The sequence below is a fragment of the Haliotis asinina genome, chromosome 5 (genome assembly GCF_037392515.1).
Source record: "Haliotis asinina isolate JCU_RB_2024 chromosome 5, JCU_Hal_asi_v2, whole genome shotgun sequence".
NCBI lineage: Eukaryota > Metazoa > Mollusca > Gastropoda > Lepetellida > Haliotidae > Haliotis > Haliotis asinina.
The window spans coordinates 50075114-50147202 of NC_090284.1; the positions used below are offsets into that span (position 1 = coordinate 50075114).

General features: G+C 39.6%; 1 protein-coding gene across 1 annotated transcript; it reads right to left on the reverse strand.

Moving 5' to 3' along the window:
• Positions 1 to 5073: 5073 nt before the first annotated feature.
• LOC137284710 (glutamyl aminopeptidase-like) lies at positions 5074 to 40601 on the reverse strand. The gene is made up of 19 exons (XM_067816626.1): positions 39774 to 40601; positions 27142 to 27292; positions 25767 to 25901; positions 25134 to 25254; positions 23042 to 23196; positions 20462 to 20575; positions 19808 to 19942; positions 18286 to 18351; positions 17849 to 17914; positions 16530 to 16708; positions 14894 to 14970; positions 14121 to 14266; positions 13083 to 13292; positions 12400 to 12473; positions 11627 to 11731; positions 11108 to 11278; positions 10691 to 10831; positions 9813 to 9894; positions 5074 to 6459 (listed from the first exon to the last, which is right to left on the reverse strand). Exons 1-19 carry the CDS (start codon positions 40373 to 40375, stop codon positions 6316 to 6318), a joined length of 2874 nt encoding a protein of 957 aa, XP_067672727.1. The 5' UTR covers positions 40376 to 40601; the 3' UTR covers positions 5074 to 6315.
• Between the last annotated feature and the right edge of the window lie 31488 nt (positions 40602 to 72089).

The window sequence follows — 72089 nt, forward strand, 5'->3', positions numbered from 1 at the left end:
ATCCCATTCAGCGACCTTAGATTGTTTTCAGAAAGTTAATGTCATGCACATAAAATGGATGGATGGGCGTAACAGTACACGCCGATCAAGATATGACGGTCGTGGTGATCTCACCTATTTTACGAAATGCATTAACTCCTTACGGATGCATGTTCAGCGATATTTTTTACTAAATGTCTTAATGTAGATTTCGTTTGAATATAAGCCCAATATGGAACAACCACACCTCAACAAGAAACAAGGTCTGAGAATATTACAAATGAATTTGGCATTGATGGCAGCCAAGATCCAGGGTTCCATTTCAACTTTCGTTTAGATTATGTCAGTTGTTTCAGCCAAAGCCATCACCCGCGTCACGAATAATATATTTCACTAGGAAACTAAATACATGTCCAATACATTACGCTTAAAAAAACACGTTTACAACGAGACGACGGATGTTACGAACTGTTTGCTTGGTCAGTGACACTGTTTAGTAGAAACAACGGCTTTAATGAACTGAACTCATGAGTAGTTTACTGTAAATAGTTTACGCATTCTAATCTTGAAAATCAAAGCCTGATTAAAATTACTTCTTGCTCATCGAAACTCGTAAACATATGCAACAAAACAAACTGCTGTAATTTCAAGTATTTCCAGTTGTTGTTGTTGCTGTTGGCTGTTCAACACCGGACTCGTGAATACTCCATCTATATGGAGGTATTTTCTGCTAGGTGATATTCTCTGCTAGCTGAGTCTAACATTAAAACCACGCCGGTACATCCCCTGCGTTCGGCATCGCACGAAATTAGACTTAAATGAAGCTTATGAAAGAAATACAGTATTGGAGACCTATACTTTTATGAGAATAACCCACTTCCTGAAATACATGCTACAAAATCTCCCAAAAGTGATTTCTATGCAGACAAAAGATATACCTCAGTACATTCAGCCTCATACAAAATCGTTTTAGTCATAGCAGACACACATGTCTATTTACTTCGTACTTCAGTCAGCACAGTATGAGGAAACAATCTTTGAATGAACCAGTCTGACAAAGTAAACCTGCAGTAACAAAGTTACCATCACCACAAAGTGAGCCCTTGGTGACCCGTGATGCCATTCCATGGTGACCCATGATGCCATTCCACACCCTGTGATAGTCGATTACATTTTGGGAGCCTCCCGAAGCGTCACCAAATGTTTTCGTTTTTCCAACTGATAGCTCTTTTTATCTGAGCTTTTATGTGAGGTGGAGAAGACCCTGGTGCTCTGTGTCCCTCTTTTAACACTCAGCCTTAACAAACAACCGCGCGGCAGAAACTCAACGCTATCCTTTATGCGAGCAACAAAGTCCAGCACTGGATTAGGGACCTGATAAATGGCAAGCGACGGCAAATCGTGTTTAAAACTTATTCTCTGTGTTTTCATGTACGATGCGTACATGCCGTGCCGGGCGATATACTCAAACTTTTCAATGGCCAGTAAGTCTGTCCCCTAAACATATAAAGGCACCCGCAATGGGATCACTTCACATATACCAATGGAAGTCGGGCGTCTTATCGTTTGAAAAAGATTTCGGTTCTGTCCTTATTCTTCCTCGGCCTGTCATATTCGTGCGTCATGAATGCAAAAGCACCTAATTGGGGATGTAATTGAAATTTAAACCGCTCACTCCTCGAGATCTGTATGTATATCGATAAGAGAGTTGACCCTATAGTGTAGTGTTTCGGCACCGTGACATTGTTTGTTTCTCTGGGGCGGCATTGTCCCATCTTGACACTAGAATAGTGCAGTGGGGACCCTGCCAATAGGTTCAATCGGGTGCGTTGCGATACTGGGTGGGAACCACGGTGGGCCTTGAAAGCGATGCCACTTGTATGTATTCAGTGAGTCACAGTCCGGAATTGTATCCCGGATTAAATACTATTTGAATTTTCAATAGTCGTGGAAGAACCACTGTTTGTAATGGCTCCCTTACAAACTTCAAACTCATTTCTGTACTTCGGTCATGATCGTAAGCATCATTATGAATTTAAAGCCGTTTAGTAAGATTTAGATTTCATTTAAGACACTCAAAGCCCTCCTTCACCAACAGGTAGACACCGTAAATAAATATAACGTTAAATTAAGATCTACTTATTAGACCTCTGATTTTTGGCATAATGAGATTCCCTGCATGTAGTAATTTCGTGGAATATAAATACAGTTGAAAGGTAATTTGATTAATGGGGTCGAAATTTAACCTATATACTTTTTCCGATCATGAAAGGTCCATAAATAGTTATGGGCGTAATATGGTATGCACATGGAATTTCCAAAAACAGTATAAATATAATGAAAACGTTTGTGAACGTCTATCTGAATTGTGAAGACGAAAACTGGTCACTTGAGAAATTTTACCTTTGTAACAAAATATTTATTACGGAATACCCCTGAAGATTCACTGTAATAATCAATGAAATAACACAGGCAACTACGGAATAGGCTCATGAGGTAACATTTCAATCAATACTTTGTTTGTTTGGTTTCTGTTTCTCGCAGTGCCTCCACAATCTTCGATGTTTCTTAAATAAAATGTGAACGGAATCCCAGTCATTTCAGCTCTGTTAAAACGTCGAGTGATCTGAATGGATACACATCAATATTTTAGCAGTTTTCATCCAGTGAGACACCCAGTGGAGTCTTACAGACATGTAGGACCCTACAGCGCAAACACTATACGTGAAAGTGCAATTTCACTTTGCAAGTGATGCAGGTTTGAGGGAACTTTTGACTTTTTACTCAGTCCTCAGATTTAATCACCAGGAAAATCCTGGACGATATGGCCCATGGATGTCATGGTTTTACATAGATTTCATCAACTATAGCATTTCGACAGCTGCATAGAAGGTCAAGAAACAAAGACAACTCCTGTTTGTACTAGCAATATGTTAGGTGAACAGTATGCATAGACCGAATGGGAACTTTGCCATAGAACGAAGGAACCTTTGATCAGACCAGAGAACGCTTTAAACACCTGTACATGTATAATACACCATATTCAAGAGATATGGACAATGAATGTAAGGAATGCAGATTTCCCGGCATGTGCGACTTGCCTGTATGTGTGGTAGTAGAAGCGGCTTACAACAAAGTTAACTTTTTTCGCCTTTTCAAAGTTTGTTTTACGTATCATCGTCTTCCTCTATCTTCTAGTTATAGAAAGACAGTTCGGCACTACCAAACGAGGTACTAATCACAGTGCCTGCGAGATCGCACAGCTTAGGTACTATTTAGGCTACCGCAATGTCTAAACTATTTCCTTCGATAAGATGGAACTGATTGAGAAAATGGGCGAGTACCAGAACGTTTGGTGGAGGGGTGTACAATAAACAGACGTCCAAAATACAAATCCACTACACCCAAAAACTTCATCTTCTGTAACGACAACGTTTCTCAAGTCATCATCAAAAGTCACCAGGTGAGATTTGATCGGAAGATTGTGATAAGATCTCAGACTGTGTATAGGCCCGCATTTCATCTGCCTCGAGTACCTTCTCAACTTACTGTTAGCTAGCAAAGTGGAGAACGTCTCTCCAAGACGTATTGAACCCTGGCTCTCTCCGAGTAGTGGGGTGAGCTAGAGCCGACGCCAAGATTGATAAGGCGCCGGGCATAAAGCTTGTTTAGGTGCAATTGGCTATAGGTTACACCTCTTAGTGTGTGGTCTCGCGGCTCACACACGATGAGCAATTACAATTTTTTTTAAATTCAAATTTTCGATTGAAGAAGTACCAGTTGCAATATCTCATTGTCCCAAGTTCGGAACGAGTTATCGGTCTTTGATTTCGAGTGGACTTCAATTCAGGATTGAATAACACATCACTCTGAAGTGGAAGAAGGTATTGTTAACACAGTAACAGCGTTGAAACATTCAAGATAAACCTTAAAGAGTTAATTCATTCTGAGTTGATGTATACGTTCTGTATGATGAAGTTACATCGTTTCTGGAAGATCATTTTGAGTGTATCTAACAAAGTTTTCCCCAGAAACACCATCATGTCCCCTCACTTTATAAAAAGACTGGAGGCATGGAAGGAGAATAAATGAGCTTGTGTTGATTACTTATTATGGTTACAATAACGTGTTTTGCATATTCACGCTTACAGTTGTTCCGGTATCAGCTTGGTATTTCATCCGTTATCAAACAGACACACCATGATCTACCTGAAATACTGAGCACACCAACGTAAAACATACGTCACCGATTCACTGGATAGCTTACAGTATATTGTGGAACAGACAGTAATAAAGCTGGTAAAACTGTACTGAGTAACTCGGCAATGCTATTCTTCACACGAAGGTGTTCTAAACGGTAACTCTAAGGACTACTAACTGAGAGATGTGGGTGCCAGGCTAGATGAAGTCCAAATCATTATATTGTATGTAGCAAGAGGCAACTTAATTGTGATCAAGATTGTTGAATCGGTGGATTATCGCTTCAGCGACGTCTCGTGATCCTCGTAGTATGAGCCACAAGTTTGCCTCTCCCCGAATGGATTCTTACAGTTAGAATTTCCATACCCCTCCTGGTGTGCTGTTCAGTCTTGATATTTCCAAATACATGGAAGTTAACCCATTTGAACAGTTGGGAAGAAGGCAGTTTTATCATTCAAACCTGTGTTATCGCTTGTGTGAGATCAGACGATATCTCTTAGGAGATACCGTTTGGATAGTAAATTTGGCACAATGCCCTGACAAAGTTATATGACGTCATTAACTTGATGACGTCAAAATGCTATGACATCGCAGAAATGCAAATCTAATGGCAGTGCTGTGTTCAGAGATGTACATTTTTCACTGAAAACCAATGAAGAATTATTTTGGATGATAAATAGAATCTCTCCCGCATGTCTACTGATATCAAATACATATACACTCACTGATAAAGGCAGCACTCACTGATAAACGTAAATATCATCGACAACCCTCGGATATTTGTTACTTTATCAACTAGTGTTGATATACGTGATATCAGCAGACACTTGGGTGAGATTCTCTATGTATTCAAGTATGCAGTATATACTGTAATAAAAAGTCACACACACCACAGTTTTTTATGCCATTTATTCGTATTCTGTTACTGAAGTATATAAAATGATATACTTCCAAAAACACTTCAATCTGAATATATACAATGCAATGAAGAATGATGATGCACAATATATAACAACACTGAATATTTACGTGCAATATTCCTAGAATATGCAGAGGTATCTGGTATAACAGCACATTTACCTTTTTGCATGAAGACACTGGGCTTGAAAATCAGCTTAAGTGATAATAAATTCCACAAAGGTTTCTCTACGTATGCAGCTGACTACAGCATGAACTGACCTAGACTCCACAATCAGGGCTCGATACAACATGCAAAGAATGACGTATTTTACAGTGCAAAGTACAGTTTAAGATGTGCATATGTAATTAGACTGATTGACAAATATATATTTTAGTAGAGGTACATCAAAATATATTTAATTTGATTTATCATGGCATGGCTAAATTGCTATGATACGTATAGGAACTTCTGTAACAAACATACTGTGGACAGTGCTCCACAACTTTACAATAATGATAACTGAATGTTTGTCAATGGCAAAACTGGAATTGTTTTAATTATAAAGCATATTTATAATTTCTAATGTCTACATCGTACAAAAACTCAAACCAAAACACACTTTGTGACATACAAAAACTCAAACCAAAACACACTTTGTGACATGCAAAACTCAACAACGACGTTCCAGTATTAGTTCTGACAAGCTAAAAAATATCAAACACAGAAACCGTTCTCAGGCATTGAAAAGTAAATACACAGCTCTGTAGAGAACCGATCGTTCAAAGCCATGATGTATCTATGGTAGTTCCTGATAAAACCACCAAGATCCCAGACATTACGACTTGCCTGTTACACTATAGGAATGATCTTTCTCATTTTTCATTGAGCTTTCTAATCATTATTTTTTTGTTCTTTCTCTCAACTTCTTATAACTTGCAAATCCATTTGTGTGGCAGAAAGTATATATACAAATGACAAGCTACATTAAGAGATTACAGACTATCATATCAACATAATTGTCTTATGCATATCGTTTCTGCATCTCTCATGAAGATATGCGAGGAGCGGTAATGTATGTTTTTATTTTCAATTTCAAAAAAGCAAATATGTTTAATCAATCTTCCTTATATAAATCTTCAATATACTGGTTGACAAGTTTAGAGAACCTTCCTAATGCATGACGAATAATTTCAGACAAGTCAATACTCGAAACCCTAGTTAAAAGTAAAACATTTTTACATTTTGTTTTGTAACCAACTGATGATGGTGTCTTCATATGTCTTCATCCAGTAGATATTGCTCTTGATGGTTTCCAGAGCCTGTTTGCGGGGTCTGTCGCCGGCACCAGCTTCAGGGTACTGCTTGAAAAACGCCTCAACCTGCAAAGTAAGTGTGTTGATGACCATCCGATTCATGTCCATTTCACAATTCATAGTAAACTATGTCGGTTTGATACCTCGACTTCAAACGACAGCTGTTTTCTTGCTTTAGGTTAGACCAACTTGGAGTACTAACTGTAGAAAGCAAGGTTGTAAATGGGCATAATGTTTTATTGTGTGGTGGGGTTCCATTAAGAAAGTTTTATTTTGCCCCGATCAAACACAATCACGGGCGTGGCTATCGGGATCAAAGCTCAATGGATGTTCCGGGATAAATATGGGTAGTAGTTTGATGGTAGACCTAGCAGGGACTGGTTTTAGTAAATTGCGTGAACTATGTGAGACATGTTGGAAGAAACTTAAATGGTTTCACATATATACATGTCAGAAGATGGTCGGAATGAATATTAACGTTTTAGATATATTCTTTATTTGTTTTGTTTCGATCAAACGTTGGATAGTCTCGGCAAATTGTGCCAGGAAGGTATAATACCGTAATACCCAAGCACAAAATGACATTTGCGACAAAGAAAACTACATATTTATAAGTTCATTTTAGATCTGGCACATTTTTTATAAAATGGGAGGGGGAGGGGGGGATGCTTGGCGGTGTTGATCTGCCTTGTGCTCGAGCTATACAAATAAAATCCAATATGTGAGCAAGGTAAGTAGACACCTGTATTTTCTGGTTGTATAAATTGTGGGCTAAGCATCTCCGATTACAAATATATTATGTACTTCACCTGCATGACATATACATACGATATTAATATTAATAAATGATACCCTACATAACTATCTTGTCTGCACACACTACTACTGTTTTTCAAAACAAAATGGTGTTGGCGTATAAAATGAGATGTCTCTATGTGTCCAAAATATAAACCTCAGACTGGCACTAGGGGAATTTTCCAGTAGTTATATCGATGAAAAAAACCCCTGCCACCTAAATAAAATTGAAGAGCGGACAAATTCAGCAGTATTAGTTCTCTTATATTCCGGCACCTCTTTATAACAAGGGATTGGTCTGGTTGTATACAAAGAGACTTAAGCGATTTGATACTTGATATATATTTGATTTGATATATTTGATTATATAAATGACTAATGCACAGATAATTTACAATCAATCAATCATTCAATTGCAATCAATCAGTCAATACACTAAAGAGACACTGGACTATTACATTTAAATTGAATTCATTTAATATATATCATGTCACAGACTTGATATTTTCGGAGGACATTATTACAGTAAACTTAACAAAGATTGGTCGCTTGTACATCAATGTTCACTTCGCATGTATATTTTACACATCTTTAAATTCCTGTTTATACTATTTATATATTTAATATACTAAGCTCTCTTCATATTTGTGTCTACCTTGTTAAGTGTTAAGGGTATACGATGAACATTTTTTTATACAAAACTTACATTTCAAAATTTCAAAAAATACTATTCATTCAGTTTTAAACATTTTATATAATGCTTGCATTCGGTGAATTTTACATTGAGTTTTAAACATTTTAGATAATGCTTGCATTCGGTGAATGTTACATTGAGGCTTTAAACATGTTATATAATGCTTGCATTCGGTGAATTTTACATTGAGGTTTTAAACATGTTATATAATGCTTGCATTCGGTGAATTTTACATTGAGATTTTAAACATGTTATATAATGCTTGCATTCGGTGAATTTTACATTGAGGTTTTAAACATGTTATATAATGCTTGCATTCGGTGAAATGAGTGCCGTGTACCAAGTCAGTATGTACAAATCCTTTGGTTGTCGGGTGGATATTGTTAATCTAATGTTCAGGTTGTTGCTCTTTTTTTTCTTTGACAAACGCAAGCAAAACAAGTTTATCAAAAGCTTTTGAAAAACACAAGAACTTGTCTACGCTTTCAAAAAACGAAGTACAGTAGCATCATAACGATATTATCAGCAAACAGCAAAGAAATTTGGGTGTAATTGCATACTTCCTCGCCATTCATTTTCCATTTCTATGGCTAATTTATCAATGAAGAAATACAAGGATAATGGTTTTAGCTTTTCATTTTATTGTTTTAAACTAAAGAAGGTGATAGATAAAATAAAATACTCCTCAGAACTAATTCGGTATGCTTGTACAAAATCAAATCAGAACATTATCATAGCAGTTGTGATATGAAAACAAATTGAAATGTAAACTGTGGGGTAAATAACACGCAAAATGAATTATTCTGGCGGTTCCCATTGTCCCAAAATATATTTCACTGAAAACTTTGAAACAAATGACTGTGTGATGCTGATAGGTATGTTTGACGTTTTATCTTGGAAACTCCACAAATATGCTTTGTCACAAATTTACTCCATTTCAACTTGTGGTTGCAAATTTGTTTCATACCTCAATATTAAAAAAAAACAAAACAAAAAAAAAAACCACCAAAAATGTAGGAACTACGTTTGGTTAAATTTAACATCAATAAAATTTGACAAGAGAAATAATTTTCAGCTGCATAAAAATAGGCATATTTTCCTTTTTCGTTCATTTTATAGTTCTATATTTTTCACCGTAAGATAGAGAATTGAGTACAAGTGGATACATTTAAAGCAAACCCTGAGTAGATCCGAGAGAAAATATTGCACTGACAATGTATTTTCAATGACAATTTGCAATATTCTAATTAAAAATAATGTTGAATGTAATTGATAATCTAATAGTGCATGGATACCGTATTGAGTTTTGAAGAGATTGACATTAAAATTAACGACTCGTAAATTGCGTGGATTTTATGAGTGCTTCAACAGGTCAGTGACAATTTCAACAATGCCACAATGAGCGCCTGATTGAAAAGCATGACGTCGTATTTTGCAATGGCCGTCGGATGGCAGTCAGTTAAAAGCAGTTCCTCAGTTGTAGCCTCGAATGGAATAGACACTAGACATTTCTTCTTTTTACTGGTCACGAGCGGGACATGTGACCAGTGAACAACGTACTTATCTCATCGAAGACTTCAATGTTAAATTTGAACTGTTTGAATCAAGGGTAGGGGATCGTGGAAATTAGTACCGGAGTTAGGTAACTAGCCCATACCGACAACGACAGAAGAGTTATCTCCCTTCAGCCGATTTGCATTTGGAAAACATCGATAATTTCCGTACATCTAACGTGATTTATACGAGATAAGGAATTATAAACACGAAGTACTAAATAAATTACCACATTTCGGCATACGGGTAACATGGAAAAAGTTACCCACTTGTAAGCGTGAAACATTGCAAATAACAGAGCGTTCAGACAATCGGAAAACGACATATGTGTGAGGTAACGTCTAACGGGATCCCCTAGGAATATCGGTTCACGTACTTCTGTCAGCTTAAACTCAGTGTTAAAGTTTTTGATGATGTTTGGGACCATCCTGCCAAAGGACCGGGAATACAGGGTGAATCTGAAAAAAAGAAGAAAAACGATGCTCACTATGAAACTTATCATTTTTTGCATGTTTGCAGCCCGGTTTCTCATTTTACATTTTGACACCTAGACACATTATAACTGTTATAGAACTGTCCACCCCAGACAGTCCAGCGAGCGATCTGGCGCACAGGGATCAACGCCATGTGCTAGGAAATACCGTCGTACTAAATATGAAATTTAACTGCAGACCCACTTCTACCAGCATAGGTTTCTGGGGACTAGTTCTAACCCTAAATCCGATTCAGGATACCGGTTGCTTAACAATCAACCAATTTATGTGAGTGAATGTGATTTTACGCCGCTTTTAGTAATATTCAAGTTATATATATCACTCTGTGGGAAACCAGAAGCGGGCTTCACACTGTGCACCCATGTGCTTAATAGAACCTTGGTCTTCGGCGCCTCTAGCGAACGCTGTAACAGCTGTGTTACCCTGCCGCCCCTAAATCAATTTAAGAAGTATGTACTGGCACTGAGGAATGGCGTCAGAATAAACACCACCAATGTAATACCGCCGAGGGAATGTAAACATGTAGCCTCCTATTTCAGAAAATAACACTGTAATAATGCAAATCGTTCCCCTGATCCAGCGTATCCACTGTAATGGAATAGTAGTTGTCTTACAGTAGCGGCCACCTTGGATTACATGATTCTCAAGGAGCTGAGGATACATTTGAGGACAGGGGAAACAAAGATGCCACACACTGTTACTGTTTGTTATTTAACAAAAATGATGATGATGATGATGATGATGGTGTTGTTGTTGTTACCTGCCAATCAGCTCATCGTAGTTTTCTCTGGCCCAGTTCCATATGATGTTGTTACCGACAGGGTTGAGGTTGACGTAGCTCATGACGGAGAAGAAATCCTGCTGGCGGATAATACTTTCGTTCTTCGCATAGTCCAGATACCTGAGGTCAACAACGTCCTCAACAGATCACAATGGACAATAATGGAAAATCAGCGTGAAATTCCACATTGACCGATACAGGCGTACAGAAGATACAAAGAGTACCAACGAGTCAATAAATACGTCAATACATGACTTTATTCATTTAAAATTGGCGTGAAAACTTGACGAGGCAGTTAGACAGGGAAATTTTAGGTCGAATATTCGAGTCGGGCGTTAATGGGAAACACGAGTATGTTTATTTGTGGCCCAACACTATCAGCTTGTCATGTCCTACCTATGGAGAAGCCATACTGTTCGAGTCTGAGCCAAAGCATACAAAAAGTTGACTCGCTCCTGGGGTACTGTCTCCGTCTGGTACTTCTGCCACATTTTGTCCCAATCCTCGACGCTTCCGGAGCTACGCATTCCGTATTTGTACACACGTGCACGAAGGTTGGGTGATATCCTATATGGGAAAATATGAACAGGTGCGAGTCTGGCTATTTCCAGTCTATGAGGTTTTTGATACAAACAATAATGTTGTAACGTGCGTCGTTTCTTGCAACATATTTGTGAAACACGTGTCCACTTATATTTTGGAGTAGATAGTGACAAGATTAAGAGGTAAAACATATTTAATGCGCATATCCCATATCAATTACTTTTGAGCAAAATTATTTCGACAAACTTTCCTTTTCGATAATATCGTTGAACTCAGTTGTGAACCGTACACAAAATTGTCCCCATACTCACATAGTAATACCACTGCACATACCTTCTTGCAATATATATACTTTATATCCTTTATACTTACTCCACGCCATTATCTAGCCAGTTCCTGAACTTTGCGGTGGCATTACCAAGACATTCTACATCGCCGTGTCCGCATGCAAGCTCAATAAGGTTCCTCCTCATTAACCTGTGAAAACGAACACGATGATACAAAACTGTATTAATTTTCCAAAAGACTACAATTAACATAATGAGTGTTTGGCAAGTTAAACCTGGCTAGTTGGGGTTTGTTTGTTGATTTAGCAAACATTCACCAATGATACATACTTCTGTATGATTATGATCTGTATATGCTCGAGTCTGAACAAGACAATCCAGTGACCTCTGCAAATGAGATACAATGACTTATGCTAACCAAGTTGAAATTCTGAGCCTGAGTTATTGAGGATCAGTTCCAACATGGGACTTCATGATTCTTGTACCATTGGTACTAGTTACATCAAGGAAGTATAGAAAAGACAGGTCACAATCGGTACCGGCATATCGCTTAAGATTACAGCAACCTTAAAACAGATCATTTTGCCTTTGACACAGTAGCATATACGTAAGCGTGAGAATGAATATTGTTTGATGCTGCAGCTGAGGCTCGTTCGAAGAATAATTGATCACGTCATAACTGATCACGATGCCGACACACCCTGGACACACTGAAGTCTTCAGTTTCATGGTAGATGGAGGTAGGGAACAGAGAACAGTTGTGACTCAAGCGGGAACGACAGCCTTCGTAACAAGTAAGACATTTATTCTCATTTCTCAAACAGTATTTGTACAAGGGCTGAACATCACGTGTCTTACTTATCGAGATGGCTGCCGGTATCTTCCCATCCTAGTCGGTCAAGAGCTGGTTTCACTTTGGCCAACACGTATTGCTGTCGGGAAAATAAGCATTCTATGTTGATGTACGTGGACTATGTAAAATGTTAAAATTGCAAAGCAGCTAAAAAGAAGCAGTAAAGAATCGAATACTTGGCAAATCGAGCACGATATGTTTGTGCTATGGTATTTGTTTCAAAGGCTATCCCATCCGAAGACAATCACTCATGGTCCGTGAACGTTCATTTGAAATAAGAAATAGAGGAAAATAAAACGATACAGTTTAAGGGATTGCGAGGTACATCTTCACTGCAAGACACGTGCAATCCTCTCTCTCCATGTGACCGATTATAATAAAGACGATGCAGAATCACTTAATTATTTACAAGTCCTTGACATTAGGCAGACCTTTGGAGCAAATTAGTGACAGATTTCAATGTTGCATTGAGCAGTATTCCACCTACATCGCAGGAGCCTGTAATTAATTGAGTCTAAACCAGACAAGCCAGTGATTACTTCTGTAACAAGAGTTGCCATCACAGCGTTTTGACACGCAACAGTCCCATTTACAAAAGACAACTAATTAACCCATCTCTTTTTCTCTTTTCTCTGACCAAAAGCATGATGTACATGGAGCCATTGACCACTTGCAGTAGGTCACGTACCCTCCACAAGCCAAAGCTACCTCCGCTTCTGAACATCTTTGTGATGTATGCCATTCCGGTGTAGGCGCTCTCCCAAGGGATGTGATTGGTTTCCTTGTCGAGGTATGACGTCATCTCTAGAGCTACACCGTAGTTTAGGAGGCCTGCACGTGCAAGATTCAGCACGTCGTTAATAAAGGCAGATCTGTCGGCCACGGAGATTGGGAAGTTCTGGAGGAAGCAGAGATAGTATAAATAATATAAATATAATGGCATTGGCGATGGAAGCCTTTCAAGATTCTTTCGTCATTATCACTTTTCAACAATATGTGGGAAAACTGACGAGCTCGAAATCCTCACCACATATATTAATGTACTTTCATATTTGAGCAAAACATTAAAAGTTGTTCACTAGTCACGAGGGGATCATGGGTTGAGGTAGCCTTGATATTTATGTTCCCTCGCCCTAATTTTGAACTGTTTGAAGCATGGGTATCGGATTGTGCACCTCGGCCAACCTGTGTGCGAATCAAACAATTCGAATCTTGCATCTTGCTGTTTCTAGACTTAGTAAAGTCGCCGCGATGTAATTCCCATTCTTAATATTGAAAGGGAATGCATTTGACACAAGAAAAACAGATTTACAGGAAATCCTTATCATCGATTTCCATTCGCACAACAACGGTAATGTCCGTGCATCTGGCGTTATTTAATGTTACTCGAAATGAAAAAGTAACTTCTGTGACGTACCGAATGCCTTGCTATTGGCAGCGAGGTGTATAGCAATGCACCTCGCGTGTACACGGGGTACACTGAAAATAACTGAAGAGCGCTCAGCCAATCAGTTAGCGACATGTACGTGTTGGGTAAGATAAATTTGTGGTCCCAAATTTATTTGTGTTCGTTGCGTGAACGCCATAGCTTCATGGTGGCTGCTGTCAAAGTCAATTCGGACACAGGTTGTCTAAGTAGCCTATGGGCCGTAATGCGCAGTCAGCAAAACAATGTCTTGGCTGTCACAGAATTGTCGTTTTGTGAATTGAAAACAAAGAGTCTTACAGACGGGTCGCTTCTATCCAGGACGGTGGCAAACCTTCTCCAAATGTCATCAGGGTAGGTTACTCTGTAGTATCCAGTCTGGTTGACGTTGAATTTGATCCATTGAGAAGCATCTGTCATATCCACGTTAACATCCACAGTTTCAACTGCAATGACAGTACGTGAGCAATACAGTCGTAGTTGATCGTCTAGCTATGCACGTGTCTTCAACTATATTCATGATCGTAGATTTTGGAAACCAAAGGACCGAATTCATCCAAAATCCTTACGTCCTCAGATTTCTGAATTCACTAAGGCTAAGTTGGAATCCGTGAATAATTCCGTTTGTGACCTATGATTGGTCCACACCCAAGCTGATCTAAGTTGTTTCAACTTACGACCACCCCCTATTTAGGGGTTCCTTATACATTCTATCGAAAAGAATTGAGTTCAAAAGGACACACGATTCTTTCGTATTTCTGCACGCAAAATGTCTGTCATGGTAGATTAGCTACAGTAATAAGAGAGAATCTAACGTTATTTAACCTTATTTGAGTGGTATATTTTGTGCCAGTCCTTAACGCTAGTCCAAACCCAAATTCTCTTATCTTATCCTCTGGCAATAACAGCCGGGTGCTTTTATGGAAAGAAAATAAGGAAGCGGTAGTTACTGCCAAACTTAGAGTTAATTTGTCATGAAACGTGCGCCAGTGGGTTTACAATAAAACTTACATCATCCACAAAATTACATCTCCATGTAGTTAATGACACAACACTTGAAAGTAGTATCCTACCTTCTGTCATATCCATGATCTTGGTCCCTGTTGATCCATTTGATGTGATGTAACTCAGCGAGATGTACCATTTATACCTGAAGAGCCATTACTAACTGCATTATTTACTTTTTTCAAATGACATTTTCTGAAACAAATCTGTTTTTCATAAAACTGCAGAGAACTGTTTTTCATAAAACTGCAGAGAACTGTTTTTCATAAAACTGCAGAGAACTGTTTTTCATAAAACTGCACATCCAGACATTACTCCATGTATATGGAAGCAAAGGGTATGCATTCCATCCTGCGTTACAAAGAAAATCACAACATCTGATTAGTTAGGCGAAAATGAAATGAAAGTGAAATGCTACTCGGTCATAGGCACGTTACTTTTATTTGTGCGTGTAACAATTTTTTACCATTCCAAAAAATATTTTTTGTCTTGGCAGCGTCCCGATCATCCATTTGTCCACTATCAGAATGAGTGTCTGTAACAACGACTGTGATTGAATCTACAACTCATTAACACGTGCTAAAATTCCCAAGGTGCATTTCTGAAAAAAATCTGTTTCTCCTGCGTCCCTATTTTTTCTATCAAAAATTAAAAAAGACCTCCTACCGCCCTCGTAGCTTTTGAAATATATGTGCCCGAGAAACATTTAATTTCTATTATGCAGCCTTATTATGTTCAGTAATGGTCATTTAAAAGATAAGCATGTTAATAGAAATGGAATATGCTAATGGAAACCACACTGACAAACCTTACACAGGCGAGTGATCATTACTCTCGGTTGACATATACCTTGACCATCGTTCTATGCAAATGAAATAGGATGACATGTGTACCTAGTCAGCGATCCTGTCCGCCCCATCCCGCTAGTCGCCTCGTAATACACACATGGATTACTGAAGACCAATTGTAACCCTGGCCGTGTACAAAAGAGCAAAACAATGAGAAAATAGCTTTAACAATAACATAATTTGGAATGGCCATATCACTGTTCTCCTACATTTCAGACCTGTAATTATAAATGTACCTAGTTGCACAAGGTACAGGCAGTGCAGTGTGACATTCATCACTGCTGACAGACTCACAGCAAACAGTAACAGAGACATAACCGGTCGCAATTAATGACTCAGGATCGGCTCTTTTAGCAATATTCAAGCAATGTCAAGACGGGACATCTGAAATGGGCTTTTGTACCCATGTGGGGAATCGAATCCGGGTCTTCTGTGTGAAAAGCCAACGCTTAACCACATTACTCAGCTACCCTACCGCCCCGCAATTTATCAGCTGTTGTGGAATTTATAACCTACAAAACAGTCTTCCTTTGCGATATCGTCTTGGAAAAAAGATGCTGATTATGTATTAAGTGATAAATTACTGGCATCTGATTTCCAAGGAATACATATTTCTGCTGAGACCACGCTCAATAAAAGACTATTTCCTGATTGACTGATAACGGAATGGGCGGGGCTTGTGTTGCTTTGGTGCGCTGAAGGCTGTCAATGATTTCGCCTTGATGCAACCAGTTCCTTGTATGATAAACAATCTTAATCAATCTTTGGTGTTATTACTGTTGGCGAGCTTATGTAGAAATTTCTGCGTGACTGTAATTACACTGAGTAACACTATGCCCATGTCTGCGATATTTACTTGAACTCCGACTCGTCCACATCATACACAGCTTTGGGATCAGACAGGTAACGTTTCTGCACGGCTGTCACAGTCGTGCCGCCGCTTGACGACGGATGGAACGTCACGTTGACGTATGGGAGTCCCATCTGACGTGTCCACGTATCCATAATGTGCTTGACATCCGGGGCCCCTGGAACCTAATACATTACAACCATTGTCAATTTTCTCTTTCAAGTTCATTTGTGTGTTGCTTAACGCGGCATTAAATTGTATTCCAGGTATATGGCTGATTTTGATACACAGTACTTTTCAGAATGTAGCCTACTAACTGTTATAAGACGGGACCCTCAACACAGATACAGTAACTGATCCGACGTCACCTCCGATTTAGCAATAATTGTTTACAAGGAAATTTCGTATTAACAATATTTGTATCCCTTAAGAGTAACTGCAACCAAATATTTCTATTTCGACTAATGATCATATCCCGGTTCGATTTGAACTAAGTAACCAATGTCTATGTCCCGATAAAACGTCTTCCTTATGATCATTGGTTTGTATCCCGTTTAGACCTGAAAACGTTGACCGAGCGATTTCCGCTCTCATACATTGCACCAAAATGTTTCACATCCTTAACAGACATGCGTGCCGTACTGTTCAAAGGGCATTATATCAAACCCGTTCCCCAGATGAGAGTAATACAGTTTGTTTCCTTTCTGGTGCCGCATATTAAGCACTATTTATGTTTTCAACCAAAGTATATTTTCACTGCAATAGACAGAAAGTTTCTCATAATAAAATATCTCTGTGTGCCTCATTTCTCTCATAGACCAGTTTGCTGGCACTGGGCCATCACGTACAGAGACAAAAAAAATGATGAAACAAATTCATGCCATTTTTTGACACTTCAGTGTGCATATTTAGAGAGATATCAGTATTCTGATAGTAAAGTGATCTTTGACCGGAATCAGTAATCAATGCTCCTCTTTCAGTGCCTTATTTCAGCACAGATTAAGAGATTGCATCTATTTTCGGACATATAGAATGAATAATTTGTTTCAATAGAACGCGTGTTATGGTATTCAAACAATTCACTGTATCACCAGTTGTCTCCCTTCTTCGACACAGCGGTTGAAGCGAAGTAAAATATGGGAGACAGGGTCATACAAGAACATATCACGCATAAAAGGTCAAACGAACAGTTTCCTCGTGTTTTTAAAATCGTTTAGGCCGTTGATTAAGTGTTTGATGATACTGAAAATGCTGATAACACTACACAACCCTGACAGATACTTGTGACGAGCGGGCGGGAATGTATACAGTATGTCATCAGTTACCTCCCCTAGTGCTTGCCATAAATCGTCAGTCTTGGCGTTGCCCCACTCATATTCCTTCAGATAATTCTGAAACGAAAGAAAAAATACTCAACATAGTAATCTCTATCATGAAAGTTTGCACATGCACCATTCAAAACATATCGGTTACCCTGTTTTTCAGTTCTAGTGGGTTTTATTTCTCAATGTACGACCCACGACAAGTGCAGTCACGTCAATTCCAAGCCAAGACATGTGGCAACTTTGTTATTTCTGGCCTGATGGAATGAGGAAGATAATGTTAATAAAAGATGCATTGATAGCAGGTACCACATGTGATGTTCATTTTGCGTGGGCAGTGATCGTTGCGTGTAATTATAGGTAATAGTAATTATGCAGTTTTTCATATTGGAGTGGTGCCAAATCCATGATCTGTCAGTGCCCCCGTTGCCAGTACTTACTGCGATTCCTTCAAAGAATTTGTCCTTTCCCATAATAGACTGCAGCATCGCTATAACGGCAGCCCCCTGTGAAGATTGCAGAAAGAAGAATATATCTTTCAAATTTTGATAGGGATAACACGATGTTCAGTGGCATTGAAATGTTCTATTGTCCACTGGCCCTTCGTGTGAGTTTTGTGAATTTGCATTTGCTAATTTTCAGAAAATCTTAGACATCAGTTTTAAAGCATGTGTACATATATAATTTGAATTTCATCCCAATTCGAAATGAAGAATAAGTTCAGTGACAATATGTAAGTCTATCCTATGTTTTATTATAATTTGAAGGAAACATGCAACTTAGCTTTGTCATAGATTGATTTCACAGTTACAACCCAATCCATTCAGTAATACAATACACAAACGATTGACGCACGAAGCGTATCGACAAATCCACAAAGGACAAAAGTCACTTTAACACTGCAGACAACTTGGGAAGGCCCGCAATGCACATTTGTGATGAAAGCATTTTTGTCATAACGTAAAATACTAATTAGATCTGATCTCTCTGTAATGCATCAGATTCCTTGCAATCAGTTATATTGCTGTGATAACACAGTGCCCAGCTGCAGCCAAGATGTTCTTTGATAAAAAGCAAAGAAACAATAATTAGTTTTATCGATTGCGACATTAATTAACCCCACAAGCGAGCATTATTATAGTTACTTCCGAAACAGCTGAAGAAGTAATTTGGTTACGGATAACATAAGAAGTATGTCGGCAGACTTTTCTGTAAATGAAATGTCTCGCTAACAAGCGGTCGAGGGCACAGACGAGTTGTGTCCCTTAGGTAATTTTGTATGTATTTGTAGACTGAACGGTTTCTAACCTACTCCGTTAGCTGCTGCCATACTCCAGCCCTCACCTTGCTGTGCAAGATGCTGCCATGCTTGAGCAATATTACTCCTGTCCCTCACCTTGCTGAGTGAGATACTCTCATACTTCAGCAATATAGCTCCTATCCCTCACCTTGCTGAGTGAGATACTGTCATACTTTAGCAATATAGCTCCTATCCCTCACCTTGCTGAGTGAGATACTCTCATACTTCAGCAATATTACTACAGCCCCTCAACTTGCTGAGTGAGATACTGTCATACTTCAGCAATATAGCTCCTATCCCTCACCTTGCTGAGTGAGATACTCTCATACTTCAGCAATATTACTACAGCCCCTCAACTTGCTGAGTGAGATACTGTCATACTTTAGCAATATAGCTCCTATCCCTCACCTTGCTGAGTGAGATACTCTCATACTTCAGCAATATTACTACAGCCCCTCAACTTGCCGAGTGAGATACTGTCACGCTTCAGCAATATAAATCCCGTTTTGCTCTAGAAGATGCTGGTCATACCTCAGCAAAATAGCTCCCGACCCTCACCTTGCAGTATGAACTGCTGTCATACTTCAGCAATAACATTCCCGTTTCTCGCCTTAATGTATGAGTTGCTGTCATACTTTAGCAATATGTCTCACGTCCCTTACCTTGCTGTATGAGATGCTGTCAAATACGGCGTTGATTTCGGTTGGCTTATACACGGGGACGACAATCGGATGCGACTCCACTCCTGCATCCGTCACCATCACAGGCTGTAGATCCTCAGTGCCGAACTGGGCCATCTGGAGGGAAGGACATGATGTAATTTGCAGTGCATGCTGACCGTGCATTACTCAGTATCTGATATTGGTACCTAGCCACAATATAGACCCAAAGTCATCAATGGCGTTGCATCACATTCTGCGTGTACGAGTTACATAGATTTAATTTGAAAATGCAATCTGATGCTAGCATTCAGGTTGACACTAGAATGTAAGGAGTTACAAATGTATTGCATGACACTTTGTGTATTACCTTTATCTGAATCTATTTCGTTGAGAAAGTGACCGGTTATGTTTCAGCACTGACGCTGTACATTTAAGATCTCCAGTGGACTAAAGCTCTGCACCAAGCTTAATTGATGGGATGGATTAGCCGATTACACATAAAGTCCTTTGTTTGTCAACTCTCGGGTTCACCAAACAGGCAAACGTCCATGACCAGCATTATGTTATCATTCCACTAAACCTTAGACGCCGATCTCCTTAAATACCTTTACAAGATACGTTAATCTCTCATCCGACAGATGCTCGCATACTGACCATATCCCAGTCCCGTTCGTACGTGTCCACTCCCAGGTACTCCATAAAGCTCGCGAAGCCCTCATTTAGCCAGAGGTCATCCCACCAGTCCATTGTGACGATGTTCCCGAACCACTGAATGGAAAGAACGTCACATACGGTACGTCACGTACAATTGGCCTCGCAGTACTAGTGGTGCAGATAAGAGTGAAAATGGCAGGCTAGCATCGTTGCAGTTAATCATCCTTTTAAAGATACATCGCTATTTCAATATTTCAAACAGTGAGTGCCGTTGAAGAATGGTTTCCGGTTAAACATCAAAACATCTCTTTGAATGTATGCAAACAAAATTCCAACAGTAAATACCGGGAAAAGGGGAATCCAAATTGACAACGTGGTCTAATTATAATCTCTTTAAATGCTCGTGAGCATTGTAACAGTAAAGGCCCAGAATTATGATTTTCAGGACTATTTCCTTGGTAAAGACTAACGGGACTTGACTGTGTGGAGGACGTGAACGACATGTTTGTTAATTGTGTCAGAGTCCGGATCTACCTTCTTGTCCGTTTGACTCAAACTCACTCCCTCTTAAAGCAGTGGGGAAGTGTATTGACTAGGTGTTCGCTCCTCACACCGCAGACCTGCATTCGAGTCCCTACATTGGTAGAATGTGTGATGCCCATTTCCCATGTCCCCATCATGACATGGCTTGAACAGTGCTATAAGCGGCACAAAACTAAACCTATTCACTCATTCAGGCACTCACTCATATTCTGTTTCATTTTTTTTCTAAAAATGTTCTTTCGTGATAATATGATATATTGACACTTTATATTGGCACTTTAAGGTTAAAGTCATAAATGTTTCACGAAAACGTTAAGCAAAAATTAATGCTTTCAACCAGCCCTGCTATTCTACACACGTACGTTATGATACCAATGCAAGCGGTAATTACTAGCAAAGTAAATTATCATCATTTGAAATATCGTTAAGTTCATGTGAATGTCATTTGTCCAGCAACTTGCTGCATTTGTGGTGGTACGCATGAAGTATAATTGGAACTGTTTTTCTCCTTTCAACGTATGGCGTTCAGCGACCTTGTAGTGTTCGAACGCATTTTGAAGGGGTTACTTACTCCAGGGAAATCAAAAAATAAAAGTGTTCTCGCATAGCGTTTTGTTTTCACAATTCTTGTGTTTCATGTCTAACATACAGAGGCATAATGCTACGGTGTGATGTTTTCGGTCAGAGAATCTGGGCTTAACTCAATGTTTTCCCTCAGGACAAGCAATTAGAGGATGTTTCAGAGCTACGACACTAAGCGTGAAATTAAGTTTGTTGAAATTGGATGCGTTGGGCCGATGAACATTACAGTAACTAATGTTTATTGCATTGTTACATGATGCTCAGTGGCAACTGATTGCGGTTTACTGTGGATTCGATTCGACTCTAAACCTTCAGCTTTTGAATTTTTCATTCCGTCAGAATTAAGAAAATCAATAAAATGTTTTACAACTATTACCACAAATATCTCGTTTATAATTAACATGGCACATGCTAGAATTAACACGGCACATTGATACGCGTATTTAAGTGAATGCAATGAAAACAAGAACTGTTAGGTATATGTTCACTGGTGAAGTTGACTTTTTGACAATAATGAAGACAGTGACCATTCTATTTGCATTTAGGATATCGCAAACGTACACTGATCATATTCATTTCCGGAAAGTACATGTTCATCAAGCGAGAATACCTTACAATCAGAGGTAAATGGAAAAATTTATTAACGAATGCCACAAGGAATGGAACCTTGTCCAACGACGCAATCAGGAATATTTCACCTGCGGCCTGATGGGACAGTGATCATCTGCTCTATACAACGATCTGCAAACCAAACATGAACCTACATTTTAGGTGGAATGAATATACAGTTTTTATGTGGGTAAAGGTGAGCATGGCAAAACGTTGGAAGATGTTTGGGTATCACATTGTCATTCAGGTGGATGAGGAGATGGATGAAGATCATGTTTGGGATGGAAGTTGCAGAGATACCAAGACCTGCAGTCATCATTGTCATGAGCATACGCACGCGCGAGCACGCCCACCCACCCACACCCCCACACCCACCCACACCCACACCCACACCCACACCCACACACCCACCCACCCACCCACCCCCCACCCACCCCCACACACACACCACCCATCCATCCACCGCCCACCCACCCCCCACCCACCCCCCACCCACCCCCCACCCACTGCAGACAATGCCGTGAAACTGTTCTATTTTGATAGGGGGCTAAACGTATCCAGCTTTTCGCCCATTTTTACAAGTAAAACACATTAATTCTAACCAGTTTACAATTAACCAATATCCTGTTTACTCAATCACAAGCACATATTAATGGTCTGTGTCTTACATAAACATTTCCAACAAATATGTCCTGATTGCAAAGTTTTCCGTCTCAAAGGATCAGAGCCATAGACATTTTACTCAGTCGTTTGTTCAGTTACATAATGAACATATTTTTCTCAAACCATCCATTTATTGGATTTTTCATTTGGTAGATGCTAACATTAAGCGTTTGTCTACGGTACCTGATGGGCAATTTCGTGGGCCACGACCACAGCAACTCTTTGTTTGTTGGCCGATGAGGCCTTGCTGGGGTCATACAGTAGGTTTGTCTCTCTGTACGTGATCAAGCCCCAGTGTTCCATTGCTCCAGACACAAAGTCAGGGATCGCTATCATGTCTGCAAGGGAATAACACAATGCACATTGGACATACGATAAACTGTAGCATATATTTAAGGGTTGTAACGTCTTTCTGTTATCGTCCAGATTAAACGGCCTTGGGGCGAGGAGTCCCGGCTGAAAAAGGAAAGACCGTTCTTGGTGTTTTGACTTTTGTGCCGATTATGAACACCCACTCCGTATTGCTTATACATTGCTCTTTGGTATCTACAAGGAAGGCGTGAAACTTTATGGATGATGACGTCTTTGTTATATTATGAGGCGAGATTTCAAAACAGATTCTTCAATCTATATCGGAATCTATATCTAAACCTCTCATTATAATATGATAAAGCCTCATACCTTTGTTATCGTAATTATTTCCTATTATTCATCAATCAAAATCCCACTCAGAGTATTTAAGATTTTTAAACATTTTTGGGAAGAATGGTAATCACCCATATTTGTAGAAATGACAACTGAATTAAACCTTCCCTTTGAGAAAAATATTCGATCATACCAGTATTCGAAGTCAAGAATTTCATTTGTATTCTCTGTTTTGTAAAATATAATAAAGGCTTCGTAAAGGAATTAGAACTTCAAAATTAACGTAATTATAAAATATAACACAAGTCACGCTATTAAATGATCAAGCTAAAATCAAATTATTTATAAATGTTCTGTGACTTATATACAGACCTTTGTTTGATGAATCGATTTTTCCAAAAGATAACCTCATATCAAGTGCCAGTCTAAAAGTTTTCAAACTTAACAGAACACGCCTAACCCACATCTATCATAAACGCGTTTGTTATAAAACACAGCTGAAATTGTTATTCGTTCATCTGGTTTAGAGTATAAAGCCTCGAACCGAGCGTACTCGATTGTACTCTTTATCTTCAAGAACGTCATTTGTCTTTCACGTTTCAAATCACTGCCATCGAAGAGGTCTATGCGGAAGTTCAGTTTTTCCAATTAAAGGGAGGCCGGACCTTGTTTTCGATACAACAAATGATTCACACACTGATTGGGTCCATTTACAGACTGGCCTTTACATCAACTAGCCACAAGCTCGATTCCGAATAGTGCTTCTAAAATTGTAACTGTGTTCCTTCCACACAAAAAGCCTGTTCTATAATAACCTTATAGCTGGCACTCATCTTCTAACGATGTCATTACTCGGACCAATCTGGAAGGCAACCATCTTCAAACGGACCTAATGAAACGTCAGGTAAAAGCTTTCTAAACCATAATCACTGTGACACGGGTTAACTATTTGTGAGTTTCTACATAGTTACCGTTTTCGTATATGAAGGTATGTAGAGCTGATGTATTTGATTTGTGTAATAAGGGCTCAGATTATCATCAAATGTGCATTGTTGACTAAAACAATATGGCCTATGGTTACAGCTTCAGTGAACGGTTAAAAGTTTGCCGAAGTGATTACGTTCCTTAGCACATAGACTTGTGTGAATGAAATTAAACATTGTCCTCCAAAACCTGCGCAGTTATGTCAATTCAAAACGACAGTACTGCAGATTACCGAAGTGTTTTAGAATGTTTATGGTAATGTTGTTACATTTCACATCATCACAATATACGTCGTAAATAGGCTTGCTGCTCCACGGGTGCACGTGTACAAAGAAACGAAAACCTCAAACTCAGTTTCCACTATTAAGTTGCAGCATCCGTTGTTCCACTTAGAAGAATTTAAAAAGCGACAAAAACATTCCATATTCATAATACGTCACTGCAAAATAGGAAACAAAACAATACATCATGTGATGTTGGAAAACAGCAAAGAAATAAATAAGATTTGATGTTTTAACGAAAGATAACAGTTTTATACCCAGAAATGTTCATGGAAGCAACATCCTGGGCGGACATCGTTTTGCATTTACTTTTTGTTTTTTTTCTTCAAAACTGTGTTTATGTGTGTGGTGGGTTGACGTCTTACCTTGCTTAGGCAAGGGGTACGGCAATCTAAATAGTCTCTCGTACTCCTCCATCGAATGTTTACCGATCTGCAGAGAGTAGCGAGTCTGGTTGATCTTGTCGGGGGTGGCGTATACACGAATCTGCAGGGAACACAAATATCCATCAGAAGAAATGCAAACTGCAAGTGTTGCACAATGGTAGAAAATCCAAATAAACTATTTGTGATTGCCAGGGTTGTGGGATTACTGCGGTTTTTGTTATAGGTTTCAGTTCAGGCAACAATACAGCTGTGCAAATGTACATAAAAATCAATGACATATGCACATAGAGTACTATGTGAAGTTCACTTCTTCAAGCCGACGGTATGTGTGTAAGTATGTGTGTATGTATGTGCGTATGTATGTGTGTGTGTAAGTGTGTGTGTAAGTGTGTGTGTACGTATGTGTATGTATGGTTGCGTGCGTATGTATGTATGTATGTATGTATGTATGTATGTATGTATGTATGTATGTATGTATGTATGTCCCAGAATGTATGCTTTTAAGTAAGTGTGTGTGTGTGTGTCTGTGTGTGCGAGCGTGTATGTATAAACCCGAACTGAACAAAGTTGTGATGCAAGCAAACAACTGAACCGTTCTTCATTTGATTTCACCTTAGTTCCTGTGGTTGTTGTATCTTCCACATAGTCAAAGTCACACACAATGAAACACACAAGATAGGTGCTCATCATAACGGATCTCTGGAATCGAGTTGATACGAGGGTGGGGGACCACGGCACCTTGGTCGGCTACAACGAAAACGAGCATTTGATGATCAGGTATCTGAAGAATAACGACCACACTGTCATTATGCCGTGTCCTGCTTCACGTTACCTTTGCATCTGTAATTACTGGTAAAACGACACGTGAACGTAGTTCTGGAGGTTATTGAGTTGAAACAATGAAGATACTTTATGAATCTTTGCTCACACGTTGACCAAAGTGTGTAGTGTTTTCTTTCAGAATTTACAAATATTTCCTTCCCATTTGAATGAGCTAAAGCGTGTCTGAATCTCTCAAGTAGTGAGTGAGTTAACATCTGTAGTCACATTGGCAATATTTCTGCCATATCCTGACTTGACAGAGATAAATTAATAATGGACACAATTTGAATGTAAAGCAAAAAGCAGTAAAAGAATCTCTGAAGTAAACGGGAAGAGTTCACAAAGTCTCCGACGTCTAGATCTTTCCAGTTGCTAGTTGTAGTCTCCATTCTCATGTCTCATCGATACCTATTGATCATTCTCAAGCATAAAGCGGCTATTATTTACACATGTGAACAGTGGTCAAAGACTTGTATAATGCACCACTCTTGTTCTGTCCCAGAGCATAGGTCACAGGGATCACTAGAACATTCAGCAGGTAATACTAGTACGTCGAACATACACTTGCATCGAATGCACCACAACGTGCGCCCTAGAAGGCTATTATGATGACAAGAACGTGCGTGACAGTAAGAAATATCAACCAATTAATACCTCTTGAGGAAACCTGACAGACGACCATGGTGATGCATGACTTGAACAAGATGTCATATGACACGTTATGGCGTTAGGAACAGTGGGGTAGCCTCTTGGTTAAAGCGTTCGCTCATTACGCCGATGACCCAGGTTCGATTCCCCACATGGGTACAATGTGTGAAGCCCATTTCCGGTGTCCCCCATCGTGATATTGCTGGAATAATGCTAAACCCGGCGTAAAAATCTCACTCACTCATCTATAGCTTTAATGTTCCTGAATGAGGCGTTCAACAACAAATAACAATGCCTTCATGCAACCTGATTATTTTACTTTCATTCACGGACTAAGGGATCTCTGTCAGAATATGACGGAGGAGAGAGGGATCTGTACATCCTAATCTAACTAGACAAATGCCGTTGATATTAATGTTGGTTGTGGCGTGACAGCGTTTTTGTTATTACTCGTTCTACACTGAATTAAAATATGGCGAGCAGATTGCGAGATGAAGTGGGCGAAATGTGAGGTTACCTGGGACTCCTGGGGTGGCATGTTGGACAAAGGCGTGTAGTCCGGCTCATGGATCAGGGTAATGGTATAGGCAGCCTTGATATTAGGTTCGTCAAAACACGGAAAGGCTCTCCTCGCATCGACGGGCTCAAACTTGGATGTTGCCAGATTTCTGGTAACAATTTTTAAAAAAATAATGCATCAAAACAAAACGGAACATTGTGAATACATCTAACATAGTGTAAAGTGAAGTTAGGACATCACATAACAATGAACATTACGTTACAAAATATGCCAGTATTAAAGTCAACTTTCCCTTGAAATGTTACGTGATGTGATAAGAACTGATGAACTCACTGAAGTACGAGTAAGTTTTTGAGGTTTTCTTTCACCTAATAAGGATGTTCCTGTGTTTTGTGCAGGTGAACAAGTGATTAACATTTTCACTCATCCCTACCAACTGGTGTCATCACTATTTATAGTGACTCGTGGTAATGGTAAGTTAATTTGGACATCAGAGGTTAGGCTACTACTTTTTGTTACTGGTTTTTCCTATGTGTGGATAGCACAGGATGTTGGAAATGAACAGTTTTCTATGTATATTTAAGCAACGCCTTGAAGATATTTATCTACAAGAATGGCTGATGTCAGCTAAGAGCCGAAATGTTTTAGAACATTACTCTTCCCATAAAACTCTGTTAGAGCCTGAATTTTATATCACGCATTTGGAAGATAAAGGTCTGTTGAGGGCCTTTTGTAAATTAAAAATAGGTTTCCATGATCTTAGAGTTAATCATGTACGTAAATCTAAAAGGGATTTCTCTGACCTGAGTGTATCCATCTGTAAAAATTGTAATTTAGGGAATATTGAAAATTAATTTCGTATAATGTTTGTGTGTACAATGAACTCCGATTTAAGAATTAAATATCTGCCATTTATCTCACTGCCTGTTACAGACAAACCTACATTGTCCAATTGTATCAATTCTAGAAGTATCGATGTCATTAAAGCAACCGCAAAGTATTTAAAACATGTTTTTAATGTAAGAAATGTAAACCATACCACGTGAGCATAAAATGCATCTGTATTTGTAGTGTAGGCCTCAAGACCCTAATTACTCAATAAACTGAATCTGAATCTGAATTTGAACTCTGAATCTGACTCGTGACGGTCCGAGGTAGAATAGGCATTCAGCTACGTTAACCCAAAATTGCCATCAAAAAACGACTATGCTTGTCGTAAGACGCGACTAACAGGATCGAGTGGTCAGGCTCTCTGACATGGTTGGCATAAGGCACTAGTTCCCAGTTGCGCAGATCGATGCTCATGCTGTTGATCACAGGATTCATTGGTCCAGACTCAGTTATTTACAGACCACTGCCATATAGATGGACTATTGCTGAGTGCGACGTAGAACAAAACTCACTCACTCACCAACTTGCTATTTATAGTGATTCATAAACACAGGATCATGATATGTTTGAAATTGTACACTAGCAGAGGTTCCATATGAATCTGTAGATGGGTCAGTGAGTATAGTTTACACCGCCTTTAGCAATACTCCAGCAATATCACGACGTGTGACACCGGAAATGGGCTTTACTCATGAGGGCAATCGAACCCGGCCCTTCGGTTTGATGAATGAACGTTTTAACCACTAGGCTAGCCAACCTTCCCTGGATAGGGTGTGGTCGCTATCATTAGAATTTATTCAAAGTGAGAGAACATGATTTGTTAACGATTCGGTTCTATCTCCTTAGGATTGACAGAGCTGGCGGAGTAACCGTGTGGTTAATGGGTTCGCTCCCCGGTTCGATTCTCCACCTTGGTGTAATGTGTAAAGACCATTTCTGTTGTCAAATACCAAGGTGTACCTGGAGCATTGCCAAAAGTGTGGTAAAACCACTCACTCACTTGAAACTAACACACTGTGCTATCATTGGAGTGATTTTCAAAATGGTGTGAAACCTACCCAGTCACACACCTGCGGTTAACGGTAGCGGTCGTCAAAACAGGTCTCGGTTCGAGTCTCAACAAGCGCACAAATCCTAGACCACATTAAGGACCTCTCGCTACTGAATCAGCAGTAATGTTACACAACAAAACACAAAGAAAAACGGACACACATTCGTATCTGTGGGTTCCCAACAAATACTGTATTTACACTCTGTGTGACACGTCTCGCGGCGTTTCCGGGCACACTGTTCTCATTTACATTACGTCACAATACATGGTAGTCCGAGCCTCACCTACTCTCCCATTCGTACCAAATACGTTCGCCATGCCATATAGGCCACACACAGGTTAAGTCCATATTTGATGGCGTGAGGGTTAATTGTGGACTTAACCATTGTAAACAAGCTGTTTCAACAGAAACTACCATTGCGCACCATTTTCACCCTGTTTCCAGCAGCTCTTATCTGTTCCCGCGCATATGTGATAAGATATAAGGTAACATTATATCGAGCTCAGATTTAATCCGCGGATCAAAATAATCACACGGCTTTCTCAAGCCTCGGGATTCTCAATGAAGAGATATGGAGTGTAGTGCCTGTTTGTCGAGAGGATTTTGTGAAATTAATGCCCAGCAAAGTAGTTCCATCGCGCTGTGACTAAACACAATTGTGTTGGTGTCTTTCCGAGTATTCTTGTGGTCTGTGTACCTTGGATAGGCGCTGACCTAATTGTTTTAAGTAAATGGCTGAAGGGTAAAACTGTGAAACGGACGATCTGGCTCACCTCATGGCTCATTAGTGCAAACAAGCCATGTTGGCTTGACCGATTATATTCGGAAGAGGGGATAGATGGTGCCTTTTTCTAATATAGATTTCTCCTGGTTGTAATGAACGTGGTGACGGATAATAATGTAAGGTTCATTGCCTAAATAGCCTTCGATGACTCCAGAGGCTAATGTTGCAATGGCGTGTTTTATGCCGTTAATCTCAGTGCGAAGTATGAAATTGGGTACTAACAAAATTACAGTACGTGCATGGGTTTGCTGAAGTAGCTTAAATGCACTTCGATACCATGTACAGTTGCAAAAACGCAAATGGTCTCTTTTGTAATTGAAAACATAACTGAATAGGTTACTTACCAACGTTTGGTAAAAGTCATCTAGGCATGCCATTTCTGTTTAAGTACATATACAATGTATGGAGCTATATGTGACATTCATTTTTTTTATATTTGATATTTTCTTGAACATGCTTCCGAGCAATGCCCTAAATTTTAATCCACCCCACGGACACAGTCTTCGTGTGAGTTGGTTAACGGGATGCCTGGTATTTTCGCTGACATGTAGCGTAGTGGTCAGCTATGTCACATACATCTGTGACCCAAAGGGGTTACATAATTATCATTCCCACTAACAATATCGCTGATTATTTGCGAATTATGAATTCGTATTATTTACTGACTCCTCTCGTCTTACACCCATACATTTGGCTTTGAATACTGACTCCGGTTTGTTCAAATATACTATAGTTGTAACAATATAGAGTTATTTATGATATAACTGTTGAGCAGAGGCATATGTTGTGCTCCCAGTCTTCAAAGTCTTGCCATAGGATTACACCTGTTGCACACGTTGTCTGAAGCGTAAGGTCACAATGTTGAGTCCTTACGAAGAGAGAAGTGACAGCTACATTCCCGCAACGCCTATTCAAACATGGCTATATACATATTCCTGACGTAGCTGGGTTGGCTATGTTTGTTTTTATAGAATATTCACATAACTCAACAAGTTATAGTCAGGACAAACAAACTCCACTATGCATATGACGTTCCTTCTTGACAGATGTCAACCCTCATTTTAACCTCTACACTTAAATACACTGGTATAAAGACATACTTGAGTATATACTTGAGATAATCAGGACATATTAAGGTTAGGTGGGGGTTATCATATATACGACCTCTCTGGACATGCTCAAATTTGAGAAACGTGAACGCCCTTAAGGACGAAATATCAGCTGCGTAGAAATATGACCTATTTTCTGAATACATTTCATCAAGGGTAGAACTATGTGGAGAGGAAACGTCAAGATGCAGTACTAGGTTCACATTACCTCCTCTTTACAAGTGACTCACATCCCTTAATCATTCATTTTCACATTCGTGATAACGAGGAAACATATAACCGTCATCTTCCCGTAAACACCTTCCGATAATCAGTGCTAATGTGTCGGCATTAAGCGAGGCTACCCAGTGCACACAACGTAACTTCATATTTGCAATACGCGACCTTCCAACGTTACCTACAAGGTGTTTTGAGCTGATGTTGATATCAGACAAAACGATGGCGGTCGTGTGTTTGGTGTGCATAGGTTAGATAGGTACACCATGCCTTTGCAAAACGCAATTAGTATCGCGTTACATAGAAACAGACACTTTACCAAAGACGAGCGCTGGTGCTGTGGGCGATATTGGAAAGTGTGGGGATCAAAGAAAACCTGAATTGTGAATGTTTAATATAAGAGCATCTGATAAAACCACAAGTAGATATGTTACTTGATATATCAGCATATTCCTTGATGTTATGCCCATGGCAAAATACATATGTCACAAAATGCTCAAAGAGGAACCGTATGACATTTCACATCCTCTTCAGACATGTTAACCGCATCATGCTGGACCATATCGACTTCGTGGAATACATGCACCGCGGATGCTCACAAACAATACCGGTTCAAACTACACTTGGCTAAATATAAGAAGTGAATTCTATAATTACAAACTTTTGTTCCTGGCTTTTGCGTTGGCGCATGGTTCTTTCGGTATTACAGGCACCAGATACACGTCTGAGGTACCATCTGTTGTAGAAAGAGAACCATGTGTTTCAGAAGGTTAAACCCCCAAACACCTTGAGGAACGCCCAGATCGCCGACACCTGGTTATGTGTCACGTCAAGTATTTTATGTGTGTAAAATATCCACATGTTGCTGTTTAAAAGAAATATTACAGCATTTTACTCAACACGACTAAGAGCGTGGGATTTGTTTTTGCCTAAAGGGTGGTATCTGACGGACATCGTTTCTTATGTTGCACTTACGTTCCAATCGTATCAAGACACGCGCATGTACGCGGGGACGCACACTCTCACTATTGTTGTAACAGCAATCGCTTTGTAAGATGCTGGACTATATGTCTACCGACTGACAATATACAAAAATGAAAGAAACTGTTTTCTGGAACTGTTAGCTACTGCGAAATGAGAACATGAAACCAGACACCGCAATCAAAGGTGGTTGCTATGAGACCTCTGACTGACCAATGTAAATCTATGTATTTCAACTGAACTTCATTTAAGATTTGTATTCAGAATCTTTTGCTTTTGTAGGGATATTAACGTAACGGTCCTTTTATCATTTACATTACATGTACAACCGTTCATTATGTTGACAAACAGAATCTGGATGTTAATCTGCTGATACTGACACTATATTATGTCATCAACAAGGTAAGTAACTCGGTTGACTTAAGAATACTAAAAGACCATAACTGTGACGACAGTGAATATTTTTACGACCCTTTCCGATTCTGTCAGTGTCTTGAATAAGACAGATGTAGTACTATAGACAAATGTGCCTTGTTTTACTGTGTGATCGTCAGTTATTACAATAATCCTGACTGGAATCATCATATCGCTGACTCGGTGAAGCTGTCAGAATGTATACGGAGAATTGTAATTAAACGTCCACACAATCTTGTGTTTGCTATTTGGTTTGCTTAATCTGTCATCTGAGTGATGTTTTTTTCGTATATTTAGGTTATAATTAAGTTCGCTTGTCGTGTTCCAGCTCATCGATCAGGACTCTAATGTTACATTCCGCACATGTACAAGTATAACAATAATGTGGATGCAATAGATCAGATGACTACAAAAGTAACACATATAGATGGTCCTTTTCATTCATATTTAAACTTAATATTACATCTGCCAGAAATGTTTCACGAAAGGTACCAAACGAATTGTCCAGTTATGAACGGTATAACTACACCGGGGAGATCCATTTCTAGATTAGATCTGGGCCCATTCATGGTGACCATGAAGTGACCATATTGGACCGTGGGGAAATAAAATAATCTTGTAGGAATGATGATAGCCAGTCTTTAATCTGAAAAGATGCTCCGTTGAAGCAGAGCGGTAGTTCCCTATCATTTCAAATTATCAACGTCTGCCCCTGAGGGTCTCTATGAACTGATAAGGGGGTCGAACGCTCTGGCGGGACAGGGGTGTAGGAAGTAGGAGGGAGGGGATGAGATGGGTCTGACAGATGCGACCACCCTCGTAGAATAAAGGATTCTGCCTTAAGGATCATGGCAAATAAAAGTGCATGTGTCCATATGTTGAAATGACGAACTGTTCACTTAATTATCTTGAAATTTAGTAAGCCGATATCCCTGTAGAATTCATAAATGTGTAACACACATTGCGGGTTGTTGGTACAGTCGGGTCGGAGACGTTATCAAATAACAACATTTACAGTCATGCATGAAAGGAATTCCCACTTTTGACATTGTTGAAATAACATTAATGGCGCGTACAACTGCGGAAGATTAAGCGAGCACTATATATGCTCTATCGTCTGGAGACCATTCCCATACTAATTCTAGGCATGGTCATTAATGCCATCTGTGTATCGGGCAGTGTGACTAGTAAAAATCCACTCGGGCCAGAAATTCTCCACAGTCGCTAGCCCGACTAGCAAGCGAACTCATTGGGTTCATTTTGTAAATACACCACTCTTTGTGACTTGTTAAGTTGTTATACAGTTTTAAAACATGCACGATTATTAATCGTTCATCATACATCAGCTTTGACTAACAGCTAGTCTCTGAAATGAACATTTTTTTACTGAAAAACGTCCATGGTGAAAAAACAATATAATGAAATGGATCCCTGAGATTTTCTTCATTTTCAGAAGCGATGGAAATCTAGACTTGCCACATTTTCTAGACTTGCGTGGGCTTTCTTGGATATATATACTTCGGGGTCTGTACGACAGACTAATAGCAGCTTAATGATGAAACCCGAGTAATGCCGACAGTACCTTATTGTCTTCCACTTTCATTATCCTTTTGTTTAGTTTCTGCTTTAAAAATGTCGGGCTAGTGAATTACTTTGGGGGCTAAGAACTTTCAGGAATTGTACCCTGACTGGATAGCAAAGGTTCTCATATTGGTATCGGGACCTTGTTTCTGAGGAACTCAAAGGATTATTAACCGCCACGTTATTTTATTAGCAAATGTGAAGCAGAAACGGAGTGATGCCCGTGAATCGAGGCTGCTTGTTTAACCAGTGCATGTTACCCATTTAGGAATTTTGCGCACAAAGTACAGTTTTCGTATACTGTTAGCACTCATTAGTTCGTATTGTCATCGACTCGTTGCAAACGATGATCATTGTGTGTTGTCGCCACCGTCAACACGTCGTAAATGGTTGCCATTGTTATCGACAACACACGACCAACTTCTGTACGGAAGGGACAATAGACCAAGCTTAGTGAGTGAGTGAGTTTAGTTTTACGCCGCACTCAGCAATATTCCAGCTATATGGTGGCGGTCCGTAAACAATCCAGTCTGGACCAGACAATCCAGTGACCAACAACATGAGCATCGATCTGCGCAATTGGGAACCGATGACATCTGTCAACCAAGTCAGCGAGTCTGACCACCCGATCCCGTTAGTCGCCTCCTACGACAAGCACAGTCACCTTTTATGGCAAGCATGGGTTGCTGAAGGCCTATTCTACCCCAGGACCTTCACGGGTCAGGCCAAGCTTAGAGTGTTTGTACACGCATCTCACAGTATTCATGATGGCACAGCACACAATGTTATATAGCTTTGGCAGGCAAAGATGATTACAGAAACAGAACTCCAGACTACTGTATATCCATACCGAAGCATTAGAGCTGTGGTCGTCACTGTGGCTTAGTCTTGTGGTCAAGGTCTTTGTGGACGTGATTCGTGGACCTCGTTAAACACTGATATGACGCTCATATTTGACAATAAACCACAGTTTGCACTAAAGCACTTCAAGAACAAGGAACAGAATAACCCATAGAAACGAATGAGAGAACACATAAAAGGACCACTGTCCCTTTATCTATTTCCAGACTTTCACTCACAGTGCAATACATACCTTGTAACGGAACACGGAAACGAATAAAGGAACACTTATAATTTCATGTGTTCCCTTATTAGCACCATTGTCTTGAGTACATCTAATTTCTTACTCTCCGGTTTTTGTATTGACAGATTTAAATGAATACGTCGATGCTTCTCCATGTATGATACATTAATCAATGTATAGCTAGGGGCCTTTCTTCTACAATATTTTGCCGAAGATATAAGACAACGGTTCATCTTGGTTCATTCAAATACACATATCACCTTTTCAAAGTGTTTTATCACCATGTAATGCAGATGTATCGAATGAACCCTCAACATTGAACATATCCCGTATTTTGTAGTAAATATGATATTTGATGACATTTATTTGCTGGCGAAGTAATATCTCCGAAAGGTATGTTTTCATAAACCATTGTTAGCTACTGTTTCCTGAATGCCTGATTGCAAAGTCGACGGGAATAGTAAAACATCATTGATTTCGTATTGTTGTTTACTGCTTTTGTGAATTTATCAACTTACGTGTATTTATTAATAATGACACATATATATATGACATTGCTTAGGAAGTTAGTACGCATTTTGTTCATTACTCCATACATGTGTCATGCAAAATCATGAAGTCAATGCTGATGCGTTTCATGTGAAACCCTACACAGAGATAAAGAATTCCGATTGTGCAGTTGTAGATACATGATACGAAATGATACATTTAAAAGAGTCCAACTCAAGTCTAGAATTATTTATCAAGTCAGTTTGAAATGTGGGATTTTGCAAATATCTGTTTGAATGAAATAACTGATTTGTCAGTCTACCACCTTCTTGACCTACTGAGGTATGCATAAGCTAAACCTGCATATCTCGAACAATCCAGTTCCTGAGATGCTGTGTTTACTTTGTTCGAAAGTCGGCATTTCAGAACTAACGCATGTGACAATTGCATGACAGTACTATAATACGCCCATATTTCTCCAATGTCCTGACATGTATGACAGGAACTTGGACACCTGTCGACAAGGAAACACTCACGATTCATTCCGGTTTTGTAAATCTACAAGGGATCTAAAGAGAATATTTCCCGCCTTGACAAAACAGCAAATGTATATATATAAGCCAAGTAATAGACAACGCTTGTTGTCACTGGAATAGCTTGTACAGCCAGTTTGTGGAAATAGATGCCGTAGGAATGTGCAGGAACGACTATCTGCTCTGGTTTTATGTTTGGCGTTTTTGGGTGGTAGTAAGGGTAAGTAGGTACATTTCAACAGTGAAAACCCGTCGGCCAAACTGATTCCGAGCCGACCAGTTGTTGTTTCACTCCCTTAAAAGCGACCGTTAAGCAGGAAATCAAAAAGTACCATCGTTTCATGATATGATATAATTGTCAATCAAACCAACGACCTTCAGCCTCTATGGTTAAAAACTCGACCGCGTGTGTCATTCTGCGTGATGACATTCTATACGTAGGTTTAGGTTTGAGATTCTGATTGTTTACCCGAAGGTTACGACGTGTATCCAAGCAACCATTCAAGATCAGCGAGGTGCCACGTGCAAAAACTGTTCGCTTCCGTCCCCTGGTGTTAACAATGAAGTTTGTTTCCACCAGATGGAGAACAAAGTTGCATAAGTTTGCGATGTTTGCCACTTCTAACGTGTCTGTCGCGATAATAACAACACTCCTCACAAGCTCCATTTTCGATAGCAGTCGAGGATCGTATTTGTTAAGCGCGGCCTTAATAAGTTGTACAAAGGTGTATATGACCGCGTTACTTTATCTGACCATGCTGACAGACGCTGAAGGTGTTTTGACTGGCTCCATTGTTAAGGGATGGTGTGTGAGGAAGATGACCCAGTGTTATTCAATCAGCCTACTAAATGACGTTGCCATCGGCGGGACAATATATGCGATCTTTTTGGAAACATCGAGCAAAGCTCCAGATAATTTTTCAAGCATTGGGTATTTACACTCATGCCTGTTTATGTATGAATAACTGTATGTTTTGAGGCATTTTGTGCACTCACATTAGTTTAAAGATTTTAGTTTTTTCACCCAGAGTTTCTTATCCTTATTGGGCAATTAACAACGATAAACAAAGTCATATAAATATGAATGGTTCTCAACAGACATGTTTTTAGTAATTCTTATATTGCCAAATAGTTGGCAGCCAACTATAAAGTCAACATAAAAGCCACGTGACTAATACAGTAAACTCGGACAGTGTCTAACGCAGTTGTAGAGTTCGGGTGCCACGACAAGTTATCGTTGGCAACCCAATTTAGTCAGCTGAGTAAAGTACGCAAGGTTTTCTAGACCTAATGGTCTCTAAGTGATTCTTGTGAGTTTTTTGTACTCCAAAATTTGTAACTGATTGATTAAATATCACTTTTATTGCGAAAAAATACGCAAGTACTGGAATTTTGACCAAATGATTTACCACATGCTTAGTACATGTAACATTCTGTAGTCTGGTTCGAAGTGTGGGCACCAGTAAGGTTTTCTTGGATTATGGAATGTCCTATATCACCCTTATTTACAAATATCCGATTTACTTCTGCTTGACAACCGTGATGCGACGTTTTTATGCTAACTCTTGCTTGAAAATGATATAAGTATTAATTCCGAAACATCGTCACAATAGATTCTTAACCGTTTTCAAACAATCTTGCTTGACAACGGTGTGCCGAAATGGCGCAATACAGATTCTTAACTGTTTTCAAGGACAAAGGTATACCGAAACGGTGCATCATAATACGAAAGACAAGCTGTCATCCATAGTGAGTGAGTGAGTTTAGTTTTACGTCGCACTTAGCAATATTCCAGCTATATGGCGACGGTCTGTAAATAATCGAGTCTGGACCAGACAATCCAGTGATCAACAACATGAGCATCGATCTGCGCAATGGGGAACCGATGACATGTGTCAACCAAGTTAGCTAGTCTGACCACCCGATCCCGTTAGTCGCCTCTTACGACAAGCATAGTCACCTTTCATGGCAAGCATGGGTTGCTGAAGGCCTATTCTACCCCGGGACCTTCACGGGTCTATTCTACCCCGGGTAGACCTTCACGGGTCTGTCATCCATAAAGTAAACTGCCTTTCACCTAAGTATCGTTTACAAACTCAACAAAAGCTTTACAGGTCACTCCAATTTTCAATATTTAAGAACTATGTGGATCAAAATATGAAATATTCAATACTTTGATATTGAAAATTGGGTGGTTGTTAACGTTTCTTGTTGAGTATATAGGAATTGAAACAATTAACACTACATGATACATTGTTCTTTTAAACGCGTGAATCAAATGAAAATTTTATAAATGGTTTAATCGAAATTAACGTAAAATCCGTCTGAGCATGATTTTCTCCTAACTGTTGAAAAAGTCAAGTTGAATTAATTTATACACGTGACGTGTGCTTGTTCTCTCTGCTGTCATGAGGTAATTACTAGACAAAGCAGAACGCGAACGTTGAAGTCAGTGGGGCATCTTTCATGTACCAACTGGCGATGCTCCCCAGGCACACTACACAGAGGCGGGAAAGACTTGTTATCCTTCCAGAGGGAATGAGATCGCAAATAGCAACAGAAGACCACTGTCTTTGAGACGTGATTGATAATTAAAAATACGCATGGTAAACTGTTTTGCCGTGTATCTATGACGTTAGGTCCGTAGACTGAGTTGGTAAGCTGGATGTGGTAGAAGAAACAATATGTGGCTGGTCTTTTGGGTACGGAGTGGAAGAGAGACAACAAGAGGGGGGCGGAGTGATACGGAAGACAGAAAGAGAGAGGGAATACACATGTGGACTGTTTCATCGTCTATATTAGAGAGAGAATGAGGTGGATGTGTTGTGACAATGGAACTTGAAAGAGAGGAATATATGGCTAGACATGGCTAGTTCCATCACAAAGAGGACTGGGAGAGCATGACAGTGTGTGTGTGTGTGCGTGCGTGTGTGTGTGTACACATGATTACACATGAGGCCGACATATGACGGCGAATACTATGAGAGTGGATAGAATGAATTGGACACTATAATGTATAACTGCAATGCACACGTATAGAGAGGAAGGGAAAGACAGAGTGTCAGTATAAGAGACATGGAGAGGGCAATACATATTATCTAGTTTAATTTTTAATGCTCAAAATACATTGGAGAGAGTATAAAGATGGAAGAGGAGAGGAATAAGAAGGAGCGCTTAAATAGTGCGCGCGCACGCACGCACGCACGCACGCACACACGCACACACGCACACACACACACACACACACACACACAGAGAGAGAGAGAGAGAGAGAGATATGGGACGATTAGTGTAGATGTATTTGACTTTGCCTCCCAGTCTTTCCCACCTTCGAACATCGCTTCGCGTCACACTGTACAGAACAACAACGTGTACATCGCTAACAAGAACCTGGTTAATGGGACATAACTATTCTGTACATGACTATTCTTCCACGTTAACATCACGTTACTATTCCTTTCACTTTCGCACGTTAACTTGAATACACACACGTACCTTTTCTGTCCAGTTGCAGAGTTGACATAACTGCTTTTGTAGAAGCCAACAATTGCTCTAGTGAGCGAGCCGTCAAACTGGAGGGAGAGTTTAACACTTGCACCTTCCCTTAATGTCACAGCTGTTTCAATGACCCAGAACTGGTTTTCTGCATACGCAAATGTCCTCTTAATGCCGATCTGGTTGCCTGTGCTATTTTCACGAAGCTCGGTTTTCGTGATGTTGAGGTAATTAAAATGAATCAGCACATAGTCCGTGTCTTTGTTGATCTTGATTTCTATTGTAACATTTCCATAAAACCACCCGTTATCCTCGTAGAAATCTGGGTAGAGAGTAAGATCGTAATGCAGAGGTACAATATATCGGGGTAGACGGAGATTCTTCCAAGGTTCCGTTTCCGAGAAACCAGGGGTGGTTGGGATAGATGACGTGGTGGAGCCATCCCCTGTAATCTTTTCCGATGAAGGATCACTTTGGTCACATTTCGGAATAAAATACCACACTAACACGCCCACTACAACTGGCAGAACAAGGAGGAGGAATATTAAAAAGTAAAGACATCGTCGGTTGACATTCACCTTGCTAGCGTCCCGGAAATCCATTACTGCAACAACGAGCAGAGCCCGTGTCCCAACAACTCCGCAAATTCACTCCAGGTCCTACGCCCTCCCTGAGGAGAATGAGTACAGCGGAGGTATTAGTGGTAGTTGACAAGTGTATTGGTCGCGTCTGGTGTGCGTTACCTGTGGCGAGAATGCCTGCACACGCAGTGAAAGCTGTGCGACTGCTTGTGGAGGGTGAACACGCGTAGTCCACGCTCGGGGTTCACATAATGAGAGAATCCTCGCTGCCAACAGGCGCGTATCTGGAATGCTGGCACCTATATTCGTCACACCACACTGATTATGTGAGATTGGTAATCAACATACAAATCCTCCAACATCGCTCTCACACCATTTAGTAGTTCACTAGCCTTTTATGTACTGGAGAATTAAACTAAGAAAACTAATATCTTTTACGGAATCCTAAATTAAGAATATTGTTAGCAAGAAATATGTATGTATGTAAGAGCAGAATTAATGGACAATGAACACAGATATCAGTAATATATCCTTCACACAACCTATTATGCTTTTCTTCACCGAGACTCGTCTGTTGCTTAGAATTTGTCGTATCTTGCCTAATTTGCTTTGCAAACCAAACATATAGAAACTCGGGCCCATGCAAACAATATCGGAGTGAAAATCGATCTCCTCTCCGCCGCAGCTTGGCAAAAGGGGATGACTCTAATAGATAATTGTGAGATTGCAGCCTTTCAGGAAGTATATATAATTCAAACAAATCTTCACCTCTCTACAGAAATGGATGCTTCTGTTCACAAATACACGGATTTCTTGTGTTCACAGAAGCCCCAAACACAAACTAATGCGGAATGACCATTTTACTAGGAGCTGGTCTAAATGTTTCCTTACCCCATGCGGAGAGGGGCGAGTGATCTAGTGCAATACGCGGACTTAGGCTCTTAACTACACCAGCATCCTGCAGTGAAATCACAGCTTGGGCCTAATTATTATCACCCATGTTGAGGTTAATGGGGAGTAATGTCGAGTTCAGGATTGTTGCAATGCTTGTGTTGTTTTCTTTATTTATTTAATCCATGTACTGAAACACAATATCGTTGTTTAGTCCTTTTCTTAGCCCCTTAATACCGGCGACATAGGATACAGTCTGAAGCCGACGTTAAACCCCAACTGATGATGATGAGTAATGCCAATCAGTGGTTACTATGAGATCACGTGCTATACTTTAACGTCTTTTTGGTTTGACTCTGCCGGGGACCGACGCTCCCACTTTGTTCTGTCCACTTCACCTCGGAGGAGGTATATCATCCTTGGGAACTTGGCACTATGACCCTTTTCACTAAAGTGAGTATTGTCAGTGGTGTGTGTACCGTGAAATGTTTTTCCCACATCAAATTGACAAACCACTAAACATTGTTCAAACACGCGTTCATTTGGAAACGTGAGCAACACTGCCAGGTCTGGAGAAAATACACGCGTATATTCCATGCTGCGGGTGGTTGATTGACATTGTGAGCACTTTCGCATTTTACATGAAGATTGTATTCCGCGTAATTAATGGAACTAACGTATTTCCAATAGGTAAATTTTGCAAAATATGTGGATCGATTCATGTATGGAAGTGGATCAGGGAGTATGGTTTTTGGTCGCTTTTAGCAATGTTCAAGTATATCACAGCGGGAAACATGGGCATTAGATATTGCACACATGCGAGGAACCGAACCCAGGTATTGCCGGTGACGAGCAAGCGTGTTAACCTCCATGTTACCCAATCTAGCTCTTAAATGAAAATAGACACTTTCCACACGCTATCAGTCAAAACAGTTGGGGACGATTGTCTGTGAAGTAAATCATATTGTATGAACAGCAAGAGGGTTTCAAATGTATGTGGAAAACATGACGGACAGAAAACGGAAGGGTAAAGACAGGAGTTTTTATGGATGACAACTTCTTTATTGTGAAGAGCCACGGCGTTTCGAAGTAAGAATATATTCTTCATTCACAATGATTCACCTGATGAAGAAGTAAGAATGTACTTCGAAACGTATATTCTCTTCACAATAAAGAAGCTGTCATCCATAAAAACTCGTGTCTTTATGTGTATCACTTCCAAATGCCCTTCAAAAACTCTAAACGGAAGGGTACCCAAAAACTACCCAGTGCCGTAGTGAGTGTACGACGCATCCCCATAATTTAAACCATACGACCATAAAACCTAAAGTAAAGCTCGAGAGAGAGAGAGAGAGAGAGAGAGAGAGAGAGAGAGAGTTCCAATTCTAACACAATGGATATAACTCACCCTTCTTTCTCTCATATCTTTGTAGGCCCCAGCGTATTGTTCAAACCCCGATTCATGTCCATCAAAGTATGCAGGGACGTATTTTTTTAGAAAATATTGATAACGCAAATTCACCCGTTATCCTTACATTATGTGAGCGGCGGTCTTAAAATACATAGACGAATTTCAGTGGTCCCTTGTAGTTCGTTATAAAAGTATTTTACTGTACAGCATTTACATCAAGCAAATGACACGTAACCTTTGAAGTTTTCAATTATCTAAATGTGAAAATGGAAATATTTTGGTGAATCTTACTAAGATGGTTGTGTGAGGAACGACAGACAGACGGGTGGTGAGACATCTGCTCCAACATTTAAATAACGCATGACGTGTTATTGCTGTATTGTCACACACTTCAGAGTCTGTCAGAATATGCAATGTTTACGTGTGTGTATACTCTCTGTAATACGATCCATGTGCTGCGGTTTGCATTTGTGCCTCGTCAATGTGTATGTGTGTACATGTATACATACGTATACTTCTTCTAAAGCTGACGATATACCACAGCTGAGGTGACGATATACCACAACTGAGCTCATTTGTAAGTCTGCTAAGTAGCGACGCATCAACTGCCTGTCAATCTGCGGTGTCTTAGCCTGTCTGGCAAGGAGGCGAGTGTAGTGTCACGTGTTTTCGCATTTGTTTCCTATCTTCTTAGTAGCCTACGGAGAGGTTATTTGAAGTCATCTTCACCACCAGACAGTCCACTTGCACAAGATGTAAACATGGCAAAGCCCGCGGAGTTATTGGTGAGGAGAGGTGTAGTTCCTTTTTAACCCCGTATGTTATAGATAAGGGTTAACCTTTACAAATTGATCCGTAAACCTGATTATAAGGAGTTACGGCGTTTGTATTGCTTTCCATGGTATCAGTGTTACATCAAGTATGTGTCAGTTTTACATTTTGCTTTGTAAATAACACAAGGGATTTATATCGTTTCTTATCACGACCTTTTGTTATAGATTCACGAAGTCTTGATGTATCAGATTGAACATCACAGAATGTGTTCTTTTTTATGCCAAAGCAGTGACTCCTACAGCTTACGTTTAACTGTCGGTCATCTACAGGATATTGAGTGAGTGAGTTTAGTTTTACGCCGGCAATATTCCAGCCATATGGCGGTGGTATGAAAATAATCGAGTCTGGACCAGACAATCCAGTGACCAACAACATGAGCATCGATCTGCGCAATTGGGAACCGATGACATCTGTCAACCTAGTCGGTGAGTCTGACCACCCGATCCCGTTAGTCGCCTCCTACGACAAGCATAGTCGCCTTTTATGGCAAGCATGGGTTGCTGAAGGCCTATTCTACCCTGGACCTTCACGGGTCATCTACAGGATACGTTATCCTTGATCGGTAATGTATCCTTCAAGATTAAGTATTCATCATGGTTACCCATCCACCTACCTATAGACACGACCTACCAAGCTATCATCTGTTATCAACGCCAGCTACCTTTCAGGGCAATCTGTCTCTCAAGCCACCTGTCCATCACGTTTTCTATCTGTCAGGGTCATCTGTCTAGCACGGTCGTTGGTTTATCAGGACCATATGTGCACTAGTGTCATCTTCATATCACTGTCATTGTCTACTAGTTTCATCTGTCTATCCGTGCCACTTGTCCATCACGGTCATCTGTCTATCAGTGTCAGATGTATACTAATGTCACCGGCCTGTAAAGGTTCAACCATGTAATATGACCATCTGTCTGTCAGGGTCGCGTATCTATCAGGGTCATCTGTCTACCAGAGACATTTGTCCATCAGGGTACATGTACCCTTATATCAGATTTTCCGTTTATCAGTTTAATAGTTTTGCTTTGAGATGGAAAATTCAATGCAGTCAAGCAAAACATGGTTGACCATCAGGGCCATCTGTCTATCAGGGCCACCTGTCTATCAGTTTCGATTGTCTGTCAGGTCATCTACATATTAGGACCACATTTAACGTGTCAACCTAACGTCTGCAAGTTGTTTTACCGACTGTACAGTTAATGACTGAACGTATCGAATCGGATTTAGAAAGAATCCGCACAAGCAAGGCTTTACATCTAAAGCATTCAGAGAAACTGTGCCCAAAGGCACATATAAGTATAATAAATGCGCGCGAGAGAGAGACACACAGAGAGAGAGAGAGCTACGACATAGGACATGAGAACTCACCCTTATTTCTCTCATGTCTGTAAATGTTATACACGGTGAAGGAACGGCAGGTGGTCCAGTGGTATAATGCGCTGAAGTTCCTGGTGCTGGTTTGCGCCCCTTAGCTGTGCCAGCATCAAACATTCACCCTTGTCTCGTGTCGTGGTAAAACAACTGCCTTAAAGTAACAAACAATGCACAGATCGTCCGTTTCATATAAATGAATGGTACAATTTTGATCGTTTCAGGTTTTCCGCGCTTACGTTGACCACATGTGATTCACCAGAACTATTCTCAAGCACTCCTTGTTCATCTAAACTGAGGCAGGTGTCTTCCACACCATAAGTCCAGAGACTCGTCTTTGAAATCGTCTTTTAGAGGTACATATATCACCCGTTTTGCACGCCGTGGTGTTCGACATGGCCATGTACATAGGTATTCTTGGCGTTGTAGATCATCAAAGGAATGGTGAGACAATAAAGAATACCTTGATAAGCCAAGAAGGTTTACTACAAATATTATTGAAAATGGAAGCATTGGGTATTAGGATTTGAACAAATGTTTTGCACACAAAAAATGAAAATGTATGTCCTGCTGTCAAAGCTGTTGACTACGAGTCTGAAAGGCGTTGGTCATGAGAACTCTTTTGCAGTATCACCAACATAGCCATCTGTCTCTGTCGACGGTAGCGGCTTTTGCAGAACAAACGAGTTAATTCATCCCGAAAGGGTCGGTAAGTTCTTGCGTATATAAACACATTCCAGATACTGTTACTCAATATGGAAAAGACCGCAAGTCTGAGAAATGTACTATTCCCTTGTCCATATCTTATGGAAAACATAGTTACGATTGCAAATGGAAAATACGACAAGACAAACAGGACGGCCACTGTAATCACCATCACAGGAAAACCAAGAGAATATCTTGGAAATTTTGAATTTACACCACTTGTTGGGCATATTTTCAGGGACCTCTTTATATCTCTAAAGACCAATAGTCCACCTATAACTATCGCCGACAAGCTGACAAATAATGTGCTTCCCATTAAAGTTGCACTCTCAACAGACAGTTGTACCATGCAGAACCAGACATCGGCATGGAAGTAAAATGCCGTGCCCGTCAGAATACAGGTCAAAACTATGGTAAAATTAACCATCAATGTCAACAGGATGAGAATAGCATAGGTTCGGGCAACTGCTATTCTTGGGTAAGCCATCGGCAACCGAACTGACAAGTAACGATCAAACATAACCAGATCAATGTTGAATACATTTTGCTGATTTACCAGGCCTATTATAAACACAGAGACACGAATAAAGATTTCGGGATATGGGAAACGGTTCAGAAAAGCCGATGGTACAGCGAACAGGAGGATGAACACACCAACGAGGAAGTCCCAAGCGGCCATGAATGCAATCATCCAAAGTGTTGGAAGGTGGAGATTCCATGATTTGAAAATAACGAGCACGATGATTCCATTTGACAGCATCACCATCAATGCCAAAGTTAGGTATAAGACGCCAAAAATGGTGTTGTCTCCTGGCATTGTGAAGTTATCCGTCAGATTCATGCTTGCTGCTGTATCTATGCAGTACGGGCACACATATAGTAATCACCGGTGCGGACACACATATAGTCGTCTCGAGTACGGTCATACACCTTGTAATCTCAATCAAGAATTAATACAATCAACAAAATGCCCGTAACATCATTGGTGACTCGCAGTTAATTAGACATCCTTTTTGACAGGTAATATGAACCGTCTGTCGTGCAGTTGATGCAACACTATCCTTTGACATGGGGAAAGTTGGGCGGTTGGGTTAAAATAAAGAGCTGGCTCAAGCAGATAACCGTTGTGGTATATATATTTATCCAGGAAATAACTATGACGTTTCTCCTTACATTAAGTTAATGATACGCTGTACAAGAGAGGACGAAAGGTAATGAGAAACCCCATGATATGATATGATACATGGATTATTCTATCTTTAATTATAGAGAGAAGGTTTCATGCGGCGTTACTGCTGTGAGGCAAAGGCCTGTCAAAGTCATGCAGGGATAGTCACATCACAGCCAGAATAATTCAGTAGACAGTGATGCCTCATGAGCATCGAACGGGAACCGATGACATGTGTCAACCAAGTCAGCGAGCCTGGCCCTCTGATCCCGTTAGTCGCCTCTTGGGGCAAACATGTGTTACTGAAGACCTATTCTACCCCGATCTACATGGGTCCTAAGTTTATGAATTGCTCAAAAACCATCAAAGCTATTTTAGAAGGTATTATTTTACAAGAAATCTTTAAAACACAGTCGTTGTAAAGGACGAAAAACAACTATTAATGCATTCATATTTAGGTGAAATGCGTCTTTTTCAGGAAAGTTAAATTGCCCTATTATCGACCATGCCGAAATAAACCAATAACAGTGATTCCGATTCTGCTTTGAGACACAGATACACCACTTAAAGTCACTATGTTTAGCCATTAAAACAAGAGACAGCTTTTCTAGTGTGTGTAAAATTGTAAATGTATCATTCCTATAGTTTCAGTTTTTAAAACACGTTTTGTTGATTTGCATTGGTGGAAATAACTAAATGTATCTTTGGAACTGTGAAAGAGTGTTTAGGATCATCTCAAATAATTTGTCCTAACATTTTTGCTTGAAAAGTAACACTTTTTCCATTTTCTGTTTGCATATAACGGTATCAATAGCCAAAACGTAGCAATGTAAGGGCAGTGTTTGCATCAATTGCACGTGTAGAATGATTCTACAGAGTTTAAAGAGAGACTGGCATGCATCATATGAAACACAAGTACGAGAAACACCACTATTAACAGCTGAAGAGAGAGGAAGATCCACTGGGATGGTGCATACAATGTTGTTGCCAACGTCCTCAGATGCAACGATTATACAACTTATTTAGCGCTACAAAGAGACTGGGATATCGGGATTATTAGCTGTTTGAAGCGCCATAAAATATGTATTTTACAGTCGCCATCAAATAAATGCGTTTACTTGGGCCATCAATATGCTGGTTTGATCTGTTTATTAGGATTTCCTTCCAACCATTACATAGAATTAAGGCGACATATAACGTAAGCAAGTTAATCAATATTTCTATACAAATTTCGCATGATTAAAGATGCGTGTGCTTGACACCAGTTATTACACATAATACATATGTAGAAAGAAATCAGGTAAATTATCCGTTTGAAGCACCGTAAAATATACTTTGGTCAGACTCGATTTGTCTCTCAGGAGAAAATTCTCTCCACAATATGCACTTCAAAGTGAACCTCCAACCAGCGATACTTAGTCTCCTTGTATTTGGGCCATTCCTAATGGCCAAAGAATATATATGTAGTATAATATGAGCCACGTGACAATGACGTGAATGAATGTCGTACACAATGTGGGTAATCCAAAATAATTGTCCCATTCCATTTTTGTAGCAAAAGATAGTTTTTCATGGAATGTAATAAACGGCCAACTAGTTTCCTAGAATTTGTTCTAGAGACGCGTCCATACCAGTACCGCGAGTACTGAGCGCTGAGCGTACATGTTATACTCACGTATGTGTGTTTTATCATACAATGGAGTGTTCTCGCAGGATAAGGTCAACGGATATTTTCGGTATCCGTTGGGGTCATAAACGGATATCGATGCAAAGTAGACAGGTCATATGCAAATTTTAGGGACTACTTTGACAGTGTAAACAAACATGGCGTCAAGGGTCGGTGATCGTGTCCGGATTGACGGCCGTGGTTACGGTACTGTCAGTCCTTTGATTACGGAAAAATCGTGGCAGGTTATGATATACTGAGTGGATTATGAAGCGAATATAGAAATCCATAGGCTTGCGAAGATACCAAAGACAGTTTCTCGACGGACTGTCAGTGTTAACGAGAGGACGGCATAGGAATCCAGGTGCACAATGTCACGCGAACATTAAAGTGTATTTGGTGTTCAAAAAGGTAATTGAAAATTTCTTATATTCCACACGAATTGTTTTGTTATTTTTCAAACGTAAGCTTAGATTTGTTGACTCAACTGAGTGCGTCACCGGGCTTATGACGTCACGTAATACTACGCACATATTTGTGACGTCATAGACATGCAGGCACATCCCACGAAATGTAGTTTCATGATCTGCGGCAAATGAAATCGTATATTTTTTTAATTATCAAGTAAGAATGACATTGTATGATACATAGGTTCATCACGCTCGTGTGTTTGGGGATGGTTAACATTCTGCATTAGGAATAAATACTATCTCCAAACACACTCGCGTGATAACCTATATATAACCGTCTTAATAATCACTGCGCGAACCCAGGCGCGCTGGCCCGGCAGTGGCACGATATATGACCATGTTCCCTCCCTCACTAGTCTCATTTCCAGGCATGGTTAGATATACCAATTATATGCAATATCATAAACTGGAGATGAGAATCCCGTATTTGCGATGCGATTCCATAATGTATACCTTTTGCTTGTATTACGATAACTGGCATTCATTATATATCGGATACCAAAATTATATCTAAGCTTTTAGTATGGACACACAATTATGACTCATTGATTGATTTGATTCTTTCATCCATTCATTCAAAACACACACACGCGCACACACATACACACACACACACACACACACATACACAAACAAACCAAAAAACAAACAACAACAAAAACAAAACAAAAGACAACACAATTCAAAACCAAATACTAAATTAAATGCTTCTAGTATGGTTGGTTGGCTTTAGGGCGACGTGGACCAATGATAGGCCTATTTGCTCCAAACGCAATGGCTTGATTTAATAATAAACAATCATATGAAATTTTATTACAGTTTCGAAAGGAACCGCTCAGTTAAGATTAAAGAAAAGACCATACTATGACAACACTAATACTAATTTGGATAGATGTATAGATATGTCGAATAACCTCTGCTTTGTGCTACAGATTAAAAATCTAAGTAATCACTTTATCTGAAACATGCAATACTCATTCATTAAAGCGCAATAGGTTCATATGACCAAGCGTTAAAATGAATTAAAGCTGCCTGTTCGAAAGCCTGTCTAGATTACGTAATGTTTTCCAGATGACGAGACAAAGACTAAAACTGCCCGTTGCACAGACCCGCACATGATTTTGTGCGGAGAGGGCGGAACGTTGAGCGTACATATCATGCATGCATTTGTGTCTTATACCGTTTTGGTAATCACTGTGCGAACCCACGAACGTTGGCAGAGGGGCTCGGTAGTGGCACTATATATGACCGTGTTCCCTCCGTCCGTCACCAGCATTTCATATCCAGACATGGTTAGACATGAGAAAGACCATTGATATGATCACAAACTGGAGATGAGAATACTGTATTTGCGATACTGTATTCCTTGCATTACACACCTCATGAAAGCCGGCATCCATTCTTAATCTGATAGCAAAATAAAATCTAAGGTTTCAGTATGGCCACAAGTTTAGGTTGAAAGACGCTGATTGATTGATTGAACACAAAAACAAATAAAGACAAAACAAAAAAAGAACTAACCAAATACTAAAATAAATACTTGTAGCATGCAAGTTTTGTTGGGCTGCGTCCCTTGGGGTTGAAAGGATCGATCGTCGCAGTTTTGCTTTGTGATTTTAATGTAGATTTTTGTATTGCTTGTCGCAGAATTGCGGGAAGGTTTACTGAAGCGTCGTACAATCACAAAAATATGACTGTAGTTTGCATATACATCCGCTTTGACAATGCCTAAAATGTGTGAAAGTGGGTGAGTGAGTTTATACTTAACGTCACATCGACAATATCTTTGCCATATCGTGACGAAAATAGTGGATACAATTATATATGAAAACATTTGGAAGATGAAAATGTGCCAGCGACGGTAAAACTAGAGATAACCACAGATATGACGTATTCACCAGTGCTTTGGCAGATCCCACCCGCAGCAACGGCCTTCTTTATTGTTGATGTTAACAGCTGGACATTGGTCTTGTGATAGGAAGCGAGAAATGCTGCTTGACCTTACACTATGACTGTTGTTACGGTTAAGAATTTACCGTGATACACTATGTAAGAAATCCCCTTGTGAACCAGCAAAACAGAACAAAGACATACACATTCAAATGGTATTATTATGCAACGACAGCAAGGTATACAAAGTCACAAGTCAATTTCACAATACAGATTTCAAATACAATATAAGTGAGACAAAATCTAAGGCAATGGGTCACAAAATATATTTAGTAGCAACTTCACCAGTCTTGGTGTGAGAGAGAATCAACTATGCAGAATGTAAACACAGCGATCGGTCTGACAGCGGTTAATGTAGGTCAGGCGTAGATGATTGTTGGGGATGTAACTCCTTTAAACATGAATGAGTGTATGTCCCCGCAACACGGCAACCATCCTTTTTATGTATACTAAGACAATTGCCGAAAGTTAGGGCACTTACGAACATCGTCAACACTGTAGAATGCCCTCGAATGAGTCTACCGGAAGTAAACACATAGAAAACTAGGAGCAGATAAATTCCGGAAAACCAGAATCCTAAAAGTGTTGACCATCTATTAAAACGAACTGTGACCCATCATAATTATTATTCAAAACACTAAATGTTGTGACCCAATAATAATTATTACTTAATTAATAACAAAATATACAGAAAATACACACTCGTAACAGTGTTTTGTTCTCGGATGCAGTATAACCAACCGAAATATTGTTTATACTATTGTGACCACATTCTTCTGTTCGTCGGCTTCATAAAGAAAAGGGTCAAGTAAATCTTATATAGAAAAAGTACATTTTTGCAGCCTTGACATTGACATGGAGTCATTAAGTTATTGAAGGACGGGTAAGTGTCTACCGGAGGACATATCATTAATATTAACGCACAAGTATTTAACTTTATATAATACTTACCTGAGTATACTTCGGTCTTGCGTGCAAATCATACTGTCATCTTCACAGTTGGTAGAAGCGATAACACCGTCGCCATCTTATGAGAACTCATGGTTGTCGACATTCAACTGACCATCGGCAATAACGTAAGACGCCGGTATAACTTCATCATCATCTTGAATATCTGACAGGAAAATACGTTTTCCCTCCTGCATTTTGGAGAAGACAAATGTTTTCCATGCGCACTGGTTCTAAATGACAACGACTGGACTCGAGCCACATGACTAATTTTGATAAGGACGCACGTTATAATCGTGCACGGGCGATAAATTCGGCACGTGACTATATGTCTGTGCCGTATTTCCTCTGGTGTGCGACCATGTGAAACGCTGAACAGCAGAAACTAAATCCCCAAGTGGCTCTTAACAACAAGAAACACAACATTTCATATTCTGCTGTATTACGATGAGGACGAAACCTCCTACAGTCAAAACAAACAAATTCAGGGAACTAGCTGCAAGACATATTGTCATGTTTTGAATATCGAAACTACGGTCCATTTCACACTCGCACATGCATTGTGGCACATTTGAGTACTTGTCAATATAAACTTTTATCGTTATTTTTTCACCTTCACAGGACGTTATTTCTTCATGGTCAAGGTGTTAGTAGTTACACAAGCGACTCGTAGTATAACCGACGAGAGCGTGTATTAAACTGCACATGCTTGTCGTATAACCTGTACATGTATAACGCTTGAGTGAGTGAGTGAGTTAAGTTTTACGCCGCCCTTAGCAATATTCCAGCAATATCACGGCAGGGGACACCAGAAAATGGGCTTCACACACTGTGCCCATGTGGGGAATCGAACCCGGGTCTTCGGCGTGACGAGCGAACGCCTTAACCACTACGCTACACCACCGCCCCGTATACCGCTTGAAGAAGATCAAGTCTTTGCTATCAGAGGAAACAGATTGTCTTTCGTGTAAAGGGCAAATAGCAGCGAACGTTATATGAACGACCTCTGAAATCAGTGATGACACCATGTGGTCGTATTAGAAGACGTTGATGACAGTCATTTATATAATTACATGATAGAATATGCACACACCCCTCCCCCCGCCCCCCACATGCTTCATGTATATCGTTAAGGCTGACCGAAAGGGGATCTTTCACAGCCTCGTTGTCTTGGAGATCTAACATAATTAACATATTAACATTGACTTAGATAGCAACAGTAATAAACATTGTCTCGTTGACATGGCTACATGTTACTACCAGAATAAATACAACCCTTTTAACTTTGTTATCATTCACAATAAAGACAGTCCATTTAAATTTGACATTGATATCTCACACAGTAAGCATGGATATCCGTTGCCATCTTCAAGGATAAATGTTATCCCGTTGATATAGATCTCTACCAGAATAAACACAATCCTGTTAACATGGATATGGATAGCTACCAATTGTCGCTGACATATGTCACAGTAAACACAATCCTATTGACGTGGATATCTACCACAATATATAAGTACAGATCTGTTGACATCTGTATTACTAACTTTGCAAGTACATAAACGTTTATCTTTAAACACTGTCCTGTCAGTAACAGAGATCTAAGTAATTATTGTTATCGTAATACTTGGATCCAACAATCTACAGGTCCGCATTTTGAATCCACGATCTGAAACCTGCGATCGTGAGTTCGAATTCCGGTTGGATTACATTTCTTATTTTGTTAGCACCATACCCAGCTTAAACAAAGTATAGAAATGTCTCACGCCCGTGTACTCCGGACCTTCCTCTCTCATTTATACACCACAATGTAATCGGTATACTGCTGATGGCGTCTCTTACCCATATCACGTAGACACGCACCAACAGTCTACAGTGATTGATCATGAGTTTGGTATACTACCGCTTTGCACAGTATGTGACAGATTATATCTTACGGTGATCTTTTATATGATCAGTGGTTGGGTTCAGATATGGTCTGGGAAACTGTTACAATCTCCAGCGTAGGAGTCGAGGAAGATACTGCAAAATATTTCGTAGTTTAAAGCGCAGAATGTTTTTACATGCAAGTGCAGATTAGTAACCCCCTTAAACATTACTTTCAGTAGTTTTAAAAAACCACTATACTAATGAACAATTCTGAAATGCTGATATCAAAGTTGTTTCTAAAACATTCAGAATATGTGTGGGTCAACGTATACATTTTGGGCAGAAACATTTTGGTTTCTAAAATTCAATTGTAAGAAACGTTACATCTTCTGAAGGCTGGATAATAGTTGCTGTGAATATCACTGAAGCGTTCTTGGATGGACTTAGCGACGCAACGTTACATCAGATAGACTTATAGGAATATACTGAGGAAGTGCCACCGTGGCAAGGTTGGGAATACATTGTCGTCTTTTGATACAAATTCGCCCCCAATTTAATATCGTAAAACGGCGAGCGTGATCTTGCCCAGGGTGACGTGTTAGTTTAGCGACAGCACATTTGATTTTGCCAACAGCAATGATTATGTTGGCAGTTACATCCACACACCATGTAATGTTTCTGTCAAGTCATTACGTTACAGTGACGGCATAACATACTCATACAAGTACTTCTAAGACGTCCAAAGGTTTATCGCCACAGTTACTTCCTTCCTCTTAGATTCGAATTGCGAGTTCTGCAACATGATCTACAGTGACAGATAAGGATGTATCGACCAAATACGAAAATACATTTATGTACTTTAACGGATTCATATTTCTAAAGCCACGAGGTAGCATTATCGGGTTCTTAATTAACAAGTGTAATATAACGCGTCTAACATATAACATACAATAAATATTGTAAGTTTTGTTTTACAGTCATCTAAACAAACAAGCAAATGTTAAGTAGCTTGAAGTAAGTATATTTCGGATTGAAATTTTAAGATCATTAATGTGATATTCGCCGTCATATATGATGACTACAGGTGTTTCATATCAAAGTAGTAGCTATAGCTCCTTGACAAAACGTTGCCAGTTGATGTTCGTCAGATGCCAGCAATGAAAATGAAATCCCTTACCCATCCTTAAGAATTCTCGACTATAGTCGACTATACAACTATGACGATATGAATAATCATGTATTTATCTCACTGTCAAAAAAGGATCATACAAAGTGATTGCGATGAGAACCAATGCTACTCCAATGGAGGTAATGCAGAAGGTAGCCAGAAGAAGACCCGGGTTTGATTCCCCACATGGGTAGAATATTATCTGGTGCCCTTTGTGATATTGCTGGAATATTAGCTAAAAGAGGAGTAAAACCAAATTCACTCACCCACTCATGTTACGGTGTCGGTGTGGACATTTCAAACAGAGATTCGTGTTGTGAATTGAAACCTCAGTAAACAGAAACGGAGAAGTTCATGTTATGTTGATGCTCTTATGTTGCAATGACGGGTGCTGTAAATAGTCACCTGCTTCATTTGACGCACTGGCTTCATGTTGAGACATTAAGCCAACTGTTTGGTGACAGTCATGGGTGTTGACATTAAACCTGATGTCTGGAGAATATACAGCAAAAACACTTGTCGCAAAGTGAAATATTATAACGTTATATACGGAAAGATCAATCGGTATACATTTAATTGTGCATTCATGCGATATCACAATACTCCATTGCTTCCCAAGTTTACATACATGACGGAAATCCAGTATGTCAATTGCCTCCGACTAAAGTTTACTCTGTCATTCCAGGATCATGTCTCATTATTAATGACTGTGACATTTACTGGTTATCGAAGAAGCATTGCAATTGAATTTTGTGATTACGTCTTTGTTATATTCTTTGCCGCTTTCTGCAGTTTTTTTTCGGGTTTCATTCTGAATAATTGGGTTATGGTTTCTAGTGAAGAACGCATTTCACAAATGTATCACCAAATACTCATTACCCCAGCGTTATAGTTCCCTTTTCAACAGTTTGTCAGGTTATTGCGAGAGAGGAAAGTATCTTACAGTTACACGGATCGTAGGCGTTGGCGACTTAAGTTAAATATTATTATACTGGAGATTTGTACAGTCGATGTCCAGTTCACCAATTCAACTGCTCAAGAGCACGTTGTTTTTTCACCGATCATTGGATGTCCATCATATATATATCACATGTATCACAGTATTTTCAATCTCAACTCCCTTGGGACCATACAGCTCCTGCAGCCTACTAACCGCATGGAGTTAATGTGGCTTTCCCATCCCTACGAGGTACCCATTTACTGCTCGGTGGACTGAGACACATAGTCGCAGTATTTTATCCGTGTTCAGTGCACGTTGCTGTACCAGCACCGATGTGTTTCTTATGGCCACCGTCTGGTCATCTCCCAACGGATTCGCTATTTTTTTTTTTGGAAAGTGCACAGGGTTGTGCACTGCATACTAGCGGTTGTCACAACACTGAAAGAGTCTGCACACAAAGTCCAAGTTTTTTTACACCCGGTCAAAACTCGATGGATTACTAGCCCCCCTGCGCGATCACGTGTTTGATGTTTTTGAAGACAGCGGAACATAATGAGTGATGACATCCTCAAAGAGTGAGTGAGTGAGTTTAGTCTTTCGCCGCACTCTGCAATATTGCAGCCATATGGTGGCGGTATGTAAATAATCGAGTCTGGACCAGATAATCCAGCGATCAACAACATGAGCATCGATCTGCGCAACTGGGAATCGATGTCATGTGTCAACCAAGTCAGCGAGCCTGACCACCCGACCCCGTTAGTCGCCTCTTACGACAAGCATAGTCGCCTTTTATGGCAAGCATGGGCTGCTGAATGCTAATTCTACCCGTGGACCTTCACTGGTCACATCCTCATTTCACAATGATAAACATAATCTTTCCAGCAGCCAGAGAACTCTTTAACCATCGGTCTACTCCAACGGCCCCTTCCGGACAGCGACGTACATTGGGATCTTTTGGAGTGATCCAGGAACATGGTGAAAGCAAAGAGGTGTCTGAAACATGTTGATCTGATTCATTTTCGTTTGAAATTCCTGTCATGACGTTGAAAGTGTATTCATGGATGTATCAGAAGAAAAATGCTTACATGTTAACTTCCAAGATAATTTTACTGCTTATCAGTCACGTCCTTATAGTCTTACATCAACTGCCAAATTTTCTAATATTTATTTTTTTCATCATTTGTTCAGTGAGAGGCATCGTGTCCTGTATAAGGGATAATATGCATGTTCTTACACTATACCTGAAGTAATGGGCTCGTAATTGAACGAGACTAGATTTTCAGGATGAAATAGTTTCGAAAGTCGCAACAAAGTTGTGCTGTGATGACAGTTGACAAATGTGTCTCACATACAATTTGGATCTTCTTTGCGCTGACTTCTCAGTAAATTACTTTAACGATGCGAACGTGATTTTCCATGGTGTGTTCCACTGAAACACGCCGGGTTGTCTGGTTACAGCTGCTTAATCGGGTCATATAATTCCTGCCTACGCCGAATTGCAGCTTGCCAGGCGGTGATTATGTTTACAATTGTCACTTAAATGAATTCAGACGGTTGGGACAGTCATGCAGAGCCTTACGCTGCGGCTATAAACGTACGGCATATAAACAAGATTCACCATCCCTTGTTAATTCTCATCTCCTCGAGGCAAGAGAGTCCACAAGACAAAACCCATGGTTAATGGGAAGAGATATCACTGCCAGAAGAGTTAGTGATTACGGTTTATGTCATTTTAGCAATAATCTGACAGTATCACAATCATGTGTTTTACAGATTTTACCCAAGTGCAGACGGGTTACGAATGAATTTGCACCATCGCCCCCCTGAAGGGTAGGCCTGTTTCGTAAGTGTGACAGTGTATTGTCCAAATAGTGCTGTTATTCTTACGTTTACATGCTAGTTGTAATTATAACTGTGATATTCTGGTTTATTCTATTTTTATGTCCTTTGAAGACGATTTTCATAAAATGCTCACATTGATTATCAGTGTCAAATCTGTTCTCATCACAGTATGGCTGACATATTGCTGAGGTGACGTTAAATGTTAACTCACTCACCCATCCACTCATGCAGGGGAGAAAACGATGAAAGAAAACAAAATGCGAACCGATATCGCTTTCTCGTCTCGTGATATCGTTTTGATAATAAGACTTAATTAAAATTACGAAATAGAACTAATCGACAATTTAAATCATGTCAGAAGATATTTTCATTCATCAAGTGTCATCACTTGTCTTCCAAAGAAAACGTTTCCTTAACCCAGGTAAACCTTATACAACTGAGCTATACCCACTAGGCCGCCACATAGCTGGAATATTGCTGGGTGCAGCCTGAAACTAAACTCATTCAATATATACAGTCGCCATGTCTACAGGGACATCAAGATTCCTGGATTCCGATTTATTTACTTTAATCCAACCGAGTTGATTTGATGTCAAACCTCGTACCTTGGACAAGTGTTGCTTCAGAAGTATCACCATCTGATGGAAAAGTTGTCGGAATCATGTTTGGTCTTCACCTGGTGGCAAGAATATTGACACACGCGCAAACTCTTAGTTATTGTCACGTAGTCTGGGTGCTTAGAGTGGTGCACTGTAGTTAACGTACACTGTCACGTCTTGATGCTCAATGTTGTCAGTGAGTACGCATTAGGGGTCCCATTTGAACATTATTCCCTGAGTGCGGCATAGGAAGAATATAAACAAACCAGTTCTCGATGTTGGTAATTATATGTAATGTGCTGTTAATATGATTCTTTGAAAGTAAACTTTTTAAGTAAAAGTCAGTCACAATGATTCTCTCATTGATCTCTTTCATCAAGAACATATATAGTTCTTGTTATTAATTCATCTTCTGATGACAACTGTAATATGCGAATAGCTGTCTACAAACAATAACCGCGAACAGCGATTTCAACTGTTATGACTGAAATGACAAGGACATGTGGCAACATTGCGCGCCTTAGCAGATTTAACCAAGTGATTGTTTTCATTTGGACGTAATATAACACACCAAAAAAGTTACTTTCAGTTTCCTGTTGCTGAGTTGTTAAGAGTACATTTCTCTATCGAAAAACAACCGTTTCAAAAGCCATCCATTTCAAACACGGGCACAGACTGCCTTCATTATTTTCTGGTCCAGAGTTACTAATAGTCGATCCGTAAATTGCCAGTACATGTAATGGGCGGAGACGCGTCTTTACTTCAGACGGTAGAATTTAGACATCATAGAACTGGAATCAGCCTAATTATTAACATTAATAAATGCGTACATGGAGGTCAATGGACGAGGTAACCATCGAATAGTGTCTCACTGGGTCTCTACTGATGTCTCCCTGGAAGATCTTTATGGGATGCTAATGACGTAATATGCTTACGTCACATCAGTATCTTATATTCGACCGCATGCATTCATCACTGTTTACACGGCGCAAAGTGTCTCGGTTTCTGAATGAAATAGCTTGATCTTCAGAAGCAAAATGTCATCGGAATTATAGACAGCTGTAAACAGCACGCAGGACTCATGAATCATAGCTATCAATCCAGTTGAGTGAATCAGAAATTCACAAAGCCCCAGCATACGGTAATGGCAAGGAAGTCGACGCAAACTGGGCATTTGTATAGGGACATGCAGAAGTGGAGATGGAATATTCATATGGGGATTTAGAACTGAGAGTTATGTACAACTGTGTTACTTAAATCACCCATGGGTAACGGAACATCTTCACACTGATGGATAGCTGCATTGTCTTTTAAGTTTGCTTGTAAAAGTAGGATCCCAGGAATAACAGCCCCATATGTATAGGCGAAAACTGTAATGACAGGTATAGTCTGGCTCTTTGACTAACTATGACAGGTGTTACAAGATGAGTGGGGAATGGGTGAGAGTTGATCAGGGACCTTGACAGAAATCTCAGACTGACTTAAGGGACTTTGGTGTTCAACAATGGAACGGCCCAGGTCAGGGAAGATTATGACTCTTACAATTACAGGGCCTTTTCCAGTGAGGTCCCAGTAGAATTGTAAACGTAGCGATAATGGACAGCTTTGTCTTGCAATGAACCTACATTCATCCAGATCCTTTAATAATACAGAATTGTTTTGACGTAAACGCCCAAAGCACTGACGATGACAAGGTTTGTCTGGATACAAATACATACGAAAACTCGTGCCGTTAGTGACTGGACAGAGAACAAAACTGTTTCGGTCATCATTGTGGTGTTATGTAGACATTTGTTTTACATTTTGCCCCAATATTAGGATTGTCATCGAGGCATCTTGCTATGTTTGTTGTCGGAACTATCAAGCGATGTTAATATTAATATCAAGTATTAGAAGTAGGACAATAGATGACATTTTAAACATGAACGTCCGTTTCTGTGAAATAATATCAGATATTTGGTACGTTCGGCACACCGTGGTGACATGTGTGGGATTTGGACACTTTCAAGGAAGGTTGATTCATATCTGTGGGTCTTTCAATGTCCATTTAGGTCGTGAATCTTATTGATTCTACTAGTCATGCATTTGTGATTTAATTGATATCATACAATGTTTGTGTTTGAATTAGCAAGAAGGCGTCTGCAAAGAGCGGATCGTCTTGGCATGCTGGAAACAAGGAAAAGACATCAACTCGTGGTCAATGCCTTAACGTCTCACAGTCTATGATTAGTTAGGCAAATGAACATGTACCAGGAAAGTGACAAGTGTACAGGTTCGATTTATCCGAAACCAATAGCAGCAACTCTTCATACAGCTAATCTCCATGCTCGACGGCCACATGTCGTGCAGCCCTTTACAATTGCCACCAGAAGTCAGTGTGTTTCATAACTTAGAAATTGAGCAATGGTTACGTATCGTGTTGTCAGTTGAGTTCTGATTTACGTTTCACATTTATGAAAGGCTTGATAGTGTCTGGATGTCGAACATATATCGTCACGACGGTTGTGCATTTACACAGAACCATGCACACATTTGTGCAGAACCATGCCAACGCAGCCTGTTAGACATGCAATCTTGTTGCTGTACCAACTATGGTTTCTATACGTCGAATGGGAATTGGACCCTTGTTAAACCTGCAGCAAACTGTTTCCAGTTACATGAGTAGGACGAATTTTATGGCATATATCTTGTCATACAAACATATGATCCGTCGAGCAGGATATGTGTTTAATCCCAAGTGCAAACATTAAAAACGAATTCAAATTAAACCAAATTGTTTCGCATAAACACCGGAACACCGTTTTAAGGGACGTTGGTGATGAATGAAGTCGGTGGCTTTGAGTATTGATCCTGTCAAGCTTCAGCGCGTGATCAGAGACGTGATAATGTTATCAAGCATGTCACCTGTCAACGTGATGAGCCATATCATTACATCGACGTCGTTCACCGCATGTCCTGTTTCTGCGAATCACTAGTTCTCGGCATCTAGCAGAAGACTCCCCTGCAATCTTTAACATGCTTTTACACTCAAACCTGTCTTGTCAATACCATTCTGGCAACAAGGATAACAAGGGAGACTGATCTAAACATGTTTCAAGACTTACATAATGTTGCAACAAAATTCAAGAAAGCAAGACTTGTGATTTGGTGGTGCCAACGTGATACAGATTTGCTCATTGGAATTCATTTTACTTTCAGTGGTTTGAAAAAGTAGAAGTGAAAGCCCGTGCTTCTTTTTGTTTTTCGAGCAGAAATTTACTTGAAATACTTTACTGATGGCTTTCGTATAACACGTATGATCTCTACATTTACGTTCATGAGTTTAAAGACATATTTTCCTTTATATCACGATGTTTACGACATGCCATAAAACATATCCAGTTAAATGTTTCGGAAATGTTAGATCGCTGGAGTCGAGTCTGAGGCGACAGTGGGTATCCTGACAAAACCTGTTTATGTGTTGAAATTCAACGTAAGTGTTTCATAAACCTGGAGAAGGATTTGAAATTGGGCATTAAGATTTACTGAGTCATGACGTCTTCGGGCAAGGAGTTCCATAAGCTTCTTGGAAGACATAAATTAGCATACCTTTGGGTTCTAAAGCTGACTGCAGATACGATATGTATCGAAGAGGACAATTGCCTGTCTGGTCAGTGTTCAGCGAGACAGTCTGGTAGCTATCTAGCTATCTAGCTATCTAGCTATCTAGCTATCTAGCTATCTACGCACCTTCGTTTATTTAATGTTCATGGAAAAATTCACTCTGATACATAGAATGGCTGTAGGAGAAAACAATATTCTTTTTCAATTACATTTAATATATTATTCTTCGCACTTTGATGATTCCCAGGCAATGTTGTTCCAGTTACGTGGTGCGGGCAGATTTCTAAGTCAATTCTAAAATATTTTGGCATCTCGAGGTAGCCTCAGTCTGAATATATTCTGGTCTGGTAGAGATACATTTTCACATTTAGACGAAATACGATGATGTTTCCTGGGACTAAATGTTAGCGAAAGTCAACCCTGGAAATGGTATCTAAACATAAGAGCATTCCTTATTCAGTACAATCCTGATAAATTTGTCTCTTCTTCTGTCGGAATGAGCTATTTGTGTTTCTCATGGTAACTCCCCAGACAGAAGTCAACTGGGTGAGGGTATATGCTGATAGAGTAAAGGTGTGAGATGCTAATTTATTATCTCCATTTATTCATTACCTGATCCCTGGGTACATCAGGTCTCATCATACTGTATCAGTTAGGCAACTTATAAGGAAACATGGATCTGTATTAAACATCTTGTGAACACCATACACACCACAGAGGGGATCTCGTACATATCCACCTGGCACACGTGACGTACATTCTAACAACTGCAGGGAGAAAGACAAAACATGTGGTGTTTGTGCTGAGGGACCTGCATGGCTTTGATAAGTTACAATCCTAACAATTACACAATACAAACTAGCCCATGAGGGCTGGTCATACTGTATTTGTTAGACATCTCATAACAATACATTAATCTACGTGATTGAAAGCAGAAATTTACGTGATTAAAAGCATACACCACACAGAAATACCTTGAGTCACAGAATCATATATCGTCCCAAGTGACACACGTGACCCATATGTTGAAAGAAAGACTGAGAAAGACGAAAATTGTTGTGTTTGTGCTCAGGGACCTCCTGATCATCACAATATCTGCGTGTTTCTATTCAAAAGCAAACATCTGGTATTTGTCCCGAGTTTCTAGCAGCTTACGAAGCTTTGAAGTGCAATCCTAACATTACGCAATACAATCTACCTCATAGTTATTCCCCTTGACATGCGCACTCCTTCTGTCTTATGTTCAGGACCAAGGCCGATAGTAGAAGTACATGTAGTGAAATGTGAAATTGTATCAACAGGCATGATAATTTATGCTTTTGTTTGCATATGTTGTATGTATTTGTATCAATTTGTATGAAACAAATGTAAATCAATTGTACACACTCCCTTCAGAATTTTGTTCCGCCATCAGCCGCTCAGTTATATATAACTGGACCAGTCATCGAAAATTAGATATTTCGACATATTATTCCAACTGAAACAACGTTGAGTGAAGCGTTGAAAGTGAAAGCGATGTTTCAGTTGGAACAATATGTCGTAATATCTAATTTTCGAAGGATGTTGTTTTTATTCTATGCTTAATTGTAATTTCAGCACTCAGGACATTTAGCCTCTATGCAATGTTAACCCTAGGATATTTAGGTGAACAACAGACGTTACTGAAACAATAATGTTCTTCTCAGCTCCAGTCTCTATCCATGAAACATTATCTCTAACACTCTCTGTATAAGTAGATGATCTGGATGAATGTGGGTTTATTTCAAGATAGAACTGTCCATCGTTGTTCTGTCTGAAGTTCTGTGGCGCTTTACTGGAAAGTACTTATTTGGAAAGACGTAACCTGATGTTTCCCAGGCCATTCTATTTGTAAACTCCAAATTGCTTCAAGTCAGTCTGACATATGTGTCTAGCCTCCTGATCAGAGCAAGGTATCTTGTATTTATAAGACCTGCTGTCGTCGATCAAGAATCCAGACTGTAACTGTCATTACTATTTGGACCAATACATATGGCACTGTTGTTGCTGGAATGGTATTACAAGCAAAGCTGCAAGACAATTCAGCTGTTCAACTATGAGATGATTGTGAGACATCCAGAATAACCAATCAGGTACCGTAAACGTCATTAGAACAAACTAGTGGTATTTATGGAATGTTCCCTCCCAGTTCCTGCATAGCCCTGTCATATCTTCTCAAAACTCATCAAGTACGACTGGGGTCTTGTGAGTTATCGACGCACTGTATGAGCTCACCCGGATTGAATCCATGATTCAAGAGTCTTGTATGTCGGTTTTACAGTTTTCAGTCCCTGAATCACATTATTTTCCCTCCTTCCAAGCCCTATCTGCAATGTAGTCTGTGTCTCAGTCCCTGAACCACATAAATTTCCCTCCTTCCAAGCTCTCTCTGCAATGTAGTCTGTCTCTCAGTCTCTGAACCACATTATTTTCCCTCCTTCCAAGCTCTATGTGCAATGTGTTCTGTGTCTCAGTTCCTGAACCACATCATTTTCCCTCCTTCCAAGCTCTCTCTGTAAAGCTAAAGCCTTAAATTAAGCAAGTCTAGATTTCTCAAATTTTGAATCTCTGGTCTCCTAAGAGTCCGTTTTCAAATTTGTTTGTTTGTTTGTTTGCTATTATATATTCAGGGCGTTAGTCTACCCATTACCCAGAAATTGCACAAATGCCAAAACGCATTAAGTGAACGCAGGATGACAAATATAGGATAGTAGGATAAACCAATTTTTTTCAACATCATTTATGTTGGTAAGTATATGTACAGATCTTTCAAAAGATCCTCCCACATCAGCGTATTTGCAAGTAAATCAATATCCTATATTTAATCTGATGATCAAACACAATGATATGTCTCAAAGGAATGGACACTGACGCCACATCATCTTATGTGGATTAAATATCTTGATGTACCTACAATATTACAAACTGCATCTTCTACAGAATCAGGTGTTGGTTTACATGCATATCGTGAAATCGTGATCGGAGTGTAGTGATCCGCTGATCTGCATGACATTAAGCTGACACTTGAGGCAGTGTTTAATATCACTTTTGTCTTTAAGCTAAATGAGCCAACGTTTGTTCAGTTCACAAAGTCAATTTTCGTAGCTTGTGTAACGATATGAATGACAAAAGCATCTTTTGCAGACATATCCTCGTATTACATCTTCTTCATAACTGAATAAAAGTTTTAGTTGGATCTGTTCCAGTTGCCAGACAAAGGTATTTGCTGAGATAAAATAGCCCAAATAACAACAAGAAATGCACAGCGAGACGAATTACTTCCAACATTGTGACAGTGATAGCATTCAGCCTTGTTAAGGAAAGCATAATGAATTGTAAAAGTAAATGTCAAGAGATTGAGAGTATCAAATGTGACCAAGACATTGTTATAATTTTCTGAATATGTTTGCCCAACATACAACGGAATCCGCCTATACACATGAACAGGAACAATTGTAACGGTTGCTGCGTGCAATGTTCTCGTTAGGGCGCTCAATATACATCTGTGACGTGTATGTACTAATATACTGTTTTTAATCCAACTGATACCGGCAACGGGCAAAGGAATACGGAATACAATGGTTCAAGTTTTTTGGTCTTTTTTTTTTTTTTTTTTTTTTTTTTCACTCAGAGCCTCTAACTTACATTAATACCATTTAACCGTAGCTGTTTGAATAGATGAATCGTGACTTTCAAGCTTCTTGATATATTGCAGGTATCGTTGTTCGGTATCTCACCTCGCCGACCTGGACCCACTCACCAAAGTAGTGATATCACTACACCAAGTATACATGGCATATGATCTGGCTTGTGATTGACCTATATTCCGAACCGATTAAACCAAGCGATTCACTCGGTCACCTTCTAGCACAGGCGTTGTTTACTGAGGACTTTTTATCATCCTTCTTGACAACACCCTGTAGACCACACAAACTGATATCACGTCTCGTGCGATTCCTTTCTGGTCTTGTATTATCGAGACCAGAACTCCGAAGGGAGCGATGTCCCACGTCAGTCACCACAGATGTAAGCTTGTGGACACTCTTGCCTCCGGGAAATGAGAACTGACAAAGTGAATCCTGTCCCTGATCTGACGTACATTAAGGCTCAGTAAGGCTCAAGACTCTCATCCGTTACAATCGTCTCGAGTTCAACAGAGTGACAATTTTAAACATAGTCACAAGCTGAAATCCGGTATAGGCAGTAATTAGACGACCCGATTACGCAGTATTGATTGTAACAAACAGCTCGGCGTGTTTCAGTGCGAGACATAGTAGAAAATCACCTTCATTTCGTTAAAGTAAATGTACATACGTTGTCGGGAATGGATTCAGCACACTATAGATGTGTGTCACCAACGCGTCTCTTTAGAATAGAGGGCTCTGAGATTGAAAGCGAAACAGAATCTGACCATATGCCATTAAAGGCTTTTATAAGCCAAACATTACCAAGTACAATCCAGTGACAAACCAATGCAACATGTAAATTCAAATGGAATGAAGACAAAGGTGTAGAATTTCTTAACAACTTCAAATCAATCATTGTGTTAGAACTCATGGACGAATTCAAAACCTGTGTACATGACGACTTACAAAGGGCTACAGAAATACCACGAACTGTTCTAAACCAATGTGGTAAGCATATGAAATTTCTGCAAAAAAGAAGAAGCAGAGAGAACGTTTCGAGGACGAGTGTGACGACGATCAGTTTAGGGGAAATTCCAGTGCCGAGCATTATAAATTAAGGGGCTACAAAATAGTTTAAACTCTTATGCAAGAAAACATAACTAGACCACAATGATAAGATAACAACGATAATACAGGAAAAGGATTTCGAAATATTTTGGACAATAATTAAGAAAAATACCTCAACTGGATCCACAGAAAATGCCATATCAGCAGACAGCTGGTTAAATAACTTCAAAGAGCTCCTTAATCTAGGTCCAACAGCTGACCGAGGTATCACACTTTCTTAGCAACCACAATCCTGCAGCATGTCATGAGTGTAAAATAGATGATGTCATAATATCATTTGATATAATAAAACAGGATGTTATGAATATTATTCATCGAATCAGGAAAACGAGGTTAGGGAAACAGCTATACACATCAATCAATCTCATTTATGACGACCTTATTCAACCAAATCTTTCGAACTGGAGAATTTCCACACATGGACAAAAGGAATGATTGAGTCAATCCATAAGAAATGAAGTACCAACGATCCAAGTAATTTTTCATTTCACTAATAAAAGTCATGTGCAAAATCCTCACTTAAATTTTTCATCGAACTTAACAACCTTGAAGGCCAAACCCAAGGTGGGGGTTCATGAAAGATCACTGCACATTTGATAGTATTTCCACATTTGACAGTATTTTCTGTGCCTCGTACAAGAGTATGTTACCAAGAAGAAAGGAAAACTCTATTGCGCTTTTACTGATTTCCGCGAAGCCATCCATATGGTCAACAAGGACTTCCATATATATATGTTCTGCTATAAAATGGAGTTGATGGAAATTCTTCAACGTTATCAAACATGTATAACGGCATAAATGTAACAGTAATCATAGAATATAGGGAAACGCTCACTGACTATGTAGAAAATACGTGTGGTGTTCTATAGGGTTCGTTGAGTCCAGTCGTTTTCATGCTATTTGCTCAAGAATTACACAAACATGTAAATATGAAGTTATGAAGTTAAGCATCAGAAAAAATGTTTATATAAAACGTGAATATAATTTCATTGTTATTTGCTGAAGAGCTCATTCTTGTCGCTGACTCTGTGATCATATTACAACGAAGACTTGATTCACTATTTGACTACTCCTCAAAGTGTTTAATGGAAATGAAGGTTGGAAAAAGCAAAATTATGGTTTTAAAAATGGGTGAACCTCTCTCTTAATCCGAATCGATATATTGTGTAGGACCTGTTTATCCCTTGACAATGAGAGCCATATATTGTACGGCTGCACCATATTTACATACATAACACAAGAATATGGACATTACATAACCTGTTTATTAACTCTTCAGTTCCTTTAGCTAAATATATTTCCATGTTCCAACAAGGAGAAGGGTCAACTGTAACCTATTGTTAAACTGCGTTGAATGTTTCATGAATATGTACAGTGGATCGCATGGCATTAAATACAAATAACTACCTTTCTGTCTCTCATTACTGAAATCCTTTAATCCTTGTACATATCTAAAGTATGGCAATAAGGTTAAACCCATTTTTATTGTTGTTGTAGTAGTAATCTAAATTCGAATCAATGTCTTTTCGACCATATTTCAAAAAAAATAATATAGCTTCAGGTGTTTTGTGATTTTATTTGGATTATTTCATTTCATAATTATTATAATGTGTAGGCAACAGGTAGTAGGTAGTCTTGGGTTAACGCGTCTGCGAACTGCCTGTCTGCATAATTGGAAGACGCCGATTAATATATGATAACTGACACCCGTCTATATGAACTATTGTATGGGTGGACGCTCATCGACCATGCGCTGGTGCGTTTGGGTTTAGATCCCGATTGAATGTAGAGGAAGGTTTGAGTAACATTTAGATGTGTGTGGAGGCAACCTAGCACAGCCAAGGCTGCAGTATGTTAAACAAAAACTTTACTTTTGCTCATTTATATATCCACAGATCTTTACGATAGCGCTTTGATGGTAAAGGAACGTTGTGTCATAAACACGATGCACAAATAAACAGATGGCGGATGGGATCTTAACTGTTTGGTCAGGGGTGGCAGTATGCAAAAATCATTATCAAAATTACCTGTAATTTCAGTCTGGATATAACTGATACGCGGAATAGAATAGCAATTTTCGTATTATTGTTTTAGGTCCAAAGGTCACCTGACGCATACGAACACGTTGGCCCTTGCACGAGAATTTTACTTATCCATGTTTTTTCCATGTTTTGGAAATTGCAAATGAAAGGTAGTATGTTTATAAGTATCATGACACAAATTTCAACTCGTTTTGACTTAATTCGACTATTTTAGAGCAATTTAAAAATCTCTTTAATAACTTTAAAGGCTTCACACGCCTAAAGCTGTACGACAATATCTCTCATTTAGAACCCGTTTTCCAAAATAGCGTAGAAATATATAGCTTTATATGGCGGTGGCATGTAAGCAATCGCGTCTGGACCAGACAATCCAGTGATCAACAACATGAACATCGACCTGCGCGAGTGGGACCCGATCACACATATGAATCAAATCAGTGAGCCCGACCACCCGATCCCGTTAGTCGCTTGTTACAACAAGCTGAGTTGCAGTTGACAAAACCATGGGTTGCTGAAGACCTATTCTACATCGGGCCTTCACGGGACTATTTCTAATTGAATTTTTACGATCATAACTGTCATATATGATGCATGCAGGTGTTTCACATCGCAACAGTAGCTCCTTGGAAAACTATGCGAACTGATGTTCTCCAAATATCAGTTTAGAAAACCTATAAACTTTGAAGGACATTTGTGGGGGTATCAGAAGAAAAATGCTTACATGTTAACTTTAAGATGCGAATTGCTGCATGTCAGTCACGTCCTTGTCGTCTTACATCAACTGCCGCATGACATTAATATTTGTTATTATCCATCATTTATTCAGTGACAGGCATCGTGTGGTATTGTAGGGATAATGTGTATTTTCTTATACACCATCTGATGTAATCTGCCGGAACTGAACGAGACTGGTCTTGCAGGAAGAAATATTTTCGAAAATCTCTACAAAGCTGTACTGCGATGGCAGTTGACAAATGTGTCTCACATACAATTTGGATCTTCTTTGAGCTAGTTTCTCAGTCAGCTACTTTATCCATGCGAACGTGATTTTCTATGATGTCTTGCATTGGAACACGCTGGGTTGTCTGGTTGCAATCAATACTGCTTAATCGGGCCATATAATTTCTGCGTATGCCGAATTGCAGCTTGCCGAGCGGTGATTATGTTACAATTGTGACTTAAATGAACCCAAGACGATTGTAACGGTTCCGACAACCACTCTGAGCCTTACTTGGTAGGTATGAATGTACGTCATACAAATGAGTGTAATGAGTTGTTAAGTCTAATGTCCACAAGACAAAATCTGTGGTCACAGAGAAGTGATATCACTTCTCCGACTGAAGTGAGAGTAGAAGAGTTAGTGAGCATTGTTTTAAGTCGTTTAAGCAAAATTCCGGCAATATCAGAAATCATGGGTTTTACATATTTTACCTACGAAGAGCAGACGCTTTAACAATCAATCACTCTACCCTATTGCTCCCATAGAGGTGGGTATGTTTTATATAACTTATGTATTGTTCAAGTGACGCTATTAGGTTTAACACTGCATGCTAGTTTTAATTCTAAAATTGATTTCTACTTGTTTTTTTGTCCTTTGACGACAACTTTTATAATATACAGTCAATGTCCAATTTGTTCTCGTCACGTTGCTGAAGTGACGTTACATATTAACTCACCCACCCATGGAGAGGAGAAAACGGTGAAAGAAGACAAACACAATCTTCCATCACTTTCTCCTCTCGTGATATCGCTTTGGTGCTGTCGGTTGTCATGCAGATGTGTCGAGAGTAGGAGTAGACGCATTACAGAACATGTAATGAAGGTATTTTCCTTATTGATTTTTATCTGCTTTCATGGAAGGTATATGCATGAGGTGACTGGATAAATGAAAGCGACAAAACCAGTTTCATAACCTCTCCTCAAAGCCAGACCCTGACGTAACGTTAAGTGAACTGCGACTTGTTTAACTCTTGAGGATTATGGGTTAACGAGAACAGTAACATTAAACGCGTTATTGTGCAAAACGTCGTTGATTAGACAGTTTCTAACACAACAGTGTAGTGTAGTTCCGACTCATTAAATTGTGGTAGCTTAATGCCATCCAGGTGATTTGCATTAATCAATTCATATATAGGGCTTAGATGTTCATCAAATTTAGTGAGCCGGATTCTTTTGGCAATGAAAGGAATAAGTTGTCATTGTTCCAATAATAAAATTTTCCATTTATACTGCAAAAGCGCGTCCCCAACATGAGATGGGGAGTGAACTTAAATTAAGTAATATAACAGGCTTAGGTAGTGGAAGATTAACCTCTTCAATCTTAAAATTCACTCTTTTAATTTAAAAGCTTTCAGGGAATAGAATCAAACTTTATTTTATATTAATCAATGTGTATTAAAACCTGAATATTTTATGGGCATTCTTGACTTTGGGATACATTCATCAATTATGATGTTTAGTTCATCAGAAAACATTTTATGGGATCCAGATTGCTCATGAAATGTTCAGGTTTCATTTTTTTAGTACACATAGTTGCATATAAAGGCCAGTTTGATTGTATTCCATGAAGGCTTTTGTATTAAAAGAGTCAGTTTAATGAGTTAAGAAGTTGATCTCCCACCACCTAAGCCTAATATATTCCAAATTTAAGGTCACTTGTCTGCATATCGTCCCAAGTTTGGGACGGAACATAAGAGGAAACCTGAGTGTGGAAAAAATGAAACCATTTCCGTTATATTTTTCTATTTTTCAACGAAAGTTTTAAACATTCTCATGAACCTAAAGTGTTAAAATAGGCACCGATAAAACAATCATCGAACGTCACACCTCGCCGAACTGGCAGGTGAGCTACCTCACCACTGGAAGTGGCAATGCTTAAAGAACTAAAGAACTCTACAAGTAATGCAAATGCTTCAACTACTAAACAATTTACTCACGTCTATAAGTTTCTGCCTCCATCAATATGAGATAAATGCTTTTTTGAAGTATCTGTCCCAAAAATGGGACGATACGCATAAATGGTTAACAAAGGTGAAGTCTCGTTTCCGATTCCACGATCTGGATATCTTGTAACCACTGAGCGGCCCAACTCTGCTACTAAGGACACTCAGCAAGTTACATCTTTTATTAACTCCTATGGAAAGAGAAAGAAGGCGCTTGTGCTTATTATGTTTCATGAAATGACGCACAATTTCGCCGTAGTAGATTTAACCAAAATGGTTGTTTCAGTGGTACAACAAACTGAAGACATCACACACACACACACACACACACACACACACACACACACACACACACACACACACACACACACACACACACACACACACACACACACACACTCCTCTCCCCCACAAAAAACACAACATATAAACCCCAAAATACCAATAACCAACCACCCCCCCCCCCAAAAAAAAAAAACCCAAAAAAAAAACAACCACTAGTAGTCGGTCAACAAATTGCAAGTAGTGCAAGGAGGAGACGTGT

What these genes read in the sequence shown, in the direction of transcription:
- LOC137284710 (XM_067816626.1), bottom strand. Translation starts at nt 40,375, where the DNA reads ATGGATTTCCGGGACGCTAGCAAGGTGAATGTCAACCGACGATGTCTT. An exon ending in GTACCCCTTGCCTAAGCAAG is followed by an intron (nt 23,197 to 25,133) that starts GTAAGACGTCAA and finishes ATTCCCTTGCAG; the next exon opens with ACATGATAGCGATCCCTGAC. An exon ending in GATCATGGATATGACAGAAG is followed by an intron (nt 14,267 to 14,893) that starts GTAGGATACTAC and finishes CTGTCATTGCAG; the next exon opens with TTGAAACTGTGGATGTTAAC.